General features: G+C 36.9%; 4 protein-coding genes across 6 annotated transcripts; 3 read left to right on the forward strand and 1 right to left on the reverse strand.

The window, feature by feature from the left end:
- The first annotated feature begins 14,926 nt into the window (after positions 1–14,926).
- Positions 14,927–18,755, forward strand: LOC145015256 (lysM domain receptor-like kinase 3). The gene is made up of 12 exons (XM_078973710.1): positions 14,927–15,801; positions 15,970–16,003; positions 16,100–16,104; positions 16,200–16,361; positions 16,443–16,645; positions 16,744–16,833; positions 16,923–17,016; positions 17,107–17,258; positions 17,358–17,449; positions 17,768–17,906; positions 18,064–18,162; positions 18,370–18,755. The coding sequence occupies exons 1-12, from the start codon at positions 15,168–15,170 to the stop codon at positions 18,532–18,534; spliced, it is 1,869 nt and encodes a 622-aa protein (XP_078829836.1). The 5' UTR covers positions 14,927–15,167; the 3' UTR covers positions 18,535–18,755.
- Positions 18,756–20,393: 1,638 nt separating this feature from the next.
- On the forward strand, positions 20,394–26,387 carry LOC145015373 (condensin complex subunit 2-like). 3 transcript variants are annotated; one of them, XM_078973838.1, is made up of 14 exons: positions 20,394–20,806; positions 20,890–20,988; positions 21,676–21,793; positions 22,011–22,081; positions 22,152–22,212; positions 22,299–22,499; positions 22,573–22,817; positions 22,915–23,059; positions 23,242–23,498; positions 23,583–23,616; positions 23,699–23,823; positions 23,901–24,008; positions 24,098–24,285; positions 26,238–26,387. In XM_078973838.1, the coding sequence occupies exons 1-13, from the start codon at positions 20,546–20,548 to the stop codon at positions 24,281–24,283; spliced, it is 1,911 nt and encodes a 636-aa protein (XP_078829964.1). In that variant the 5' UTR covers positions 20,394–20,545; the 3' UTR covers positions 24,284–24,285; positions 26,238–26,387. The 3 variants fall into 3 exon arrangements, with proteins under 3 accessions (XP_078829964.1, XP_078829965.1, XP_078829966.1); XM_078973839.1 differs by having other exon boundaries at positions 26,242–26,387; XM_078973840.1 differs by lacking the exon at positions 26,238–26,387 and adding an exon at positions 24,416–24,525.
- Positions 24,308–25,401, reverse strand: LOC145015375 (uncharacterized). The gene is made up of 3 exons (XM_078973841.1): positions 25,188–25,401; positions 24,908–24,931; positions 24,308–24,751 (listed from the first exon to the last, which is right to left on the reverse strand). Exons 1-3 carry the CDS (start codon positions 25,399–25,401, stop codon positions 24,426–24,428), a joined length of 564 nt encoding a protein of 187 aa, XP_078829967.1. The 3' UTR covers positions 24,308–24,425.
- Positions 26,388–27,517: 1,130 nt separating the features above from the next.
- Positions 27,518–30,970, forward strand: LOC145017336 (uncharacterized). Its single transcript, XM_078975383.1, has 2 exons — positions 27,518–27,958; positions 28,158–30,970. Exons 1-2 carry the CDS (start codon positions 27,638–27,640, stop codon positions 30,876–30,878), a joined length of 3,042 nt encoding a protein of 1,013 aa, XP_078831509.1. The 5' UTR covers positions 27,518–27,637; the 3' UTR covers positions 30,879–30,970.
- The last annotated feature ends 41,119 nt before the right edge of the window (positions 30,971–72,089 follow it).

A 72,089-nucleotide genomic window follows, 5' to 3' on the forward strand; every position in this document is an offset into this window, starting at 1 on the left:
AGGTTTAAAATTGTTGAAAATTTTGTGATATGATAATTCCAACTTGAAAATGATCCTCTTTGCTTGGTTTGTGATAGATACAATAATGGAAGTTGGGTTTGGGATTGGCATAGACAGATAAGAGGAAGCGTTGAGACACAATTTTTTCAGTTGATGGAGGAGCTACAAGGAGTAGTGTTCTCGGATGCATCTAATAGGTTCTGGTGGTCTTTAGATCCGAAGGGGGACTTTTCGGTTAAGGCTACTAGAACGTTTATTGATGATATCACTCTGGTAGATGGAGGCCAAGTGACTACCTGGTATACCACACTTCCAAGAAAAGTTAATATTTGTCTTTGGAGGTTGATTTTAGATATATTACCTATTAGATTTAATATTTCCAAAAAATGTATGGCATTAATATCGATATTGTGTCCATCTTGTGATTCGAGAGGTGAATCAACAGATCACACTTTCTTTCAATGTGAGGTGGCTTTGACTCTTTGGTCTCTTATCGCTCGTTGGTGAGGAATGACTTTCTTGGGTTCATTTTTGGTCAATTAATGGCTTTCTTGGCTTGATGATCAACCAATTTCTCAAAATAAAAAGTTACGGTTACAAGTGATTTTGGTAACTACGTGTTGGGTGATATGGAGATTTAGAAATTCTTTGGTGTTCGATGGGGTTCAAATTAGGAAAAATATATTGTTTGATAGTGTTATTTTGCATTCATTTTCTTGGTTAAACTTCGAGCTTCCAAGTTCGATGTACTTTGGAATGCTTGGATTCTGAATCCTTTGTAGTTTAATATTTTTCATTATAGCATTTTGCTAGAATTTTGAATATATAGGGCTTTAGCTGTTAAAAAAAAAGAGTTGAATATTAAGAATTTTAGACGATCACAATGAATATATGATACAAAACGATGTAATATGTTGAGTTTGAGTACCTAAACTTATATACATTGTATGATATATTAACTTATATATATATATATATATATATATATATATATATATATATATATATATATATATATAGGTTCAGGTTCATTTGAGACCATTCTAATTTTGTGAGACCGTGAGACCAAATCTAAAAATAATTTTAAAATGCAAAATAAATGGAAAAATCCAAAAATTCTTTTTTTTTAAATATTATTTTTGGAACTTGAATTAACTAAAAAAAATTCTGTTTTTTTTTTTTGAAAAATAAGTGAAATATTCTAAATAGAATATTACACTGACATATTCTAAAAAATAATTTTAAAATGCAGAATAAATGGAAAAATCTAAAAATTCTTTTTTTAAAGATTATTTTCGGAACTTGAATTAAGTAAAAAAAATAAAAAAAAATTCCATTTTTTTTGAAAAATACGTGAAATATTCTAATAGAATATTACACTGACATATTCTAAAAAATAATTTTAAAATGCAAAATAAATGGAAAATCCAAAAATTCTTTTTTTAAATATTATTTTCGGAACTTGAATTAACTAAAATAAATAAATAAATAAAAGAAATAAAAAAATACGTCTCACGGTCTCACAAAATTAGGCCATCTTACATGAACCTAACCATATATATGATGGGTTTTGAGCATTCTAACACTTCCTAAGTGTACATGCAACCCTAATAACCTTGGATCTATGTTTGTCTAATTATCATGCAAAGTTGAATTCCAAGGTTATATTCCTATCTAGCATACATGGGGAACAATTTTAACCTAAAGTATAGATAGAATAACTTACCTTGTTGTTGTTTGTGTTCCTTGAAACCTTGTGAGCCTAGCACCCCAAGTGTGATGCCTCAAATGCTTCACACAACACCAAATGCTCTTGGAAGAACTTATGAGAGACACACACTTCTCAAAAATCGGCCAAGCCCTCTTGTTTCTTAGTGTATATCCGATTTTAGGTGGAGAACATGTTTCTTATATAGTGTTGACACATCTAGGGTTAAACCCTAATGTGTCATGACTCTTCATTTCCATGACCCATGGGTTTGTAACTCCCATGGAGCATCCATGGAGCATCCTATGGGTGGAACCCAACTAGATAATCCATGGAGCCTCTTAGCCCACTATACAAGATATGGATGATTTACATAATCAACCCATATATTTAATTAGTTATCTTTTGATCACATAATTAATTCTAAATTAATTCTTGATCAAACTAATCAAATAATATTATTAATATATTAGAACTTATAATATATTAATAATCTCCAAGTGTTATTTCTCTCATTTAGTCTATCCAATTGCACGGTGCCATGCAACCCAAATGGACCATGCCGGGTCGGGTCAAGTACATACCAGAAATAGTTATGGACTTAGACACCTTATCCAACAGTCTCCCACTTGGATAAGTCTAATAACTATTACTGCAAGTATGACTTCAGGAACCGATCGGCAATCGTAGCTCTTTACAAGGTTTCTCGGAACTGAGAAGATGATGGTACGCCATTTAAGATAAGTGATCATATAATCCTCTGTTCTAGATATCAGTCGGACAAATACACGGAACAATGTCTTACTTATTGTCCAACAGTTTGTTTCCCAATTTCCGATTTGTTTGACAAAGAACTTCATTAAACACATCAATTTAGTTCTGACCGGGCCCGGCACATAGGTCAAAACAAAATCATCGAGGGGCCCAGATATCAGCTTCTAATCCAAGAAGGAACAGATAAACTTCGACTCATATGTTTGTTCTACCACTCATTGAATTACACACAAGAGCGCGATTTATAACATCGAGTTACCAATGCGTTTTTCGTACAATCAATGCATAACCAACTTGTAAGTAACAAATCATATCTCTAGGTTTGAAGACTTATACGATATTACCGTCTCATGATCACTCGAGATAGAATTCCATGAAGTGATTCCAGTGAGCGTAGGTTGAGTCCAATGCTCAGAACTTATGAGCACTCATGATTGCTGTAGCCTTGTCCAAGACCTCTACAACCAAACATGACAGTCTTGATTCATATCTACTTCCGACATATGACCGACTGTGGAGGTTTGAATAATATGTTATACCAAACAAAAAATTATTCTGGAAGTCAAAACATGCAAAAGAAATATAGTAAACGATCAACAAGAGATAGCAACACTTTACTCATAAATAAAACACTTTTATTCATCATCAGATGTCAATTACACTTTACAAATTTCGAGGTTATCTAACTACTAAATCTAATATCATCCTTCAGCCCTATGCTCCGAGCATGCTGGAGATGCTTAACCCGAGTCAGTCCCTTCGTGAGGGGATCTGCCGGATTCTCATCTGATGAGACCCTCTTTGCCACGAGGAGTCCTTCTTCGATCCGATGTCTGATGAAATGGTATTTTCTGTCGATGTGTCTGGATCTCCCGTGATCCCTTGGTTCCTTGGCTAAGGCAACAACGCTTTCACTATCACAGAAAATTTCCATTGGCTCTTTAATAGCTGGTACAACTCCAAGGTCTCCGATGAAGTTCTTTAGCCATATAGCCTCCTTTTTCGCCTCGCTCGCTGCAATATACTCTGATTCACAAGTAGAATCTGCCACTGTCTCTTGCTTGGAACTCTTCCAAGAAATTGCTCCTCCATTTAGGGTAAAGACCCAGCCTGACTGAGAGCGGAAATTATCCCTATCAGTCTGGAAGCTAGCATCACTATACCCTACAACTCTCAAGTCATCACTCCCACCGAGGGTAAGGACCCAGTCCTTAGTCCTTCGTAGGTACTTGAGAATATTCTTTACCGCAGTCCAGTGTGCCTTGCCAGGGTTCCCCTGAAACCTGCTAACCATGCTTAGGGCAAAGGCTACATCAGGTCGAGTACACGTCATAGCATACATGATCGATCCTACAGCCGAAGCATAAGGTATTCGACTCATTTCTGCTATCTCAGCCTCAGTGCTAGGGCTTTGTGTCTTACTCAATTTGGCGTTACTCTTGATGGGTAACTCTCCTTTCTTGGAGTCCTGCATGCTGAATCTCTTCAACACCTTATCCAAGTAGGTACTCTGACTAAGTCCAATTAGTCTTTTACTCCGATCTCTCAAGATCCTTATCCCTAAAATATAGGCAGCTTCACCAAGGTCCTTCATAGCGAAACACTTCCCAAGCCAGGACTTTACTTCCTGCAGGGTTGGAATGTCGTTTCCTATGAGTAGTATGTCATCCACATACAATACCAAAAAGCTAACTATACTCCCACTAGCCTTGACATACACACAAGATTCATCTTCACTCCTATAAAAGCCAAATTCCTTGACCTTTTCATCAAAGCAAAGATTCCATCTGCGAGGTGCTTGCTTTAATCCATAGATGGATTTCTCAAGCTTACACACTCTATTAGGGTACTTGCTGCTGACAAAACCTTCTGGCTGACTCATGTAAACATCTTCAGCCAATTTTCCATTAAGGAAAGCGGTTTTGACATCCATCTGCCATATTTCATAGTCATGAAATGCAGCTATGGCTAACAGAACCCGAATAGACTTAATCTTGGCTACCGGAGAAAAGGTCTCATCATAATCCACTCCAGGAATCTGAGAGAAGCCCTTTGCAACCAGTCTAGCCTTATAAGTGTGTACTTTACCATCCATGTCGGTCTTCTTCTTGAAGACCCATTTGCACCCTACAGTCTTTCGACCTGGTACATTCTCAACCAAGTTCCAAACTTGATTGTCATACATGGATTGTATCTCGCTATCCATAGCCTCTTTCCATTTAGCAGACTCGGGGCCTGCCATGGCTTCCTCGTAGCTGTTAGGGTCATCTTGACTTACTAGTGTTCCATCACTAATAAGTGTCTCACCTTCTGCAGTAATATGGAATCCATAGTAATGCTCAGGTGCACTCCTAACTCTCGTGGAACGCCTCAGAGGTACAGATTCGTCAATTGGCTCAACGGGAGTTTCCTCCTCAAGTTGAGGGCTGGAGTTTGAAGTTCCTTCACCACTTGACTCTTGAATTTCTTCAAGATCAATTTGCCTCCCACTGTCTCCTTGGCTTATAAACTCTCTTTCTCGAAAGACTCCTCTTCTTGCTACAAAGACCACATTGTCACTAGGTCTGTAGAAGAGGTAACCAAAGGATTGCTGTGGGTAGCCGATGAAAATACACCTCTTGCTTCGAGGTTCGAGCTTATCATGAGTCTCGCGTCTCACGAAAGCCTCGCAACCCCAAATCTTGATGTGGTCTAGTTTAGGTACTTTACCAGTCCACATCTCGTGAGGAGTTTTGGCAACTTTCTTTGTAGGGACTAGATTAAGAATATGGGCGGCAGTCTCTAAGGCATACCCCCAGAATGAGATTGGTAGCGAAGCTCGACTCATCATGGAACGAACCATGTCCAACAAGGTTCGATTACGCCTCTCAGCCACACCATTCAACTGCGGTGTCCTGGGAGGTGTCAATTGTGAGACAATCCCACATTCCCTTAGATAGTCGAGGAACTCTGAACTAAGATACTCACCACCTCAATCGGATCGAAGCATCTTAATGTTCCTGCCCAATTGATTCTCGACTTCCTGTTTAAATTCCTTAAACTTCTCGAAAGTCTCTGACTTATGCTTGATTAAGTAGACATATTCATATCTACTGTAATCATCAGTAAAAGTCAAATAATAACGATTAGCATCCCTTGTGGCATGTTTGAATGGTCCACACACATCCGTGTGTATAAGGTCCAACAAACCTTCACCTCTTTCACACGAGCCTGTGAAGGGTGACTTTGTTATTTTTCCAAGTAAGCATGATTCGCAACTATCAACTGACTTTAGGTCAAACGACTCCAAGACTCCATCCTTTTGGAGTTGGCCTATGCGTTTCTTGCTTATATGTCCAAGACGACAATGCCATAATGATGCTTTATCCAAGTTATTATTATTAGTAGAATCAATACACAAAACATTATTTCCTGAGTTATCTACAACAGACACAACTTCATACACACCATCACAAGGTAATGCTTTAAAATAAAGAACATTATTAAAGAAAGCAACAATAGAACCAACTTCATTATTAAACGAAAAGGTAAACCCTTGTTTGTACAAAGCATGAAAGGAAATAATATTTCTTGCCATTCCTGGCGAGTAACAACACTTATTCAAATCTAAACTAAACCCACTACTTAGCGATAAAGTATAAACTCCTATCTTGGTGACAGGTGAAGCTTTCCTGTTCCCCATGATCAAGTTTATTCTTCCTTGCTCCACATCCTCACTTCTTCTTAGTCCCTGCAAGTCACAAAAAATATGAATACCACAACCGGTATCAAGGACCCAAGATTTCGAATGGGGTGAGTTATTAGAAATGATAGTGTAAATACCTGCATGGTTGGGTTTGACTTTCCCATCTCTGCTGGTACTTTGGGCAGTTTCGCTTCCAATGAGCTTTTTCATGGCAATAGAAGCATTCAGCCTCTTTTGGGTCAGAAGAAGGAGTAATGAAACCTTTCTTGGTTCCACTTGAAGAAGAGCCATCAAGGGTCCGAGCCTTGGTACCCTTCGAAGATCTCTTTCTCTTCCTCCCTCGACTTTTCCCGATTGCCAAAACCGGAGTTGAGTTTGGAGTAGGAGTGATAGCAACCGACTTCCCCTTAAGACCTGATTCTGCAGTCTTGAGAAGTCCCTGAAGTTTGCTGAGTGTGACCTCTTCCTTATTCATGTGATATGTCATGCGGAATTGATCATAGCACGATGGTAAGGAGCGCAAAATTATATTTATTGCAAGCTCCTCTGGGAAGTTCACATTAAGCTTCAGCAATCGATCCACATACCTTTGCATTTTCTGCATGTGGCTCGTGACGGAATCCCCGTCCTTCATCATGGTTGTTATCATGGAGCAGATGATTTCGTACCTCTCTTGTCGTGCACTTTGATGGTATCTTTCCATCAAATCTTGGTGCATTTCATAAGGGTAGAAATCCTCATAGGACTTTTGGAGTTCTGCTGTCATTGTGGCCATCATGATGCATGCTACTTTCGTAGCATCCCTTTCATGTGCCTGAAAGTCAGCAATCTCCTGAGGAGTTGCAGTGGTCTCATCAATCTCCTTAAGCTCCTTGTCAAGGACATATTCTTTGTCCTCGTAGCGGGTAATCATCCTGATGTTTCTGATCCATTCATTGAAGTTGGATCCATCAAAGGTGACTTTCCCACACAAACTCATAAGAGTAAAGGAGCCATTAGGATTCAAGCCAGAAGCATTATTTGAAGACATCTGAAAGAGGAGAACAAGTTTAGTATAGATTTAAGAGAGTCCTTAATAAAACACCCAAATGTAATATTAAGGCTAGGATCCAATCACAATATAATATAACTTAGAAGAGGTATGCCGTAATCTAAGCTATACCATATTTGAAAGGTAGGTGAATGCCGATTCACCAATTTCCACCACGAAAACCGAAATATTAGATATTAGGTTTTATTGGTTTTTAGAAATTCCTAGATTCTTTAAGATTCAATGAACTTTTCAAAGGCATGTTTCAATCTCGAGAGTGCCCTCCAAGTTTTGTGACTGGGATACCGAGGATCACAAAACGAGGTGTGAGGTAACCATGCAAATCACTTGGTACCCTTAAAGTTTATCACTCAATCGATGTGCCGGTAAACCACACACGCTCCACCGATACTATAATAAACCTTAAGTCACCCTTTACCTACCTTGTTAAGTCCAAGTTAGTGTGCCGGTTAACCACACACGCTCCACCAACGACTTAGACAAAGTGTAAAGTGTAATTTCATGGATTAGCACCTTATTCACATTTTCCTAAAGTAACTAAGATTGGGAATTTAATAAAACATTTAGTTACTTTACAATATACAACATACTTTGAATGAGAGTTTATAAGTCCTTGTCTTACCCGTTCGGCTAACGACCCTCCACCAGTCAAGCAAGCGGTGGGTGAGAGTATACACCCATTAAGTCACCATTTTATAGGCAACAACCTTATACCCACCTTATAGACCGGCTTCGTGAATGAGGCGTACTAGCGGTAAGACGACTTTATTCTTATACATATATATATAATTATTAAATCATCATAATATAAGTATAAGGGTTGAATTTTAACTTTTAAAATTCTAGGGGTTGGAACTTAAAGTTTTAACTTAACTTTACTTGTTCCAAAACTTGAGGGCAAGTTTTGTAACTTTCAAAACTTTTCATTTCTTGTAACTTATGAGTTTAATAGAGTAATAAAATGAAGACTCTTCATTTTTCTAACTCTTGTGTTTGTTTTAATGGTTTTAATTCAAGTGTGACTCTTGGTTTTCCATAACTTGAGGACAGGTTATGGACTCCATTAAAACACATTATGATCAAGAATTAATCTACCACATAGGTTACAAATAATTCCTATGATCATCTAAAACATCATAAGAACAAGAACATGAATATGAACTTATTCATAAATCAAAAATTACACTTAAAACTTTGTAATTTTGATAACTAGTTGTTGTAAATGAATTATCAAATACATTACACCACCTAAAACAAGTTTTTCAAGTACCAAAAGTTTAGGGTAATGTTTCTAATTCATTTCCAGCAACTAAAGTCGAACCTCTGCAACCAGTCGACCCTACTCGCCGAGTGCATGAACTTACTCGCCGAGTTGGTTGAAGATACACGTGAACTCGACGAGTCCCTCTTATGGACTCGACGAGTCCATTCGTAGACAGCAAGATTTTCGACTTTTTTCCAACTTTTAAGCACAAATAAAAAGCAAACAAGCCTAGGCTCTGATACCACTGATGGATTTTGAGCATTCTAACACTTCCTAAGTGTACATGCAACCCTAATAACCTTGGATCTATGTTTGTCTAATTATCATGCAAAGTTGAATTCCAAGGTTATATTCCTATCTAGCATACATGGGGAACAATTTTAACCTAAAGTATAGATAGAATAACTTACCTTGTTGTTGTTTGTGTTCCTTGAAACCTTGTGAGCCTAGCACCCCAAGTGTGATGCCTCAAATGCTTCACACAACACCAAATGCTCTTGGAAGAACTTATGAGAGACACACACTTCTCAAAAATCGGCCAAGCCCTCTTGTTTCTTAGTGTATATCCGATTTTAGGTGGAGAACATGTTTCTTATATAGTGTTGACACATCTAGGGTTAAACCCTAATGTGTCATGACTCTTCATTTCCATGACCCATGGGTTTGTAACTCCCATGGAGCATCCATGGAGCATCCTATGGGTGGAACCCAACTAGATAATCCATGGAGCCTCTTAGCCCACTATACAAGATATGGATGATTTACATAATCAACCCATATATTTAATTAGTTATCTTTTGATCACATAATTAATTCTAAATTAATTCTTGATCAAACTAATCAAATAATATTATTAATATATTAGAACTTATAATATATTAATAATCTCCAAGTGTTATTTCTCTCATTTAGTCTATCCAATTGCACGGTGCCATGCAACCCAAATGGACCATGCCGGGTCGGGTCAAGTACATACCAGAAATAGTTATGGACTTAGACACCTTATCCAACAATATATATATATATATATATATATATATATATATATATATATATATATATATATATATATATATAGGGCTAGGTTATTTTAGACGATCACAATGAATATATGATACAAAACGATGTAATATGTTGAGTTTGAGTACCTAAACTTATATACATTGTATGATATATTCACTTATATATATATATATATATATATATATATATATATATATATATATATATATATATATATATATATATATAGGTTCAGGTTCATTTGAGACCATTCTAATTTTGTGAGACCATGAGACCAAATCTAAAAATAATTTTAAAATGCAAAATAAATGGAAAAATCCAAAAATTCTTTTTTTAAATATTATTTTTGGAACTTGAATTAACTAAAAAAATTCCGTTTTTTTTTTTGAAAAATAAGTGAAATATTTTAAATAGAATATTACACTGACATATTCTAAAAAATAATTTTAAAATGCAGAATAAATGGAAAAATCTAAAAATTCTTTTTTTAAAGATTATTTTCAGAACTTGAATTAAGTAAAAAAAAATAAAAAAAAAAATTCCATTTTTTTTGAAAAATACGTGAAATATTCTAATAGAATATTACACTGACATATTCTAAAAAATAATTTTAAAATGCAAAATAAATGGAAAATCCAAAAATTCTTTTTTTAAATATTATTTTCGGAACTTGAATTAACTAAAAAAATAAACAAATAAGAAATAAAAAAATACGTCTCACGGTCTCACAAAATTAGGCCATCTTACATGAACCTAACCATATATATATATATATATATATATATATATATATATATATATATATATATATATATATATATATATATATATATATATAGGGCTAGGTTATTTTGTTTTTTTTTTTTTTACATTTATTGTGTGCTAGAATGCACCAATAGAAATTTAGTAAATTAAATAATTATAAATATTAAATGATTTCCATAATTATATGTATATTAAATGATATCTATAATTATAATTCTCTTTTTATGGAAACTAATTAAATTCGTCGTTAATGCCAACAATAACATTCTTTCAGAATGAATTTGCATCTAGGTTTTTATATATGAGTTCGTACTTTGTTTCAAAACTCAATCACTTAAAATACAATAAACTTGTATGGAATATGAAGAACAAGAGTGTATTCTAGTAGAATACACTCTCATTCTGCTGTAATACACTCTCATTCTTCTAGATATGAATTTATTCTGGAAGAATATTATTGTTGATATTAATGACGAATTTAATTAGTTTGCATAAAAATGAGTAATAAGTATGGATAGCATTTAATATACATATAATTAATACTAAATTCATATTGGTAAATTCTAGCACACAATAGTGAAAAACATTTGAACCTATATATATATATATATATATATATATATATATATATATATATATATATATATATATATATATATATATATGATTTAGTGAATATGTGGCTGTTATGTACCTAATATTAGGTATAGAACCATCAAAAACTAAATAGTTTTAATTAAATGTAATCAAATCTCTCTACCATCTTTCTTATATCCTCTATTAGAGTAGATGATAGGATTTATACATATTTTTATGGAGTTTTAAATATTTAATTTTTCACCACAAACCATGTATAAAAATACATTATCAACTATCTATAAGTCTTCATATTCAAATTTAATATAGAAAATTATAGTGAAAGATTGAAATTGTTCATTAAAAATCCAATAAACATCTTTCCATAACACATCAAAAAGAACCATGCAAGTGTACATATGGTAGGTGTCAAAGAAAGTTATGAAGCCTTCTAGAGGTCTAATATAAACAACACATTAGAAATACATAGATGTTGGGGATAAATTATTAAATTAGAAATAATATGAGCTCAAAAGCAATAGGAAGAAGCTAACAATGGAAAAAAAAGTTGTATTTTTTAATCAAAATGAAGTTAATTTTGATGGTTCTATACCTAATATTATATACATGACAGCCACATATTCACTTTTCTCATACACACACACACACACACACACACACACACATATATATATATATATATATATATATATATATATATATATATATATATATATATATATATATATATATATATTCTTATTTTTTGGTCCTTCCACAAGGCCGGCCCAAGGGCAGGGCGTACTAGGCCACTGCCCAGGGCAGCAATATTGGACAGGGCATCATATTTTTTTCCAACTCTTAAAGGTATATGTCACTCAGCCCATAATTTTATCCCTAAAAGTAGTCAAATAGGAAGGGTACCTGATCCGAAAAGTGAAACTAGAAAGAAGCGGCAATATTCCTCGACTAGCTAAAATACTCATGCCTCTTTGAAGAAGACGAGGAGACTAACCGACTGGGAGAACTACCGAGGAGTCGTTGAGGTTTTCTGAATCTATCTTTTATATACCGAGGAGTCAGGGATCGAACATTTTCTTCCAAGCAAAAAACATGCATGCTAATTTCATGTTATTTCTTTCATAAAGAGGGGAAGGTATTTTGATGCTTTCTTTCATAAGTAAGGGAGGTATTCTCATTCATTCTTTGGACTTTCTAACTGAGGGTCAAGGATTAGGTTTGTTTTTTACACTTTTTTTTTTGCAAACAACACCGAAAGTAGCATCTTTTTTGTTTCTTTGCTTAATTTTCTGACTGATATATGTGTTTCAGTTTTCAGTTATCAAAAATAAGTTTACTTCAGTCAAGCTTTGTCCTCGAATCTCGTTATTCTTTCAAACTTTTGCCCATCTTTCTAGAGTTTTATTGTTCTAGCATAAATGATTACTCAAAAATTGTTAAATTGCATTCTAAATTTTATGGAGAGAGCCAAAGAAAGGGAGAATTTTCCTTTTTTACTTGAAAATTGAAGGTCGAACCTCCTAAGTTCTTCAACCTGCAGTTGGATTTTTTGCCCTTTGCTTGTAAGTGAATTTACCCAATGAGAATATGACCAAGCTTGCCCTTTGGTTGGAAAGACGAAGCTACCCTTTTGTGTTAATCCAACTTTTTTTTTTTGGCTTTCACTTTGTATCTCACTTTAATGATGTGGTGGTACTGAAATGAAACTATTATCTATAAACTGAAGATTTAAGTATTAAGCTTTACTATGTTTTAAGCTTTCTTTTTATTGGCATTTTAGTTGGTGCTCCTCGTTATGAATTTTTGGACAAGTATATGCATTTTAGATAAATTTATAAGTAATTAATATCATTATATCATGCATGTATTAGTTGTTAAACATGGGGCATCATTAAGTCTTTTTGCCCGAGGCTTTAAAAACCTTTGGACCGGCCCTGTCATTTCACATACCATTTTTGACGGCAAGCATTAAGTCCTCATTTAAGAGCATCATTATTTCCATTATTTGTTGATATGGCGAGAGTATGTTGAATATTTTTGGAAAATATGTGAAATCAACCTTTCTTTCTTTGTTTATACAAAATACTTAATACCATCATATTTTTCTTGCATTAATAACGACACGACCTTTTGGTAGTGATGAGACTCTTTGATTCCTTCTTAGTCAAAATATATTAGGCATAACTAAGATACGGGAGAAGATCATGATCATAGGTAAAGATTCATGATTAGAGGCAATATATATTGGATATGTTATTTAATATCATTTTTATTTATTTTTAGAACTGATATAAATGTTATTGATATTTTAAATGGACTTTCAATAACAACAACCCACAACTTGAGAGGGGTACAACACACAACTTGCATTGCATTTTGGAGGCAAGATTGAAAAGTTGCAAGATAGAATGTTAGTTCTTCGTGTGTGGCAAATTATATATGTCTTACCGTGTATGAAGAATCAAGGACCAAATTGATGCATGATTTCCAGGGGATTTGTCCAAGTGCATAAAGGAGAAGAGCATGGTGTTATTTCCACAAAGAAAACGAGAGTGACAATATGGTAAAAACAATAGTTGGTTATGCTTGTCAAGACTTGAGAAACAAAAAAAAAAAAAAAGGGGGGGGGGGGGGGGGGGGGGGGGGGGATCAGCAGTCCTATGTTGATGACTATAAAAACATTAAAGGTTATATTTGTTTTTAGTTGTAAAGTATTGTTTTTGTGTGCTTGATAATGGTTTGTCTTAATTGTTATGGACTTGTTAAACTTTTTTTGGTTTGATTGCTATGAATTTGAAGGTACTTGTTATTTGAATATTATTGCAATGTCCTTTTTGTTAGTTTTAGTTTGATAATGACTGTTTTTTTTTGTAATGTTTTTATAGCTTGCATGCAATAGTTTTTTTTTTTTTTATTTTTTTTTTATTTTTTTATTTTTTAATTTTAAGATCTAGTTTGCATTTAATGATAATGTACTTTGGTTGTAAATGTTTGCATTAAATATTTTTGACTTTTAAAAAAACTTAATATATTTATAAATACTTAAAAAACGACTTATAAACAAAGAAAAACCTAAAATGGTGTAAATAGTACCAAGAGGACAGTTTTAAGAAACCATAAGACTTGATGGGCAATACTTGAGCATTTGTCAATTAGTTGGATGAACTAGAATGACGTGGCAAACGACACATGCTAAGGAGACCACTTAGGACGACTAACGACTTCAAGTAGAAGACTTTGACCAAAATGAGTATCTGGGTAAGTTTTTTAAACCATAGGGACCAAACGGGTATGTGTTTTCCTAATTGTTCATATTATGGGAAACCACATAGACCAATCACATAATTTTGTAATGACAAGATTGTAAAGACATGAAAAAAAACTTCCTATCTATCAGATTCAACAAAAACTCGTTAGATGTCTAATTCCATTTGTTGTTTATTGTGTTTGTTAATGCACATGTTGTTAGCGGACCATTTATGCATTGTATATTTGTTTATCGTTTAACCTAACTTACTCCACATATCTTTGTATAACTGGTTCATGTACAATTTTTATATATTATTGTGTTGTATGTTCTTATGAAATCAATGATATCTATTTCAGAACATAACACAATAATATATATTCAATTTCATTGATACAATAATATATACATAGTGTATATATGGGCTAGCTATACAAAGGTTTGTGGACTAAGTTAGGCTAAACAATAAACCATTACACAATACATAAATGGACCATTAACACAAAAGAAATGAAGCTAAAAGTAAACATACATACGTAAAAAATTAGTTCTTTTTTAAGACAAAGAAGGTTAAACTTTAGGAAGATGACTTAATCGGTAATTTTTGGTAAACCATTGGATGATTTATTTAATTTCAATATATTAGTTATTTAAATACTAGTTTAAATGTTTTTAATAAAATAATTCAATAACAATCATTGTTTTCACTTTTTCAATAATAACCACAAGTAAAATGATTAAAAAAATCATTAGAAAAGAATCCATCTTCATAATTAAACAACATAAACTCCAAAGAAGTGAAAAAAACCAGAGCAACGACTTTCGATGGCGGCAACATTCAGCTGTCGACTAGTCAAACACGCCTACTGCCTACAATCAAAACCCGACAGCCATTTGTTTAATCAGTCAATCAAAATATGCATATATTCTCCTGGTGATTCTTCAATCCAATTATTTTTCTCGTCAAATCATTCGTTTGCTCCATACAATTTCAACGGAACCAAACAGAATCGGTCAACGCTGGCTTCAATTTTACATGAACCCTAAGAAATCATGTTGGAGCTCAATATGGGGTTCCGATTATTAGTAGTTTTGTTCTTGAGCTCAATTTATTTCTGTTCATTAGTTCAATCCAGATGCAGCAGAGGTTGTAATTTGGCGCTTGGTTCGTACTACGTCTTACCTGGGAATGAACTCCTTCCAATTTCCGAATACATGGACACCGATATCAACAGTATTCTGCAGTATAATCGTGGGACTATCCCTAATCAGGATAGTGTCCAATCGTTTATCAGGATTAACGTGCCGTTTCCTTGCGACTGTATCAACGGGGAGTTCTTAGGCCATGTGTTCAACTACAATATTAGGTCTCAGGATACGTATACACTGATTGCGAGTGAAAGGTACGCGAATTTGACGACTCCGGCATGGATTCAGAGGTTTAATCGTTATGATCCGAACCGTATCCCCGATGTTAACGTCACCATTAACGTCACGGTGAATTGTTCGTGTGGGGATAGTTCAATTTCGAAGGATTATGGTTTGTTCGTGACGTATCCTCTCCGGTCAGGTGAGACTTTGGATTCGGTTTCTTCCGCCGCGAATCTTAGTTCCGACTTAATTCGAAGCTATAATCCCGATGCAAATTTTAGCGCTGTCAATTCGTTGATATACATTCCGGGCCGAGGTTAGTATTTGGAACTGTTCAACGGATTCTTAGGCACCTGTTTTTGGCTTGAAAATATGTGATTGTGTTACTTGATGATGATCAATTGGAATAGATTCTATGAAAATTATCCACTACTTGTTAGCATCTTCGAGAAATTGATGTGTTCTAATGTTTGATTTTTGGCAGATGAAAATGGAAATTATCCACCCATAAGAACCAGGTACCTTCTTGTTCTTCAATAGCATCTTATTTGCTGAAATTGATGACTGCTTTTATACATTTAACAAGTCTTCTTCTCCATTCTTATCTTTTGCAGCTCAGGTGACCCAATTTTCCATGGCCTTTTTACCATATTTTCTTGAATAAAAATGTGAGTTTTGAAGTTATGAAGCTACAATCTACATTCACATTAACAGGATTATCAGGGGGAGCCATAGCTGGAATAGCTATAGCAGTAGTAGCTGGGGTGCTGTTACTTGCAGGATGCTTATACTATGGATTTTACAGAAACAAAAATTCAGAAAAGAATTCAGCTTTGTTAAAGAACGCACAGGTTCAACTTATGCAGTCTCCTCGAGGTATTTATCACAAAATTCATCTCCATTTCTATTGATAAAATCTGTATTGATTTGTTGATTTGTGTTCTTTTTCAAACTTAGGGCCAGGTGGCACTTCAATTGGAGGTTCAAATTCCAGTGGTCATCCTGTTAGTGTCTCACCTGGGCTTACAGGGATAACAGTTGACAAATCAGTGGAGTTTTCATATGAAGAGCTTTCAAAGGCCACAGATGAATTCAGTCTTGCTAATAAGATTGGTCAAGGTGGTTTTGGTGCTGTTTATTATGCAGAACTCAGAGGCGAGGTTTGGAATTATAATTTTAGATATAATTATATGATTTTATCTGTTAATTCTTGCATTTAGCCCGATTTTTTAAAATTCCTTATTGGAAACTTTTTCAGAAAGCTGCTATCAAGAAGATGGATATGCAAGCATCAAGAGAATTTTTAGCCGAATTGAAGGTCTTAACACATGTTCATCATCTAAACCTGGTATGCAGTATTTCAATTAATAAATATATTTATCAAGATTTTGAGTTGACCATATTTTTTTTTTTAACATTTGACTTTATATTTTGCAGGTGCGTTTAATAGGATATTGTGTGGAGGGCTCCCTTTTTTTGGTGTATGAGTTCATTGAAAATGGAAACTTGAGTCAACATTTACATGGAACAGGTGAATTTAAGTTCAAACATAACAACTAATTTCTATAATGAATACATCCAAACAAGAGAAATTTATGTTCTTTATAATGTCCATTTTCAGCAAGGGACCCACTATCCTGGTCAACTCGGGTCCAAATCGCCCTTGACTCAGCAAGAGGTCTTGAGTATATCCATGAGCATACTGTTCCTGTTTATATACATCGTGATATTAAATCAGCAAATATATTGATTGACAAAAATTATCATGGAAAGGTGTGTGAATGTTTATACTTTATATTGTCATATTTTTATTTTTTTAGTGATAAAGTTGAAGATGGAAATGATTTATTGGCACTACATGTTTACTTTTAGGTTGCAGATTTTGGTTTAACAAAGCTGACTGAAGTTGGAAGCAATTCTTTGCCCACACGTCTTGTGGGTACCTTCGGATATATGCCACCAGAGTAAGGGTTAATTTTGTCTTTTTACCAAGAACCCTTATGCATAGTTGTATGTGGGTTCATAGAATCCTACATTAAGATTTTTTTCTTCCACGTGACTAGACAAGCTTTCTAGGGCCTTTTTAAATAGTGAGGGCATTTACGTCTTTTGCACATACAAGAGGTTAAGAGTGAGTGTACATGTCCTACCTTTTTGGATGGGACAAAAACTTGCAATTTTTGTTCCATTCACAGTACACAATACACAATACACAGTACACAGTACACATAATGGCAGTACACAATATACAGTACACAGATTCTCAAATTATTGGGTGACAGGTATGCACAATATGGCGATGTTTCTCCAAAAGTGGATGTGTATGCATTTGGGGTTGTACTTTATGAACTTATTTCAGCCAAGGAAGCCATAGTTAAAGCAAATGGCTCTAATGCTGACTCAAAAGGGCTAGTTGCCTTGGTGAGTTTTAATTCCCATGTATTTAACTAATTGTCACATGTTTGTTTGTTTTTTTTTTCTTAATTTTCTATATTAAGTTGTTCTTTCTGCATTAAGTAAAAAAGAAACACTCGTGTATATATAACAACTAATTAGTTTGATATTTGATGATTTACAGTTTGATGAAGTTTTGAGTCAACCCGATCCAAAAGATGACTTGGTGAAGATGATTGATCCTAGGCTCGGGGATAACTACCCTCTTGATTCAGTTCGTAAGGTAAATCTTTCGTTTTTTGATGAGGAGGGTATTTACGTCTTTTGGTAAGACGAGAGATAAAAAATGAGTCTATGTCCCACCTTTTTGTGTGGGACAGTCCCAAGTGGCATCAGTCACAGTCCAATGCATGTCAAACGCAGTATATGGTTACCATGAACTATCATGTCTTGTCCTGTGTAACAATTTTTATTGCGAATTGGAATGCAGATGGCGCAGCTTGCGAAAGCTTGTACGCATGAGAATCCGCAACTACGGCCAAGTATGAGATCGATTGTGGTTGCATTAATGACGCTTTCGTCCTCCACGGAGGATTGGGATGTTGGTTCCTTTTATGAAAATCAGACTCTTGTGAACTTAATGTCTGGAAGATAGTGACAAGAATTTGTGATTACTTTTCCCTCTTTGTTTCTTGATATATATATTTTTTATGATTCTTTTGGGATGTGCAAGTGTAATGTAATGTATCAACAAATTATTTATTGTTTTTATGATGTAGATTAGTTTGATGAGTGTTGTATGAAAGAAAGGGAATTACATTATGTGTATTACATGATATTATATTAGTGGATATTAGTAAATGTTTATTTTTCCTATATTCTTTAGAAGGTTAAATTTTAGTATTTATTTAATTAAGCATTATTGCAACATACATCTTTTTTTTTTTTTTTTTTTTTTGTCTATTATCATTTTAGAAAACATAATTTTGAATAAATATTTAAGGACTATGTTATAAGGCTAGACGGTATCTCCCTGCCATACCATGCCGTGGGGTGACGTGGCACTACATGGAGGTGGGGGAACACCCCACTACCTGGTGTGGTGATTGCGATACTTCCACCGTAGGAAGCAAAAACGCAATGCAACAACATTTCTTTTTTCTTCTTTTTGTTTTTTTTCTTTAGTTTGTCACTTGTACAATACAATATACTAATGTTTCATATATATATATATATATAAATAAAAGAAGTGTGGGTGACCATTTACTAAAAGTGAGAGAAGAGTAGAAGAAAATTTTTTGACATTGATTTTACGGGGTAAAACAGAGGAGAGTGAAAGGGGTACACCCCCAACCTTAGTATACGATAAAAAGAAACACTATTATATCTAAGAAAGTCTCTTAATTGATTATACATTAGGTAAATATTCATTTAAGATAGAAACTAATTTTGTGAGTCTCTTTTGAACAAAAAAGAAATTGTGATACTTATTTATAGTTATATACATGGCCAAAAATTTCAAGAAAGGAAAAAAAAACAGCATTAAATTTCGTTATTTTTAACATCCAAGAAAAATAATGAAAAAATCATTGTCTAGTGTATTATTATTATTATATAACATTATTTATAAAAATATAATATGTTTTCTATTACAAAATTACAGTAGGCAAAAATTTAAAACCTAACAATATTTTTATAGAAGATTACAAATAAGAATTATTATGAACAATATTCTTTTACAAATATTTTTCTGGAACGTTGGTTTTTATTTTATTATTATTTTTATATTATTATTGGATATTAAAAGTGAGAAAATTAATAGAAAATAATTTTTTTTTGGCTCTGGAAATATATGATCACGGATACATAAGTCCTTAAACAATACTCATGGATGAATATCTCTACTTTTACCACAACCATACAACGATAGAACTAGAGAAACTTAAAATTTGTTTTTGCAAACAAACAACTTTAAATATCTGTTTGATAGGATAAAATTTGGAACGAGTGTGCATACATAAGTCATGTGCCATGAATTAATTTATACATTTAGATACACATTTTGAATAAATATTCTCTAAAGATTCATGTTATAATTTTATAACTGAATAAAATATTCCAATTTTTTAGTTAGTAACGAGTCTCTGTTTTGATTAGAACACATGTTTTGCAATAACTGAATCAACAAAATAATAACAGACAAACAACTTTTCTTCCATACAATGTCCTCTTTAATATTTTTTAAATTAAATCTGAAATTTGGATTATGATATATATAAATGAAAAATTGGAACTAAAGTAAAAACAAAATAGAAGACAAGAAGTCAAAGAGGCATTGGTTATTCTTTGATCTAGTAAAAGCTTATCAATGGCTGTAATTTTTCATAAAGCAAAAACCGTCACAATCAACAGTAAATCCAATCTGAACGGCTACAACCGCAAGTTCACTGAAGTTCCATGTACATCACATACACCATAAACTTCCTCTTGCAAGTTCCAACTTCAAAACAAAGGAGGGAAAGTTGTTCACTTTTATCTCAGTTGTTGAACACGCTCCTCGGAACTTTCACTCTTTTTGCAAATTCATCATGAAATCTGAACAATATTGAGAATCCGAAACCTAAAAAAGGATTGAAGCTTAGTGCAAATTTGTGACTTGAACTAGAATGGCTGAATTGGTAAGCCCTAATGCTACACATGTGAAGAAACAGAGAGCGACGATCCTATCTCCGGTCACCACCTTCGTTCTCGGCTCCAACAATGATCAACTTGAACGTGCTCAGGCACGCGCCGCCCGTGCTGCTTCCATCCGCCGGAAGCCGGTAACGTTCAATAACGCAGCTGATGATAATCCTGCCGGTGCTTTTCTAGGTCAAGAGCAGATCATGGAATTGTTCCAGAATTGCATCAAATTAGCTAGTGAAAATGTCTCTACTACTTTTAGCGCTAGTGTGTTTTAACAGATTCATTTTTCGAGTATGATTCATGATTTAACCTTTGTCTGTTGCAGAAAATTAATCAGAAGAATACTTGGGAGCTGAATTTGATCGATCATCTACGTGACATTATAAAAGTCGAAGAAGATGATGTTGAGACCAATTTTCAGAAGGTACCGAAGAGCGAAGATCAATTTGATTTATGTTGAAGTCTTTATCAAAGTTATTTGTACTTATTGACAGTAGCTTTAATTCCTTTTGAAATCTACTTTTCTTCTTTCCTTAAGAGGTTGTCCTTTTATTTAATTTAGACCTGTTAGAACTACATCATTTAGCGATCCATTTATAACAAAGGTAATGCATTGTTTGACCACATTGGGTGTATATGGCTTGCTAGTGCATACTTAATTATGATGGAGGTCTATCAAAATATAATTAAGAGAACTCGTGAAAGAAACTTTAACCACATCACTCTTTCTTGTGTATATCTTTTAAGTGATTATTAATTACTAGAAAGCTACAAGAATGAGTAACCTTTAAGTGTTGTTTATTTAAGCAGGAATCGGTGTAATCTTTAAGTTTTGTTCAAGTGTAGATCACTTTTGACACAACATGAATTCCAAATCTGGTTCGGAATCCACACAAGCTTTGTCCAGACCAGACAAGACATGTACATGCACAGTTTGAAAAGTATAATAAAATATTCGTTTTCTTGCTTGATTTTCTAGTTTTCTTAAGATTTTATCTTATCTATTCCACAATTTAACCTACAAAAAGAAACAAATGGAGTTGGATAGTTAGAGTAGAAACAATTTCTTATAATTTGGATCACAAATCACAATGCATCTTTTCAAGTGCAGGCAAGTTGCACTCTTGAAGCAGGAGTTAAAATATATTCAACAAGGGTGGATTCTGTCCATGCTGAGGCATATAAATTCCTTGGAGCCATTAATCGAGTTGGACAAGACATGGAACAAGGTTAGTTATATCACATTATACTTATCATTCCAAGAAAAAATAGTCTTTAGTACCTTGTCATCCATTATAACTTATAATGTAAAGTGATGTATGGCTTATAGCTATATATAAATATGTTTTTCCTATTTCATTGGTTCAAATGTTCAATGGAAAAGTCAAAAGACCTTATATTGTAGAAATATTCAAGGGTTCCTTTTGTGTGATACATGTTTATCAGGCAATTTAGAGGATGGAAACACCAACACTGAGCAAAGGAAACAAAGTACTAAAAAGGAGCATGAACAAAAGGTCTTTCATCATCTCATCTTCAATCTTGTTTGAATACCTACCTTAAACCTAATGCATCATACATTTACAGTTTTCTCCTCTTTCAACACTGGAATCATCATTTGAGAATCTTAATCTGAAGAAATTTGATCGTAAGGGCACAACTTATTACTTATACCTTTAAATTTTTTTTTTCTTTTCCATAAAAGGGTGTCATGAAATTATCTTTATTCTCTAGTTGCTTTTACTGTGGATCCTCTTTATCATCAAACGTCTGCTCAGTTTGATGAAGGAGGGGCAAAAGGTCTTTTACTGAATAATCTTGGAGTCTATGGTGGGTGTCGTGTCCTTTTTGATTCACTTGAAGTAACTGCAAACTGCATGTCTTGTTCCCCCCAAACTGATAAACTCGAGACAATTGATATCTCGTATGCAAAAGGTATGTTTTTATATGGAGGGCAAAATGGTCATTTTACAAAATTACAAGGATCTTGTATTTCATTCATCTGTAGACTGCATGGAACAAATGGCAATTAACATCTCCAAAAACAAAGAAATCTCACCAACTCTCAAGGAGATAGTCAACATGTTTGATGATAAAAGACCACCAGACACCGTTTTTGCCCAAAATTCTCGTGAACCTGATTATGACGATTATGCCCTTGATGATGATCAAAATGATAACTTTGGAACGTGGGATTTTGTTAATGACAACGAGGGCACTTATGAAAGGGAGGAAGAAGTAGAACCCCACGAGGTGCCTGAATCTTGATCATTTTTCAGTCTTTGAAAAATCTACTCAATTATAGCATCATGCTTTTCATTTTTCTTATTATCTTGTTTTTTGTTTGTAGGAAAATGAGCAATATGAATCTCATGATCATGATGTAGATAAAAAATTTATAAAAATTGATGACTTTTTGTTTCCAAGACGGGGTTTGACCACAAGTCAAAATGCCTGGGCGGGCCCTGAACATTGGAAATATAATAAGGCTAAAGGTATAACAGTTTGTACTGTGTTTGACATGCATTGGACTGACACTGTGACGTGATGTGCATGGACAGTTGACACACACTTGTTCTCAATCTCTTGTCTGTGCAAAAGACATAAATACCCTCCTTATCCTCATCATCAAAAGTTGATATTTTGTTTTTCATTTAATTTGTGATATGTTTTATAGGTCCAGAAGCTTCTAGTTCTACCAAGGAAAATGGATCACCATTGTTCAAAAAACCAAGAAACAAGAAACAATTTGAAGCAGATATAGATTTTATGAAAGCTTTGGAAAATGACATTGTTGACCCCTTCATTCCTCCTAAAAATCCCAACTCATTGTTATTGCCTGCAAATAGAGAACCTTGTAACACAATGCTTCCGGAAGATTGCCATTATCAACCTGAGAATCTAGTGACACTATTTCTTCTACCAAATGTTTTGGTAATTTCACCTCTGTTTAAATTTATTGTATAACTATCATATCACCCATAAATCAAACTTAATGATTCTTTTGTTTATTTCTAGTGCTTTGGGAAGAAGAGAGGAAAGAGGAATTCAGGTCAATTGATTTCTTCTATACAAATCATTCTTATTGTTTATCTACAGAATGTGATATTATTGTGTTAACATCTTATCATCAGATGAAGTTCATCAACAAGAAGCTAATCCATCATGGGGTGATGATGATTGTGGAATTGGTGACCAATTTGATGATGGAAATGCTTATAGTGATGTTGATGACTCTCTTGTCTCTCAACCACGTCAGGTTTGTTTATTAAAACTCCAATGTGATAACATGTATATATGTTCCTTAATTTCTTGCTATTCATAAACTTAACACAGGTAGAAAAAATCGACATCCAATATGACAAAAAATCCAAACAAGTTGATGTTCATGTACTAAAAGATACTCTTTGGTCAACCATTCAAGAAATGCAGAAATCAGCCGGAGTAAATTTTCTTTTTCTTTAGATGACAAAAAATTCCATAAATGATAGCAATGGAAACTCTATTATTAATACTGATAGTTGTGATTGCAGGATGAAGATTTGTCTTTTAAAAACATTTTATCATCTTCCCCAACCACATCAAATGATGACATCACCCCACACCTGTCTTTCATCTGCGTATTACATTTAGCCAATGAGCATGGATTAACCCTCAACAGCTCCCCTGACATGGATGACGTCAGCATCCATCTCCCCTCCCACCCCAACATCCCATAAAGGTACGTTTTTTTTCCCCTACTATTACAATCAACAATTTATAATAATATAATCAAACACAATAACACTATTCACAAAATTTTCATGAATTTCTGTGTATAAATGTTTCAAGCTAACAAAAAACAATGACAGTATGCAAAGATCAAAAGACCTCCGTGCCCCTAACACCGACTTCTTTCCATCCTCGTTGGCGGGCCCGCAACTCCCACTTTCTGGTTTCTTGTTTTTGTAAGGCTAAAGCTGCTTCAGCTTTTTCACGAGCTTCTTCACATGTTTCCATTCCGGAGTTACACTTGTCTGCTTCCTTTTGATATTGTGATGTCAGCTTTTTTGCCTCGAGTAATGCCATGTCAGCACGTTGTTGACTTTCTAATGCTTCTGCTTCTCTTAGTTTAAGTTCTTCTGATAGAAGCTCTGCAAAGTTCTTTTCCGTGTCCCCATCCACTTCCGGATCATGCTTTGAACAATCTGATTCAGTCAAATATTCCATCAAAAATTGAATATAAATACCAATGTACTTATGAAAGTATATTGCTATTATGCATATATAGTAAAGTACATTGTCGATATTGGAAGTACTTATTTGTTTGTGACTTTGTGTAATACTAATATACTATTACTAACCTGTGAAGGAACTGTTGCCAAGTCCTGTGAGAAAAAAAGAAAATATAAATCAGTTGAGAAATTGATGAAGAATCTGTCATCATTCATCAACAATAAAATCTTCTATTTCTATGTTATGGAGTTAACTATAAAAATGGAGGTTAATGAGAAATGAGATCTGATTAGAGGAAATTGGGTGACAGATCAAATCAAGATTCATAATTTTGAACGAATTAAAGTTAATTAGTGATGGGCAGATGGTGGAATAGTGTAGAAGTGGGACAATTTAGGGTTTACGTACCTTGAGGAAAGGAGAGGGTAGGTTGGGAATCGCAATCGCAGTTGCAAGGAGGGCAAGATACGGCGGAGGAAGAGCGGTGGACGGCGGATAAACCTTCGAGAATATGCCAGTATAGAGGTGGACCTACTAAATAACCTACCAAAGATAGTCCCAAGAACACGATTCCGATTCTCATCATCGCCGGATTGCAAGATCCAGACCTGTTCGGAGCCATCTCTCTCTCTCTCTCTCTCTCTCTCTCTCTCTCTCTCTCTCTCTCTCTCACACACACACACACACACTGTTTCTTTCTTTCTCTCACACACACTGACAATATGTCAATAAGAGTTTCACTTGCACCTGATCTTGAGGAAGATGAAGATGATGTATTGCTAAAAAATCTTGCTGTGGTTGATGAAACCTGAATCGGCAAATGAAAAGAACAAGAGGAAAATCGGCACTTTTCGCGTCACGACTGATGGGAGTTTATTTTACATAAATGGTCCCTCGTTCGAACCCGGTTTAAAAAGTCAGTTTAGCTTGCCAAAAACTCCGGTTAAGCCAAATCGAAAGCCCGGTTATTTATTGCCCTGGTTGGACGGTTGGATCGGACCCTAATATGTTAGTTAATGTACTCTTTTTAATTCTGTTTTATACTAATTTTCAATTTGAGTAGTTAAATTATTTGGGTATTTTTGGAATATAAATATTTTGTTATTTAAAGAAAATTATGTTTTATAATTTAACTAGCTTTTTTAGTTATGCTTTCAAATGCAATTTATAATGGTAACTAGTTAAACATATAAATTATATATTACACTTAACAAAACATAAATTTAATATGTAAAGTATTCGGTGCTCAATGAAAGGGTTTTGAAGAACATTGCTGCATCTTTCTGTGATATAGGGGACATATGTCGTTTATTTACGTAATATTATTTAACAATTAACAGTGGTAACATTGTATCTTATTTCTCTTATATATATTTGTTATGTATCTTGTATTTCTGTTATCACCTCTGGTTTACTAACTCATATGTATGGTGGATCATGCTTTCTTTTTTCCTTTAGGAAGATTGTTGTTGCTGATGCTAGACTGTCCGATTATGAGCTGTATAAAAAAAACTGTAGAGTATAGACACAATTCGCCTATTGTACATGTGTAAATTTTCACCTTTGAGATGAGATTTGACATCTTTTTTGTAAGCATCTGTGTTCCTACTTCTTACTTTGCAATTCTTTGCTAATGTTACGTCAATATTATTTTAGTACTAAATTCTTAAAAATTTATGTAAAAATATGGGAAACACTGGTTGATTGAAAAAACCAATCCAAAATGAAACTGAAAAAATTACAATAAATCGAAACTGAAAAACTGAAGTCTATAAAAAAGGATGGTGTGTCTTTTAATTTATCAAAAACCTATCAAGTCAATTCTAAGTTTGGAATAGTTTATGCAGCGACCAAATGTTCTAAGTTATAAACACTTTCTGGAGTGTTTGATCAACATTTGTTGATTCAGTACCTTTTACTAATACGAAAGGTATCATTGCTTTCATTTTCATCGCCAATAAAATCACTGTAACATTTGTTATAAGTACGTGCTTCACTTCCCTAATTAAATATATGAAGATGGAACTAAAGACTAATAACGTTTGATCATGAAAATAAATATTTCAATCTAGAATGTGAAACCCATTTGATTCGCTCCAAACTTGTAATAATTTTACGAATTTAGATTTTAATTTTCAATTCGTTTACCTGTTTATCCATAAATGTTTATCATTTTAATAAATGGGTCGGATATGGATCACTTTCGATCTATATATATATATATCGATCTATATATATATATATATATATATATATATATATATATATATATATATATATATATATATATATATATATATATAACTTGATGTCCAAATAAAATGTGATGGACTTTGAGTATTCTTTAATGTATATCTTGTTTAGGTAAATATTTTATTTTTTTGAGAAATATTACTTTGTGGAACACATAAAACTTATTTAAATTTAATATTATAAAAAACCAAGTTATTGGGTCGGGTATTTGTTGATAGGTCTACCCTCAATAGGCATCATCAAAATTGATTTTATCAATGATTTTTTTAGAACAAATATTTTTAGTTTTTGACCATGATATATTTTGTAATCTAAAATATTCACTTAACTTTTGAAAAATCGTTATGTATGGTACCAAATTGAAAGCTTGATAATCAAATAATCTATTCAAACATTTTATGAAATGTCGTCATGTTACAATATAATAATCTATTAAAAGAATATTACTTGTACATCTAAAATTAAAATTAGATTTACAAGTAAAAAGTAAAAAGTAAAAACGACCGAGCGCAATCAGTAACTAACCATACAGTGACCAACGCCGGCGTCGGAAAACCACCACCGGAGAAGCACGGAAATCTCAGTAATCTGGATCGACGCACGTAATGCCCTCCAAAGTACCATCGGATCTGATCAATCAATCTCAGATCGGATTCCGAGAAGTCGCCGGACTATCATCCTTTAACCCTCAACACCCAACCCTAAAATCTCTTCCAACCGTCGAAAACTCCATCTCCGCCCTAGACCCGTCGCCTTCTCGCCTCCGATGTAAACATTGTGAAAGAAAGCTCCTCAGAGGTTCACAGTCACTGATTTGCCTATACTGTGGGCAATGCCAGGCCAAGGACCTACCTCCCGAACCCATCTCCTTCAATTCCACCACTGGTTACCGTTGGCTACTTCAATCATTGAATTTGAATGCTTCGGTTAGTGTTTTTCTTTCAGATTCATTCGTTCCTCTATTAATTTCTTGTTCTCCACTGGTTTTAGTATGAGTCTCATGTAAGCATATTTTTAAAGTAGGTTTAGTTACATTGAAGTGTATGATTTCGTGGCATTTTGATTCTTTATCTTGTGTGATGTGATGATGTTATGCTCTGCACTGAAAGTTTATTTTATTTTCAGGAAATGATTGAGCCTTTGGTGGAAGAAAAGAGAAGAGACACAGTTGGGACTCCAGTTGAAGGTGTAAAAGCTTTGTCTGAGTTCTTAGATGTGCAGATTAGATGGCCAGATAAGCTTGAGATACCTGAGACCAGTTATGTCAACAAGATGCTTGATCATAGCAGTTCTTTAAATGATACCACAGTTGGCTGGGATAACTTTGAACAAAGAGATAGTGGCTCTGATGATGCATCCGAAGAACTTGCAGTTAGTAGTAAAGATGATCAAAGTGATGGGTTTGGAGATCAAGATAATCTTAGTCTCTTCCAGACTGATGATCCTAAAACTGCTGATATGTCATCTGATTTGAGTGGTGATCGTGATGCAGAAATTGAGGATTCTAAAGCTAATGCATCCGTGTCCTTTGATTTAAGCAGGAATTCTTCATTTGGAGATGACACAGAAGTTCAATCTGTGAGTTTTAAGGAACAAAATGAGGATTCTGAAACTACTGCCGCCATGTCATCTGAACTTAGAAGAAATTCTTCTTCTGAAAATGAGGAAGAGATTGAGTCTGCGAATTCTAGAGCACAAATTGAGGATTCCAAAGCTAATGCATCTGTGCACTTTGATTTAAGCAGGAATTCTTCGTTTGGAGATGAAACAGAAAATCCATCTGTGAATTTTAGGGAACAGAATGAGGAATTTGAAACTACTTCTGCCATGTCATCTGATCTTAGAAGAAATTCTTCTTCTGAAAATGAGGAAGAGATTGAGTCTGTGAATTCTAGATCACAAATTGAGGATTCTAAAGCTAATGCATCTGTGCACTTTGATTTAAGTAGGAATTCTTCATTTGGAGATGACACAGAAATTCAATCTGTGAATTTTAGGAATGAGAATGATGATTCTAAAACTACTGATGCCATGTCATTTGATCTTAGAAGAAATTCTTCTTCTGAAAATGAGGAAGAGATTCAGTCTGTGAGTTCCAGAGGACAGAATGAGGATTCTAAAACTGCTTCTGTATCCTTTGATTTAAGTGGGAATGATTCATCTGAACATGATGCAGAAATTCAACCTGTGATTTTGAGGGAACAAAATGAGGATTCTAAAGCTAATTCTGCTGATTTGAACAGGGATTCATCATCTGAAGATGACACAAAAATCCAATCTATGAGTTCTAAGAGACAGAATGAGGATTCTAAAACTGCTGACATATCTTTAAATTCATCAGGAGATGAAACAGCTGTGAATTCTAGGGCACAAAATGAGGAATTTGAAGCTTCTGCTAAGAGGAAGGATTCTTCTTCTTCTTCTGGAGATGATGCAGAACTTCAATCTGTGAATTCGAAGGCACAAAATGAGGATGATTCTAAAGCTACTGCATCTGATTTGAATAGAGATTCTTCATCTGGAGATGATGCAGAAATTCAATTAATGAATTCTAGGAGAGAGAATGAGGATTCTAAAACTGCTTCTGTATCATTTGATTTGAGAGGGGATGATTCTTCATCTGAACATGATGCAGATATTCAGCATGTGAATTCAAGAGCACAAATTGAGGATTCTAAAGCTACTTCTGCTAACTTGAGCAGGGATTCTTCATCTGAAGATGAAAAAGAGATTCAATCTGTGAATCATGATCCAGAATTCCAAAATGTGAGTTCTTCTAGGGCACAAAATGAGGATGATTCTAAAGCTACACCTGCCATGTCATCTGATTTGAAAAGGAATTCTTCTTCATCTGGAGATGAAAGAGAAATTCAATCTGTGAATTCTAGGAGACAGAATGATGGTTCTAAAACTGCTGCTATATCTTCCAATTTGAGTGATGATGATTCATCTGAACACCATTCAGAAACTCAGCCTGTGAATTCAAGGGATCAAAATGAGGATGATTCTAAAGCTACTGATTTGAGAAGGAATTCTTCTTCATCTGGAGATGATACAGAGCTTCAATCAACGAGTTCCAGGAGACAGAATGATGAGGATTCTAAAGCTATCACTGCTGATTTGAGAAGAAATTCTTCTTCATCTGGAGATGACACAATGAATTCTAAAAATTCATTTAGAAATGATGCAGAAATTCATCCTGTGAATTTGAGTCCACAAAATGAGGATTCTAAAGCTACTACTGACTTGAGCAGAGATTCTTCTTCTGGAGACGAAAATGAAGATTCTAGAACTTCTGCCATTCCTTCTAATTTAAGTGATGATGCAGAAATTCATCCTGCTGCTGACATGGCATCAGATTTAAACAGGAATTCTTCATCTGGAGATGAAAATCATAGCAGACATGACAAGGATTCTAGAGATGATGCAGAAATTGAGTCTATGAATTCCAGTAGAAGAATGTATGAAGAAGAAGATGCTAAGACTACTACCAAATCCCCTGATTCTTCTTCTACTACAACTCCTGCTACTAATAATAATACTTCATTTGGACATGATGATGATTTGAGTCATGGTGATGGTTCATCTGGAGATGATATAGATTTCCAGTCTGGACATTCCGGATGGAATGATGATTCCAAAGCTTCTACTGTCAAATCCTCTGATTTTAGGAGCGATTATTCTTCATCTGGAGATGATGTGGAAATCCAATCTGGTATGCAAAATCAGGATTTCAAATCTCAAGATTTAAACACCCAAAATCTTAACAACACTTTACACTCTCATCCTTCCATCAATCATGATGACAACATTCAAGAAAAACCGGGTCCCATTCACAAAGATTAACTCTGTGTTTCAACAGATAATGTTGTAAATACTTCATATAGTTTCGTTAAAATGATGTACATCTTTTATATCATCATATGCTAATTTCTCAACTGCTCAATAATATCATCTGATTTGCATCTCTAAATCAACCAGGTATGTCTTGTATTTTGGTTAAACTATAAAAAAAAAACTTTGGATTTTGGTAATTATATATCTCCATCTGTAGTTATGTGCTACATTCAAAATCCCAACTAAAGTTTTTGCAAGAAAAGTATGAAAAAAAAAACTATTTAAAGTTGCAGAAGAATTTATATTAGCAAAACTGTAAAACATCATTTCTTGAGAAATCACAAAAATGATCAATTTGGGTGAAGACTTCTAACAAAATGCCCATCTTCTCCACTATTTATACAAAATAACCATATATTTGGCCAAGAACCCATTGCAAAATCACTAACCATGTTGCATATTGGGTTTGCAAAATTAGCAAAAGCATTGTGAAATTACCATTTTGTTACCTATCAAAGAGGAACTTCATTGTTTTTTCACACAATCTCAATTCCACAATTTATTTTTCATGATATTGTTGTTTTCAAAGAATGTTTTAAAGGTCATTTAGGAAAGCTACGGAGGTAAACGAGCAACAAACTCCTCAGATACAAAAAAAAAAAATGGCGACAATTGCATTTATTTGGGTAACAATTCATTTTCACTTTTAACCCACCATACGATCACTCATGATGGTGAAGAATTTCCACCAATGATTGCCTTGTATGAAGATTGATATCGAGAGTTATCAAGGAGTCAATCAAATGAAGAAAATTGCAAAGATATTATTGGATATATCATAAAGAGATTGTAAAGAAGAATTTTTTCAACAAAACTTAAGAAAATAAAGTTAAAGGGTAGACCAAGGAATGATGGATATCGTAGAACATTTTAGTATGTTGAGTATGTTTTCGACTTGTTCAAGTGTTCCACCATATTGAAAAAACTATAAAAAATATACAATGATTTATTGATAGCGGAAAAGCATTATATCCTTATGAATTTGGATTTTAACTATACATGAAAACAAATAATTTAGAGCGTGAGATAATATTTAGTTTTTATTTGTGATCACCAATAAATCTGTCACGAAACGCAATAATAGCAATGTCATCGGCAGTACTCTATAGTCAAGCGTCGATCATTAATCAAAGGCTTATAAAATATAGATAGGAAAACATCCCAATTTTATGAGACATGTTGTCGTGGTACCTGATTAGATTAGTCTCGTGAAAATAAAGTTTGTTGAGATGGACATGTTGCATGTGATATCCACCTCATAGTCTTTGGATTATAACAACTTAGGGATATGGATACATTAGCACATGAAACTATGTTTCAACCTCCCAAAATAGCCCAATACTTTGGCATTATCATATATGATAACTGTCCTCGCGGTGAGAACCTACTGGTTCGGTCGAGGTGTATAATGTCACAAAAGAGGTTCAAGGTTTAAATCATGACACTTCGAAGATATCACTAATGTTTCACGATTGATCTTACACGTAGATCTTGAAACAGGTTGATGTGGGCCGTTCAATTTTTAATTTTAAAATAAATATAGACAAACCTAATGGTTGAGGTTTATAATTTCACAAAAGTGGTTCAAGGTTCAAATCATTACACACATTAAATATCACTAATGTTTTACAATTGATCTCACATGTGGGTCTTGAATCGGGTTGACGTGGGCCGTTTAATTTTTAATTTTAAAATAAAGAAAAATTTTCATAATTGATCCATGTGGTTTGCAAAATATCACTCTGAGGACTTCTATAGAAAACCTCACGCCACTAGTCCATACGTTTACAAAGTTTAATGAATGGTCCACCTACCGTTAAATCTAACTTTTCAGCCATTAGATTTTTATGAAAAAACTATTTTATTATTGTACCAAATTTGCAATATACTAAAAACCTCAGGCACCATTTGTCTAAATTTGTAAATTTGAAATTTTGTATATATATGAATTATAAATATAAAATTGATATATATATATATATATATATATATATATATATATATATATATATATAATTTTAGTTATTATAGTTTTTTTTTTAAATATTTTTATTTATTTTGATTAAAGTAAATGAAAAAAGCTTCAATTTAAAATATTGTAACAACTTTTTTTTTGTAGAGTCCGACTCTTATTATTTCTTTATTCTTTATTTTAGTTTATTATCAAATTGAATTTAAACTATTGATACCTCGTATAGAAATACGATTTAATTTGCAAGTTACATTTTAAAAATATTAGTTGGTTTCCTATTTTATGTAACACCCTTGTGAATATTTTTCTTTTATACCCTTAGTATGAGAATTATTTGCAAAATTGGTCCCTTTGGTCTTTTTAATGAAAAAGTGTGGGTGTTAAGTACATTGGGCGTACGTGGCGAAGACCCAAAAACGAATTTTTAGGGTTTGTACTTTATTTAAGCATCATTATCTTATTGAGACCCCTTCATTCATCAACTTCCATCTCCATCTAAGCCCGTGGATTTGCAAAGGTACCCTCTACGTTGGGCGTAGAAGGAAGTATGCTAGGCGTACGCAACCCAAAAAAGATCCTTGACCTTTTGATTTTGACTTTGACCGGAATTTGACCAAGTTTGACCTACATGTAATTTGGTTATTTTAGGCAGTAGTTTGAGACTAGGTCATTATTTGTTGTATAAGTGACCTGTAGAGTCATCAGTTGGAGCTGTGATCTGTTCAACTATCTTTTCAGATTATGAGGTGAATTTTACTCACTATACTTGGAGGTTGAAGGAACAAATGTCGGCCTGTTATATCTGTATCTTAGTATATTAGATGTTATTAGGTTGTAGTGATATGTTAGATCTGTATCCTGGTATATAAGATGTTGCTATGCGGTAGTGGTCTGTAGATTTTTTGTTTGCCTGTTGACTGGTTATATGTTTGTTTATTGCATATGTCGACATAGTGCAGTTTTGGGTTGAGACTTTATTGCTATGCGCGTGAGTAAAAAAGACCAGGGTATTCCACTCGGATGACTGATTGGACTTGTTGCGTATTGACATTCCAGTCAGATGAATGATGAATGATTGGGCCGACGTATTCCTGTGTGATGACTGATTGGGTAAGGGGTAATCCAACCGATGACTGTGGACCCGAGGGTATTACAGTCTAATGACTGATTGGACCTAGTATGCATGATTGTATATGTATTAATATATTAGAGTATATTACGAAAAAAATTAAAATAAATAATATGAAAACATTAAAAGAAATACAAAAAAGATGAAAAATGTAAAATGTATTAATATATTAGAATATATTACAATTTTAGTGTTTGGGTTTTTGTTTTTTGGTTTTCTATTTTTTATATAAATAAAAACAATAGAAGAATAATAAATAACTAAAATTAAAAAAAAAAAGAAAATAAAAGATGAAATAATGATAATGATAAATGCAACAATAAAGTTGCTAACGATATTAACTATGGAACATTCAAGTAAAAAACATGAACCTTAACGGCATAAAATTAAAAATAAAAAACATTAATGCTTCAATTTATAAAATAACTAAAATTATAAAATAATAATAGAAAACAAAATGTAAAAAAGATAAAAAAAGAGTTATCAAAAATTTGAAATTATATATATATATATATATATATATATATATATAAAGTTTCAAATTTACAAAATTGAGGTTTGTAGTATATTGTAGTATATTACAAATTTGGTACAAGGGTAAAATAGTTTTTTCATAAAAATCTAACAACTGAAAAGTTAGATTTAATGGAAGAAGGACCATTCATGAAATTTTGCAAACCACAGGGACAATAGCATGGCATTTTCCATAAAAGTCTTCAAAGTGAAATATTTTGCAAACCACAAGGATCAAGTTTGAAATTTTGTTTAAAATAAATATAGACAGTTGAGTGGTGTATAATTTCACAAAGACAAAATTGAAAGAATGGTCCCTATGTTATGTCACAATTCACAATTTTAGTCCGAAAAGGTTTGGAGTCATACCAATGCTCCAAAAGTTTGATTTTGTTGCGAGTTTGTCCAATTTGGTTTGAACTTTTTTTTATAAAGATGGTTTTTCCCCTTTTTATTTAATTTTCCATTGAAAAAATTGCAAAAATGGTCCATGTGCTTGTCAAAATTATGTAGTTTTGATCCAAAAAAGTTTGGTAATGCATCGGTGGTCCAATTTCGGATACCTTGTGTGGTTTTGGTCCTTATGGTTGGTATTTTTGTATGGTTTTGGTCAATACCCTTCATCAAATGACAAATATGCCTTTCATTACTTTTTGTTTTAATTTTTTCATTTAATTTCTTATTATTTTGATATAAAAAAAGAAAATAAAATATCATCCTCTCTCTCTCTCTCTCTCTCTCTATATATATATATATATATATATATATATATATATATATATATATATATATATATATATATATATATATATCCCTCCCTCTCTTTCATACAAAAACACTCTCTTTAAAGTCCCGCCAACAAAGAAACCACCACCAACCCCCCCCCCCCCCCCCCCCCCCCCCCAATACAAAGACAAGACCACCATTACTAGTATAACCCACCCATTCTCTAAAAATATTGACTTAATTCTCTTCCGTATCATTCTTTCTCACACTCTTAAGATTGATGTTTTCTTCCCAGAAAATATATATCAAAACCACGATGATAATAAGAACTATGATCACCTAATTCATCGTCTGTTACAAGCATAAACACAAACAGGTAGAGTACATTCTGATTTTGTGTGCATCTTATTGGTTTCACATCAACATAAACAATGAAAGATCCAAAACCATTTCATAATCAAGGAGAAAAGAAGTGGTAGGATGCCACCCTTGTTTATCTAATCTAGCCACCATAATCAATTGCCATCTCAATTATCCATTAGCCTTCAACCCTTGGTTATTATCACAACATAACGTCGCCATAACAGTTCCCTGTTTTCAAATCGTAACCGTAACATCCAATTTTTGAGGTATACATTATTTCAATTAAAATTGATTTTTAGAGTCGCCATGACGTAGGGAAGGATCACCACGACATGGTGAGGCATCTTTGGTCGCATCTCTTTTTTTTTGACTCTCCACAACGTGGAAAGTAGAGGACACGATGTAACACCGTAAATTTCAAAACAATTTTTCGCATTATATAAAAACATAATTCATTTAATATTTGTAAAACACCCATGTTTGAAATTCAATCCATGTCATACAAAAATCCCAAGATCTCATAACATAAAATCCCGTGTGTGTGTACTGATCAAGCCGGCGCCTTCCCACGTTCGTCACTAGTACCTGAAACAAACAACACCAAACACTGTAAGCACAAAGCTTAGTGAGTTCCCCAAAATACCACATATAACACATATTAGCCACTCGAGTCTATAACTATGTGGGTCCGTGCACCCAAACTCTGTGAACCCTCAGGTTCTAACTCTGTAAACATGCACAACATAAATCACATAGAATAATGTAGTGCAACACATATCACATATATAGCATACAAACACTGTATCACATAACTCTAGTTACCTACTCAAGGTAAAGTATAGTGAGAAGACTCACCTCGTGTATCTCGATAACTCGCAAATCCCTGAAATCACTCGTGCTCGATCCCCCGAGCTATAATCTTCCTATAATACAATATATCTTTAATTAACACTTTTACAACTAAGGTTGACTAACCCTATCAAGTCAACACGGGTCAACTCTGGTCAACAGTCAACTTTGACCGGACTCGGCGAGTGCACCAAAGTGACTCGACGAGTCTATACGCGTTCACTGACTCCCTTGGATCCTCTCTTGGCACGTCGAGTACTTCCCTAACTCGACGAGTTCCACCTGGCATGAATCGCGGGGCAACCACGACTCAACTCGCGGAGTCTCAAGAACAACTTGACGAGTTCCGGCTTGATTCAGCCCCATATTTGAGTCTCCCTGACTCACTGGGTCATCCCCCAACCCGACGAGTCTACTCGCTGAACACTTTACGTGAAACCCCAACCCTACTCGCCGAGTCTCAAGAACAACTCGGCGAGTTCATGCCATGCACAAACTCTATTGACCTTCTGAGGTCAGATCTGCTTTCCCAAACCATAGATCTGGCCTTCCCAAGCATGGATGTCACGTAAAGTTAGAAACTTGATGCTTGTATAACCCCCACAAGGCATCAAAAGGAGATTTGGTCCCAAAAATAACCACCTAGGTCCAATGACTCCATAATAACCCAAAAAGATCCAATGGTTAAGTTCTCTGGACCTCTTTGAGTCCAGATCCAAGGCACAAACTCGAAGAGGGACCATTTGCTTCACATAATCACTCTCCAAAGGGGTTATAAAACCCTAACTCTAAAGATCAACCCTAAAACTGAAGGAGATTCGACCATTACCTCAAAATGAAGCCTCTGGACTTTGGATCTGTTGGAATCTCACCTCCTCCTTGCTCTTGCCACCTTCCTCTTGCTAAACAAGGAATACAAAGGCCCAAAAGTGACTTCCTCTCTCCCAAAACGAATTATCTCTCTTAGGGTTCTCTCAAGGGACTGGTAGCCGCAATGGGAGGCTATAAGTTCCCTTAAATAGGCTCCAAACCTAGAGAATTAGGGTTTCATTAAACAACGTGGACTCGCCGAGTCCACTCCTTGGACTCGCCGAGTCCAGACGCGAACCCGCGTCCAAAATCGCAATCCTACTCGGTGAGTTTGAGCTCCAACTTGCCGAGTCTCCTCACAAAATACCAAAAATATAAGAATGAATAATACCTGGGAATCCGGGCTGTTACAACTCTCCCCCACTAGAACTAGACTTCGCCCTCGAAGTCTCGCTCTGCAAATAACTCCGGATGCTGCTCGCGCATCTCACGCTCCGGGTCCCAAGTCATATCGGACCCCTTCTGATGCTGCCACTAAACCAAAACCAAGGGTACCTCCTTGTTCCTCAGAACCTTGATTTTCCGATCTTTGATTACCACTGGTCTCTCAGCATAATTCAGGCTCGCATCCACCTGAATATCCTCTAATGGAACCACTGCTGACTCATCGGTTATACACTTCCGCAATTGCGACACATGGAAAGTGTCATGAATCTGCCCCAACTCTGCTGGCAATTCCAAACGATAGGCTACCCTGCCTTCCCTCGCGACCACCCGAAATGGACCAATATATCGGGGCCCCAACTTGCCCCTCTTCCTGAATCGAACCACTATTTTCCAAGGAGAGACCTTCAGGAGCACAAAGTCGCCGACCTGAAACTCAAGCTCGGACCGGCATCTTTCCGCATAACTCTTCTGATGACTCTGAGCGGTCAACAACCTCTGTCTGACCTGCTGGATCTGCTCTGTCGTCTGAAGTACGATCTCAGTACTGCCCATAACACGTTGTCTGACTTCTCCCCAACAAATAGGGGTACGACACCTCCTCCCATACAACAACTCAAAGGGTGGCATACCAATGCTCGAATGATGGCTGTTGTTGTAAGAAAACTCTGCTAAGGGCAAGTACGTATCCCAACTCCCCCCGAAATCCATCACACATGCTCGGAGCATGTCCTCGAGCGTCTGAATCGTCCGCTCACTCTGTCCGTCTGTCTGGGGGTGATATGCGGTACTAAAATGCAGCCTAGTACCCAGCTCCTCATGAAACTTCTTCCAGAATTTGGAAGTGAAACGTACATCCCGGTCTGAGACAATCGAGATCGGTACCCCATGCCGAGATACCACTTCCCTCACGTACATCTCTGCTAACTTCTCTGTAGAGGAGCTCTCACTAATAGCAAGGAAGTGGGCGCTCTTCGTCAACCTGTCCACAATCACCCAAATTGCATTGACTCCCCTCGTAGTTCTTGGCAATTTGGTGATAAAATCCATGGTAATCTGTTCCTACTTCCATTCGGGAACCTCCAACGGCTGCAACCTACCATGCGGTCTCTGGTGCTCGGCCTTAACCCTACGGCAGGTTAAGCATCTCTCAACAAAACATCCCTCTTCATACAGGGCCACCAATACTCCCTCCTCATATCCAAACACATCTTAGTGGCCCCAGGGTGGATCGAGAATTTCGACCGATGAGCCTCTTCCATCAAAATGGTACGCGTACCTCCCACAAACGGTACCCAAATCCGCCCCTGAAATGTCATAAGCCCCCGACCATCGGTAACGAACTCCGATACCAACCCTACCACTCGCTCCCTCTTTTGGTTCTCCGACCTCACGACCTCAGCCTGTGCTCCACGAATGATGTCCAACACCGGAGCCATCACGGTCAAACGCAAACATACACCTCGCAACGGGGCGCTCTCCGCCCTGCGACTCAGGGTGTCGGCTACCACATTAGCCTTGCCCGGATGGTACATGATCTCACAATCATAATCCTTAACCACATCCAACCACCTCCTCTACCGCATATTTTGGTTGGGATGATCCATCAAATATTTCAGGCTCTTATGGTCCGTGTATATCATACACCGAACCCCATACATGTAGTGACGCCAAATCTTGAGGGTGAACACCACTGCCCCCAACTCTAGGTCATGGGTGGGATACCTCGTCTCATGTGGCTTCAGCTGCCTCGATGCGTATGCTATCACATGCCTTCTCTACATTAGCACCGCTCCCAACCCCAAGATCAATGCATCACAGTATACCACAAAGTCCTCCACTCCCTCCTGGAGGGCTAACACCGGGGCCTCGCATAACCTTTGGCGAAGCATCTCAAAGGAAGCCTGCTGCTCGGGGCCCCATGAAAAAGCGACACCCTTCCGGGTCAATCTGGTGAGTGGTACTGCGATCTTAGAGAAATCCTTGATAAATCTCCGATAATAACCGGCCAACCCTAGAAAACTCCTGATCTCGGAGGGTGACCTCGGCACCTCCCAACTCATCACCGCCTCAACTTTGGCCGGGTCGACCAATATCCCTTTCTGGTTAACGAGATGTCCCAAGAACTAGACCTCTCGCAACTAGAAATCACACTTGGGGAATTTAGCATAAAGCCTCTCCGATCTCAGAACTACGAGGATCTCCCTCAAATGCTCCTCATGCTGCTCTCTAGATCTCGAATATACCAAGATGTCATCGATGAATACAATCACTGACCGATCCAGCATCGGCCTGCACACTTAGTTCATGAGATCCATGAACACTGTCGGGGCATTGGTGAGCCCGAAAGGCATCACCACAAACTTGTAATGCCCATAACGCGTCCTGAACGCTGTCTTCTGGATGTCCTCATCTCGCACTCTCACCTGATGGTATCCAGACCTCAAATCGATCTTGGAGAACCAAGATGCTCCCTGTAACTGATCGAACAAATCGTCAATCCTCGGCAACGGGTAACGGTTCTTGACCGTCAGCTTGTTCAACTCCTGGTAACCATTGCACATTCGGTGTGAACCATCCTTCTTCTTGACAAAGAGGATAGGCGCTACCCACGGTCCTCGGCTGAATAAAACCCTTTCCCAACAGCTCCTGAAGCTGCAAGGACAACTCTTGCATCTCTGAAGGTGCAAGGCGATAAGGCACCTTGGCAATAGGCGCGACTCCTGGAACCAAATCGATACTGAACTCCACTTGCCTCATGGGAGGCATACCCAGCAACTCCTCTGGAAAGACATCTGGGAACTCACTCACTATCGGAACCTCCTCCACTAACCTCGGCCTCTCGGAATCAACCCGCGTATCCATCACGTACGCCACAAAACCCTTACAGCCCTGCTGTAGACACTGCCTCACCCTAGCGGCCGAACAAAACACTGATCCAGAACGTGTACCCTCGTTGTACACCATAAGAACTCCCCCACTAGGGTCTCGTATGGTCACCAGTTGTCGCTCGCAGTCGATAACCACACCGAATCTGCTCAACCAGTCCATGCCCACAATGACACAGACATCACCCATCGCAATAGGAACCAAGTCAATCGGGAACTCAACGCCGAAAATCTCGAATACGCACCCGCGGATCACCTCCGTGGCATATATCACCCTCTCGTCAGTTATGGAAACTCTCAGAGGCCGACTCAGCGCCTCGTGACTAACACTAATATGCTGACTAAAAGCCAAAGATACAACATACCGACTCGCACCCAAGTCAAATAACACCAAGGTAGTTACAGAATTCACAAGAAAAGTACCTACACATAACATAATATAAGCATAATATCTCAATCATCAAAATAAATACACGAAAGAATACATACCAGCCACGACATTGGGAGCTGTGCGGACCTCCTCTGCGGTCAACTGAAAGGCTCTCCCTCATGCCCTCGGTGCCTCGTCCTTCACTGGCCGACTCTCGGTAACTCTGATGGCGGTAGGGGAAGATCCCTGAGGTGCTCCCTGACCTGAAACCGACAACCGTGGACACTCCACCTTCCGGTGTCCGGTCTGGTTGCAGTGAAAACACACTGAAAACCCCTTAGGGAAGTCCTTGTCCATATGCCCCTCCTTGCCACATTTGTAGCAAGATCCAGCTCTACATACTCCATCATGACCCTTGCCGCACTTTCCACAAGTGCGGCCCTTCTGGCTCCCAAATTTGGGATCAGCGGGCTTGGCCCGCTTGGCTGTCGGCTGGGACTGTGCCAGTCGCCGATCCCTCCCCTGAGACTCCGCCTCCTCCCTGGCCTGAGTCTCTAGCTCAATCTCCCTCTTCCGAGTATTTGCCTGAAGCTTGGTAAATTTCCAGTACGAGGAGTTCGCCACGAACTCCCGAATGTCTCGCCTCAAGATACTCAAATATCGGCTCATGCATTGCTGCTCAGTGGACACGTGATCAGGGCAGAACATCGCCCTCTCGTGGAACATCCTGGTAATCACCGTAACAGACTCAGTACCCTGCTTGAGGGTCAGAAAATCCTCGGCCAAACGCTCCCTCTCCACCTGGGGAACGTACTCATCTCAGAACATGGCAGTGAACCTCTCCCAAGTCACTGCCGCAAGCTCTGCAGGCGAAAAGTGCACTGTCACAAACTTCCACCAGTCCTTCGCTCCCAAGCGAAGCTGGTTCAGTGCGAACCGAACTCTCAAATGCTCAGGAGATGAGCAAGTGAAGAAACACCCCCTATGTCTGAAATCCACCTCATAGCCGCCACCGGGTCGTGGGTCCCGTCAAACTCTAGCGGTTTCATGTTGCTGAACTCTCGGAACAGCAACGCATCACCACCCTGCGGCCTCGCAGCAGCAACAGCTGCAGTGGCCGCCACAACAGCAGCCTCAGAAAGAGCATCATAACGATCGTCGAAAGTCTCAATTAGCGTGGTCTTGATAGACTCGAACATCTCTGGTATCTTTGCCCTGATGGCCGCAGCCACCTCCTCGTGGATGATCCGACGGATCTCCTCATCACTAGCCCCACTGCTCTCTGGCATAAGACGTGTCCTCACCATGATCTACCTCTAAAATACAACATACGATAAATTAGAATCCATTCGAGCATACTCACACTCACCAACTCTTCCCTCCCTGATCCCTGGCATTCCGAAGGTTCTTACTTGAACTGTACACCGCCCCGGTGCTTTCAGTAGTACGGGCCCAATACTACTGTCCGCACTGTTTCAGTATACACCCCAAATCCTCCTCTTCGGGTCCCAAGTTCCAAGTACTCTATCACTTTCTAACAGTTCTCTCATAAACTCTTTGCTGCTACCTATTCACTCTCAAGCATCTCATAGCAGCTCACCTCTCCCTAGGCTAAGGCATCAGAAATCAGGGCACTCTAGTCCTAATAGGAATACCTAGCCCGCTCTAGCAAGAGAATACATCATATCAATCTCATAAACATATAATATACGAGTATTTTGGGAAATCACCGTTCGGGCGCTGATTGATCGTACCCACGTTTCTACTCTGAGTTTCTCTAAAAATCTTTTACTTCTTTTAGAAAATTTGGTTCTCTTTTGAAAATATTTTCCAAATCCTCAGTTTGATTTCAAATACTCCTGAAGGTGTACCCGAATCCCTCAAACCAAGGCTCTGATTCCAACTTGTAACACCGTAAATTTCAAAATAATTTTTCGCATTTTATAAAAACATAATTCATTTAATATTCGTAAAAACACCCATGTTTGAAATTCAATCCATGTCATACAAAAATCCTAAGATCTCATAACATAAAATCCCGTGTGTGTATACTAATCAAGCCGGTGCCTTTCCACGGTCGTCACTAGTACCTGAAACAAATAACACCAAACACTGTAACCACAAAGCTTGGTGAGTTCCCCAAAATACCACGTATAACACATATTAGCCACTCGAGTCTATAACTCTGTGGGTCCGTGCACCCAAGCTCTGTGAACCCTCAGGTTCTAACTCTGTAAACATGCACAACATAAATCACATAGAATAATGCAGTGCAACACATATCACATATATAGGATACAAACACTGTATCACATAACTCTAGTTACCTACTCAAGGTAAAGTATAGTGAGAAGACTCACCTCGTGTATCTCGATAACTCGCAAATCCCTGAAATCACTCGTGCTCGATCCCCCGAGCTATAATCTTCCTATAATACAATATATCTTTAATTAACACTTTTACAACTAAGGTTGACTAACCCTATCAAGTCAACACGGGTCAACTCTGGTCAACGGTCAACTTTGACCGGACTCGGCGAGTGCACCAAAGCGACTCGGTGAGTCTATACGCGTTCACCGACTCCCTTGGATCCTCTCTTGGTATGTCGAGTACTTCCCTAACTCGACGAGTTCCACCTGGCATGAATCGCGGGGCAACCACGACTCAACTCGCGGAGTCTCAAGAACAACTTGACGAGTTCCGGCTTGATTCAGCCCCATATTGACTCTCCCTGACTCACTGGGTCCATCCCCCAACCCGACGAGTCTACTCGCTGAACACTTTACGTGAAACCCCAACCCTACTCGCCGAGTCTCAAGAACAACTCAGCGAGTTCATGCTATGCACAAACTCTGTTGACCTTCTGAGGTCAGATCTGCTTTCCTAAACCATAGATCTGGCCTTCCCAAGCATAGATGTCACGTAAAGTTAGAAACTTGATGCTTGTATAACCCCCACAAGGCATCAAAAGGAGATTTGGTCCCAAAAATAACCACCTAGGTCCAATGACTCCATAATAACCCAAAAAGATCCAATGGTTAAGTTCTATGGACCTCTTTGAGTCCAGATCCAAGGCACAAACTCGAAGAGGGACCATTTGCTTCACATAATCACTCTCCAAAGGGGTTATAAAACCCTAACTCTAAAGATCAACCCTAAAACTGAAGGAGATTCGATCCATTACCTCAAAATGAAGCCTCTGGACTCTGGATCTGCTGGAATCTCACCTCCTCCTTGATCTTGCCACATTTCTCTTGCTAAACAAGGAATACAAAGGCCCAAAAGTGACTTCCTCTCTCCCAAAACGAATTAGATCTCTTAGGGTTCTCTCAAGGGACTGGTAGCCACAATGGGAGGCTATAAGTGCCCTTAAATAGGCTCCAAACCCGGAGAATTAGGGTTTCATTAAACAGCGTGGGCTCGCCGAGTCCACTCCTTGGACTCACCGAGTCCAGACGCGAACCCGCGTCCAAAATCGCGATCCTACTCGGCGAGTTTGAGCTCCAACTCGCCAAGTCTCCTCACAAAATACCAAAAATATAAGAATGAATAATACCTGGGAATCCGGGCTGTTATACACGACATGGTCACCGATGTCGTCTTAAAACCTAATTTTTTTTAGTATTTAAAGGAAAGTGGGAGGCTAGGGTTTCTCATCCTCAACCTCCATCACTCTCAAATCCCTAAAAACCTAACCCTAATCCTCCTTGGTGCTCTTGTGCTCATTTTAGCAAACTTGTGGTGGTTTTATAGGAATAAGGAGAAGATATAGCATCTTGATTCATTAAGCAATCATTTCCTCCATTTGTGTGCATATTTTGGACTCTTTGTAAGTCCTCAAACTTCAACCTCTTTGTGTTCTTCTTCATAGATCTAGGTTTTGGAGTATGTTTTGGTCCTTTTGGAGTGCTTTGAGTTGTTATAAGAGATAAAGTTTGCAACTTTATGGTTTCTCTATGTCCCTTGAGTATCATGTCTCATAGATATGGAATTTTGTGGTATGATGTGAAATATGCATGGATTTTGGGTCATATTATTCCCTTTTTGACCTAGTTTGATGAAGGACATGCATGTCCATAAAGTTTGGATTTTATGGACCATTAGGGGTCCTAGAAGCATTCTGGAGAAGTTGGACTAAGGACCTTCAGGATTAAGTGCTTAATAGTTGAGTCTTTGCCATTTTTAGCCCTATGAAACCTAGGATTAGAGATTTTGTCCTTTTGGGTGGACTTAATGGATAAAGTTGGAAACTTTATCCTTCTAAGCCATATTTCAGAATAGACCTGAGCTTTGGAGCTCTTGGGGTTGAAGGAAACAACTTAACCCATCAAGCTATTTTGAATCCAGTTCCCACAACGTGGCATCAGGTCTTTACCACGCCATGGCGATTGGGGTTGGATCAGTTATTTTGTCCTGATCTGATGCCACGAACGGCGTGGTGAGTTGTTGAAGCTACAGTTGAATTTGAGAGTTGACTCTTGACTTGCTGTCTTGGGTCAAATGTTTAGTTTTAGAAGGTAGACTAAGGGGTTTTCTTGCGTGTTACCTAGGTGGCATGTAGCAGCATTTTGGACCATGTGAGCTTGTTGATTTAAAGCTGTATTTCGAGGTGATTCTCTTCACTACACTCGTGGGTCAAAGGCACTAATCCCGACCTACTTGATTATGCTTGTAGGGTGCTAGTTGTATGTGTGATACTTGTATGTTTTTGTATGTTGTGAGGGGCCCGTATGTGATTTAGGGTGATGCCCATTATGCTCATTGTGCGAGGCCCGTTATACTTACTGGGCGAGGCCTGTTATGCAAGTTAGGATGAGGCTAATTATACTTATTAGGCGGGGCTCGTTGCTTGTATGGTATGTGGTATTTTAAGGAACTCACTAAGCTTTGTGCTTACGGTTTAAGTTTATGTTTCAGATACTTCTGGTTTGAAAGGGAAGGGACCGACTTGATCGCATCGCATCCACCTGTATCCAACATTTTACGATTTTAGGATTGTACTCTGAGAACTATTTTCTATTCTGACATACTTTGAGGATTTTAGATGAATAATTGATGATTTTGGTTGATTTAAAACAAAAATTTTTACTTAGTATTTTTGGGTTGTTTCAAGTTGGAATCAGATCTTTGGTTTGGGGGATTCAGGCACACTCTCAGGTGTGAATGAACTCAAACTAAGGAATTAGTAAAAAGAAAAAGATTTTTCCATAAAGATTATTATGAAATAGGTGTGATGCATGCAATCGGTTGAGCTCAACTATGTGTTCCCAAAATACCTATACATGTTTGATTGATTCAGTATGTAAATATGTGAATAAAATGCTAGATTATGGCTAAGGATCTGCTCAGAAATATATGTTAGGAGAGATGCCTTTGTATGCTTACTATATAAGCCTCCAGAACTGCATGCTAGTATGGATTATAGATGATATGTTAGGATGACCTGTTATACAGTGCTTTGGTTAGAACTCAATGTTCGAATGCTGCTGTCTTTGTGCGTTTAGGAACCACTGTTAATACTAGTTAACTATCAAGTGAATATGCTAGGTTACATGTTACATTAATTAGACAGATTTAGATGGTTAGGTTTAACTATATTAACAACTCTTGTTTTAGTCTAACAGCCGTAGTGTGAGACCTTGCAGTAAAAAATTATCTAGTTTCTGTTGCATGTAATTGTATTCGTATGGTAGTTAGCCTGTCTTAATGGAGGTTTCTTCTACAGCTAATAGCGGAGAGTGGCAATTAAGGAATCCTTGGAGAACCTAGAAAGCATGCTAGCATTAGCAGATGCGTTTTTTTGTAACATCCCGTTTAAAATAGAATAATTAAATAATAAAACCGGAACCCTGAGAAGTAATTTTAATATTATTTTATATTATTATATCCCAAAATCAAATAATATTTAATGGGGTGTTGGTTTCGAGGAGCAAAATGGCATAATTTAGATGTTGCGGGTTAGAAGTGTAATTTTTGGGATTTATTTTGCAAAGGATTTTAGAAGACAGGGGGTGTTTGGTACCATTTGGACTTAATGTGAAAGGATTTTGGCTAGCTGGGGCTAAAAGGGTAAATTATGTACCTAAGTTGAAAAGAATTTGTCATGGAGGGGCTATATGTTAACTTCTGGGACTTCATTTGAAAAGATTTTTGGATGCTAAGTGTTTGTTTGGTAAATTAGGGATCGAATTTGAGAGGAATTATGGAAGCAGGGGTGTAATTGGTAAATATTGTATCTGAATTATAATGGATTTTAATGCTGAGGGATGAGAGAGTAAATTATGGAATTAAGTTGAAAAAGGTTTTGTAGAACAGGGGCTAAATGGTAAATTTTGGAATTGAATTGAGAAGATTGTGATGGAGAGGGACCAAACGTGTATATATACAAATGTTTGGAGATGTACACGGATGGAACTTGTCACCCTCACTAGCCTTCGTGTGTGTATATATATATATATATATATATATATATATATATATATATATATATATATATATATATATGCATATCAACCCATGTAAACCCTAACCCTAACCACTTTATACTTCATATGCCACCTTTCCTTCCTCCATCGCCTAGCCGCCATCACCGACTCTCCTGCATCTCCAACCAACCAAGCCATTGACGAATCATTGCTGCCAGTGAGATCATTCCTTAATGCTGTTCCCGCTGTCGACGAAGGCAACCACAAAGGGTCCAGGACGTACGAGTTAGGAAGACCAGGAACCACCAACCGAGTCCAGTTCCTATATTGCCGGCCGTTAGCGCCGCTTCTGCCGCTGTCTTGCGCCGATGTTGTCTCCATTTTGGAGGTCGGAGACCATCGAGTCAAGTTATGACCGCTGCCTACACCACATCTGTCGGAGACCGTACATCCGTTGTCATCGTAGTTCGCGGTGGTTTAAGGCAAATGTGACATGGGACGTCGTGGTTATTGACGTCATTGATGGTGGATGCAACCTCCACAAGCGATGTCGTTCTATCCCTCTTTCCTGTCTATTTTCTACCTCATCTCAGCTCTGGTCAATATCCATCGCCACACATGCAGCCGTCAACGTCAGTTTCGCTGGCCACTACATGGTTCGCTGCTCCGACCACTTTTAACCGCTGCTGATTACAATTGCTGTCCGTTTTCTTGGGTCTCCGCTGTCGCATTATGCCACCAGGTGGCTAGCTTGAGTTATTTTGTGAACATATAGAGTGTATGTGGTTTCGTTTGGCCAGAAATCACGAGAACAACCACCACAGGCCACCGCCGGCCACCACTAGGGTAGCTGTGTGTGTGTTTGTATTAGTGTGTGTGTGTGTGTGTTATTAGGGGTTTAGCATTGTAAATTGTAACTAGAAAGTAGAATAATGAAAAGAAACTCAAAACCACCACTGTAGGGTAGGGGCTACCGCCTCCTGTAGCCACCAACCGCCGTGTTGGGTGGCGGTGTGCCTCATTTTTATTTTGACTCATTTAGGATGTTTGGATAGAATGGGCCTAATGAAACCCTAGTGGGCCCAATGAAACCCTAATGGGCCCAATGAAGCCTTAATTGACCTAAAAGCCCAACCGTGTGACTAATGGGCTAGTATTAGGTTGGACACCCTAATTAGGGTTTGGAAAACCCTAATGGCATAAAACCCTAATTTTGGGGAATTATCGGGACCTGAACTTGAATTAATTACTAAACTGAAAATGTTAATTAATAATCATTTGCAAATTAACCTAAGGCAATATTGGACTTAATTGATTAAGTCCTTAATGGGTTAAGTAGGAACACTTAACCCTAATCGTCATTTCATGTGAAAACCCTAATTTCACTTGGGCCTTGAGTTGGGCCTTTTTATTGGGATTTGGTGATTGGGCCAATAATGGGCCATTCAAGAATAATCATATGGACTAGAATAATTGGATGGGATTTAGGGTAAGGCCCATATGAGGCGTTGTGCCCAATTTGGAAAATTGGGCCATAGATGGGCCATAATTTGGGCATTGATGGTTATGAGATATTGGGCCATTTTAAATGCCGGATGTTTGGACTGGACTAAATGGTTGGGCCTTAGGGGAAGACCATGTATAGTTTTGGGCCCAATTTGAAAAATTGAACCATATGTTGGGCTTTGGCCCATTACTTGACTTTTGGGCCTTGGAGTGTGAGTTGGGCCTTAGGCTTGAATCAAGCTTGGTTGGGGGTAAAGTAGCCTTTTACCCCAAGCATGGACTTATGGTTATGTATTGGAACCCAATTATTAATTGGGTGTTATTTTGATGATTGACAGCTCGGGAATCTGTCAACCCGTAGTTGGAGTTTATCCGCGGGACTTCAGTAGTGTGAGGTGAGTTATCCTCACTATACTAAAGGGTCGAAGGCACCAATGTCGACCCATTGGATATGTTATCCTAGCAGTTGGTATTATGTCGAGTATTATTTAGTTTTGCATGGTAGTTGCTATGCCAGTTTGGTATATCTTTAGGACTACCTGTATTATTATGTGATTATCTATATGCACATTAGTTATGTTATATGTCGACATATTATGTGGGTTCGGTTGAGGTTGTACTGCTCCGTGCGGTAGCCAACAAACCCTAGAGTATTCCAGATATGAGTTGAGGGTCGGACAGGGCATGCTAGACTCATACTGAGGACTCGGGAGCATTCCCGATATGAACTGAGGGCCAGGTAGGGCATACCAGACTCGTACTGTGGGATCGAGAGCATTCTAGGTATGAGAGGGCCGGGTGGGGCATACCAGACTCGTACTGTGGGCTTGAAGGCAATCCAGATGTGAGCTGTGGGTCCGAAATGCAATCCAGACTCACATTGTGGGCCAGGGGTAATCCAGTCTATAAAGCTGTGGACCCAGTCAATGCTGTTATTCTTATATATGTTATTTGCAGTGTATCGGTATTTTGGGGGAACTCACTAAACTTTGGGCTTACAGTTTTAATTGTGGTTTTAGGTACCTCAAATGATCGCGGGAAGGCAAATGCATGATCGTACAGCTCCTCACATTTTATGACTATGTTTCTGGGAGACTCTGATATTAAACTATTTTGAAAACATTTTGTAATAACTAATGGCTTTTGAATGTTTGAGAAAGTTTTAAATTGGTTTGATTTTTATGGGTGTTACATGTTTAGTGGGGATGTGGAAAGTTTGAATTAAGGGAGTCACTTAGGGGAATTGGGACGACTCTTGAGGAAGGTACGTATAAAAGTGAATATATCATTTAAACATCAGAGTAATATCATTAATTGCCAATACAGAAAACTCTGTGGGACACTGTGCTATCACCCCGAGACCTTGTCCTTTGTATTGGATGTACCTGAAACATAAACTGAAAACCGTGAGCACAAAGCTGAGTGTGTTCCCTAAAATACCACATACCATACATACATTTTCCATGGGCTACCCCCATGGTCTTTTCCCTAAAATATCATGGGATACTCCCATGGTCTGACATCCAAATACTATGGGCTACCCCCATGGACTTTCCTTGAAATGCCATGGGATGCCCCCATGCTCTGACATGCAAGTGCCATGGGCTGCCCCCATGGTATTTCATACAAATTCCATGGGCTACCCCCAGGGTCTTCTAGGCAAGTATCATAAAGACAATTAACATTCTACATAACAAGTAATGGGCCAACATTGGTGCCTTCACCCCATGGATATAGTGAGAAAACTCAACTCACAGTCTGAAAGAATAGTTGCACCGATCACTGATCTAAAACAAATATCTACCAGTCACCTATACAATTAACAGGAACCTAAATCTCAAACTATAAATCAAATTACCTAAAATGCCCTTAGGTTAAACTTGGTCAACTCTGGTCAAAGTCAACATCAACGGTTAAGGTCCAAAAGTCAATATTCCTTCCCAGTAGAGCACGCCCTGCGTACCAAGAGTTTACGCACAACGTACTCTAATGTTGACCAAAAACAGTACACTGACTGCGTACACGCAGTGTACCACCAGGTACGCCTAACGTATACAACCCAATCCTAAAACTCTTTTAAGAGCTTATTCCATTAAGCCCTTACATCCAAAACTCAGATCCAAGTCCAAAATGATGTCCTAAGTCATAAAGTTTCTAAGTTTATGACTTTGCATGGCTATAAAGTGCTTAATGTCTAAAACCCTAAGTTCTTAACCCAATAAAACATCTCAACTCCGGTATGGAAGGGATAGAAGGGCCAAGATCACATTTTATGGTTCATAATGGTTCCATAATGGATAAAGTTTCCAACTTTATCCATTAGAATGGTCCCAACAAACAAGATCTTGTCTTTAAGTCTGAAAGGGACCCAAAAGTGCATCTTTTTCAACTTAATCCATTAAATACAAGTCTCCAACCTTCAGATCTGAATCAAAATGATGTTTAGATGGATAAAGTTTCCAACTTTATCCATAACAAGGTCAAAAACTTTCAAGATCTAAACTTTATGCACTTAAAATGACCAAAAGCTCATAACACCCAAAATTAGCTAGATTTAACAATTTCATCATGAAGATTCAAACTTTATACCTCTACAAGAAAGATCAAGGTGAACAAAGTCTGGATCTACAAGATCCAATGCAACCAAAACTTCTGTAATGAGTTCCTTCTTCTCCAAGGTGCACCAAGAAGACTCCAAGGCACCTAAAAACACCTTCTTTTTTGCTCACAAGGCTTAATCTAGGGTTAGGGTCACAAGAGAGGGTGTTGGGGAGGTGAAGGATGAGAATGGAATGGGTTTGGAGGAGTTAAGGAGATTAAATAGGGCTAAAACCATGAAAATAGGGTTTAGGCACTGGTCGCGTTTGTGTAATGTACTCAGGCATACTCACTACTCCCAACATACTCAATTTACACCCAACATACGCGGATGACCCAAAAATTGTCCGAACTTCAAACGATCATAACTTCTTCGTTCAAACTCCGTTTTCGACATTCTTTACATCCACAAAAATGTATTGAATAGATCTATAATATTATATAAATATCTTTAACTAAAAACTTCTTGAACATAAATCCATATTTCATGTATGAACCTGATCTATGATTTTTCCCATTTTACCCTTTGACTCCAAAACACACTTCAAGGGTTTAGATCTCATAACCATCATTACCACCTTCCAAGAGGTCTAAAAATCACCTCCTTAAGACCCAAAGCCTTTACACAATCGAATTCCATCCCACGACCCTGAATCACATAATGATCCCAAACAGGGCGTTACAACTCCCCCTCACTTAAATTGGATTTCATCCTCCAAATCATTCCTTAGTATCTCCTTTACTGAACTAAATGATCTTGAATAAACTCTATGAATCCTAAAAATGACTGAGGAAGTCACCTCGCTCTAATGACTACCCACCCATACTGTTGTTGAACCCAAATTAGCAGATATCACAAGCCTTAACGAAGAATGAACCTTAACCTTTTCTCTAAGCCAAAGAGTATCAAACCGCTATATCTAAAATTGAAAACCCTGAAAAATGTCTGAGTCCCAGACAGACATAACCAATCAAACCTGTTCCTACAAAGACTCAACTTCACAACCCGAACCCCGAACAAACCTATATGTCCTAAACAAATTTATAGATACCCGAAAACATATCCACCCCGACCACCTACCAGATCCTTGATAAAATTCGACCCTATCATACAATGACATTACAATAATCGAACCCATCCTTAGCAGAACTCACATATTGATGATGGTCGAATCCTTTCTCATACTGACCTTAACCAATAAAGGGAAACCATCACTACTCTTCTCAAAAGAAGGAATCCAATACCTAATCTGACTTCCCGACATACAAAACCATTCGAGAACACAACCAATATGGCTCCACTTTGCAATCTAATATTAATACAATCCTTACGACCATAAATTATCCTGCTGAAACTCATTCTCATTTTCGATCTATCCACGATCTTTTGAGCTCTGAGCTGATCTACGAATGATCTGAAGCGTTGGCTTCCCAACCGGTCGACATCGTTTTAAATGACTATACCAGGAGACTCTATTTAAGAGTTTGTTTTCCCAAGCTACTCTAACCTACTTGTATATAAGGCTTCAATAGCCATCTTGTTCCAACCAGGGCTATCATAACCAACCATCACACTGATGCAATATAACTTACTTTGCTATAAATGAATGCTACACGTCTAACTATAGTCTTACATCACGAACGACCCCATGCGTCCCACATCCTTCCTTGATTCCATGAATGTTATGGCCTTCCCACAGTATCACAACACCTCTATTAATACCTACCAACCTAATAAATGCTATGGCCACCCCACAGTCTTACAACACTTATATCACTACCTACCAACCTAGTGAATACTACGACCACCCTGCAGTCTTTTAACATTTCCACACTGCCATTGACCCAACACATGGTCTTATCGTTCATCTACCATACAAACCATAATTATCATCAGTTGAAACCTCATGCAGATATACCCCAATCAAGTGTTTAGGTTATGCTTCGAACCCCAAATCCTTCATCAGAAAAGAACATGTAAAGATGCTTTAACACAATCCCTCAACATGAAACTAATCACAGACCCTCCATGCGCCATCACTAACACAAAAGGTAACCTGAAATCTCATTCCTTGTGCAATTCCTTAGTCCAAGCGATTCTCCCCAACTTGGATTCAACTGCACTCTTACAACCACAAAATTGATATATTTCCAATCTATCTCGTAACTTCACTACTCAAAGTTGCCGACAAACTAATCCCACAAGTACTAGCGTTCCATTACTAGCCAATCCTATCGAACTCACACCTGCCAAAATTAAACGAATACCCATCCCCCCCCCCCCCCGGGATTCTCAAATAGCTCAATATTCCTGAGCACTTTCCACTGAATCCACTATAAGTCCTTGGCGATTTTATCAGATGATGGAGAACAAAATCTCAACTATCGAAACGGGTACCCAACAAATTCAATAACCTACTTGCATTAGAGTAATTCCCATGCGAACCTGAAACTGACCACACTTCGAAGGTATGAACTTGAAAATTACCGATCTTACACCCATAATCAAACTAATTCCTCATTGCCTCGTATTCCCTAATGACCCTTATAATTAATGAATTCAAACCCAACATGTTGCAGATTCCTTGAGTTCCTTGATGATACCACTAAAGATCGAACCAGATGTTGGTACTCTCTCACTTAATTCTTGCTGTGATGGTGGTAAATGTCTCCCATATCGACATCTAGTACCGAATCACCTAAATATCTTCTGAGCACGACTCTCGGTATGCAAAATGACATATGAAGATTCTCAAAAGAAAATATATGTGACGTCAACTGGTGGAACTTGGATCTTCTCAGTTTGTGACTGTAATGCTTAGTTCCTCACCAAAGGAACGTACACTATGCCCTCGCGACCATCAGTGATCCTCAAAGTAACTGGACCATGTACACACACTGCTCCACTTCACAACATCGGACGGTTGGCCTTCTCGTGACCCATTTGGTTGTAAGGGAAACATAACAGACCCATCCCCTGGGGAAAATCTCTGCTGACCTGACCAAGCCTGCCACACTTATAGCAACCCGAACCCCTAAGTCGACAAACTCCATCGTGTTGCTTCCCGCACTTGCTGCACTGACCTCAGCCCATGCTAGCCTCTCACTTGTTGATCAAAAGTCTTGGGTCTCTTCGTAGGACCTCCAACTGTCTGCACCTGCGTTGCTTTTCTCTTCCCGAGGTTCCCCAAATCAATCTCTCGCTCTCGGGCTCTAGCTATCATGTCCTCCAAAGCCCAACAGGCTGAAAAGTTGATAAACTCCCTTATACCATATCGCAACATATCATGGTACCTTTTCTTCTTCATCTCCTTATTTTTGGCATATTGTGAAACCAAAAGAGACCTCTCCCTAAACTTGGAAGTGATCTGTGCCATTGTCTTAGTCGTCTGGCGAAGGTATTGAAACTCCCTCGACAACTACTGCACCTCGGTAGATAGTGCAAACTCTGCCCTAAACCGGGTCACAAATTCCTCCTGAGTCATCATCTTAATGACATTGCCTCCCAAAGCGAAGTCCACCTCCTCATACCAATTTCAATATCTGTATTTCATAAGATAAGAAAAAGTTTAACCTTCGGCCACTCGGGGTAGAAGCTCGACCGAAAAGCATTCACCATGTCCGCTAAGCACCACTACTAATAATGGGGTCCTTCTCCCCAAAGAACTCGAGAGGTCCACAAGCATGAAACTTGCGAAAGGAACGAGTGAGAGCCCCCAATATAGCGGGTCTTAGTGGGGGTTTCTTTTGCAGCTGATGGCGGAGAGTGGCGGTTAGGGAATCCTAAGAGAACTTAGAAAGCATGTTAGCATTAGCAGATGCGTTGTTTAGAAGGCATGTGGAATGTTTGAATTAAGGACGTCACTTAGGGGAACTGGGACGACTCTTGATGAAGGTACTGATCAAAGTGAATATATCATTTAAACATCAGAGTAATATCATTAATTGCCAATATAGAAAACTCTGGGGGACGTTGTGCCATCACTCTGGGCCCTTTTTCTTAGTACCGGATGTACCTGAAACATAAGCTAAAAACTGTAAGCAGAAAGCTTAGTGAGTTCCCTAAAATACCACATACCATACATACATTTTCCATTGGCTACCCCATGGTCTTTCCTTGAAATTCCATAGGCTGCCTCCATGCTATGACCTCCAAGTGCCATGGGCTACCCGCCCCCCCTGTGAAGATCTCAAAGAGCTCAATATTCCCGAGCACTTTCCATTGAATCCACTATAAGTCCTTGGCAATTTTATCAGATGAAGAAGAACAAAATCTCAATTACTGAAACGGGTTCCCAATCAATTCAACGACTTACTTTCACTAGTGTAATTCCCATGCGAACCTACAACTTACCACACTTCGAAGGTATGAACCTAACAATTACCAATCTTACACCCATAATCAAACCAATTCCTCATTACCTCGTATACCCTAATGACCCTTATAATTCATGAATTCAAACCCAAGATGCCCACCTTACGGATTCGTTGAGTTCCTTACTGATACCACCAAAAATCGAACCAAATGTTGGTCTTCTCTCACTTAAATCTTGCTCTGATGGTGGTCAATGCCTCCCATATCGACATCCAAAACCAGCTCACCTGAATATCTTCTAAGCATGACTCTCGGTATGCAAAATGGCATATGAAGATTCTCAAAATAAAATATCTATGACATCAACCGGTGGAACTCGGATATCGTCAGCCCATGACTGTAATGCTCAGTTCCTCACCATAGGAACATCTACTCTAACCTAATGGCCATCAGTGATCCTCAAAGTAACTAGATCATGTACGCACACTGCTCCACCTCACAACATTGGACAATCGGCCTTCTCGTGGTCCAACTGGTTGTAATGGAAACATAACGGACTCGTCCCCCAGGTACAATCTATGCTGACCTGACCAATCCTGCCACACTTATAGCAACCCGAACCCTATGTCGAAAAACTCCATTGTCCTGCTTCTAGCACGTGCTGCACTGACCATGGCCTATGCTGGCCTCTCACCTGCTGATCAAAAGTCTTGGATCTCTTCGTAGGACCGCCAACTGTCTGCACCTGCTTTGTTTTTCTCTTGCCGAGGTGCTCCAAATCAATCTCCCGCTCTCGGGTTCTAGCTATCATGTCCTCCAAAGTCCGAAAAACTGAAAAGCTAAAAAGCTGACGAAATCGCTTATACCATCTCACAACATATCATGGTACCTTGTCCTCTTCATCTCCTCGTTTGTGGCATACTGCAAAACCAAAAGAGCCCTCTCCTTAAACTTGGAAGTGATATCTGCCATAGTCTTAGTTGTCTGGCAAAGGTTTAGAAACTCCCTCGCCAACTGCTGCACCTTGATAGCTGGTGCAAACTCTGCTCTATACCAGGTCACAAATTCCACCTGAGTCATCGTCTCAATGGCATTGCCTCCCAAAGCGAAGTCCACTTCCTCCCACCAATTTCGAGCTCTGTCTTTCATAGGACAAGAAACAATCTAACCTTCAACCATTCGGGGTAGAAGCTCGACCGAAAAGTGTTCACTATGTTCGCTAAGCACCCCTACTAGAAATGGGGTCCTTCTCCCCAACGAACTTGGGAGCTCCACAAACATGAAACTTGCGGAAGGAAAGAGTGAGAGCCTCCACAATAGCCCAATTCTCCGTGTGTAACGTGCCCAAGAGCTCATTCAAAATCTACATAGTCCCTTCCTTGACCAAATCAAAGATCACATGAGTCTGCTCCAAAATGTTACGGGTGATTTTCGACGAGATGAAGTCTCGCGTCTGCTCATCCATCGGCTTAATGGCAACATCTAAGCCTGAACCAGATCCTAAACCTCCTCCATGAGTGCCCATCACCACACTGAAAAGTAACCCTACAATAATTGAAATATACTCAAATAATTGTCTTCCTAAAGGCTTCCTAGATTCTTCATGACTCCCCTCGATTTGAGTATGGATCCTGTACTTTCAACAGTATGGGCCCGATACTACTTTCCACACCTACCCATACTTTCCTCAAGAATTATCCCAAATCCTCCAAGTAATGTTCTCAAATCGGTACTCCAAGTACCTACTAAAAAACACAACCCAACCCGCTAAAGCACTTCCTAGGTCCTCCTAGGTTCCCGACCTCACCCTGCCACCAACTGGTGAAAAACTCCCAATAATGTCACATAACCACTTCATGAATACAATCATATGCAACAAAGCTTAGATAGTACTTCAAGTAAAAGACTCAACCTACAACGGTTGGACTCAAACAACTGCACAATAGAGTCAAATCCATAACTATGAGATTATTTAACCTTTGAAACATGTGGCTTAACATATTCACTTAATAGTTAACTCACATCACTAAGAATTCCACAAAGCACAAAGAAAGTAGCATTCGAACAGTAACACTCCAAGCTATAAAACAAACACAGGGCATCCCCCGTTCACTTTCTACTACCATGGTAGGAACTTCTACTCTAACTTCCAGTTTCCTTATGCATGGAAATTATACACAATCCAAGATTAAATAGACTATCAAATAAAAGATTCTACCCTAGGACCACAACCAGACAAGGAACATGAAATAAGGCGAAATCAATCATTCTAGGGCTATATGATCCCAATAGTATACAATTTTTAAAGCATACACTTGGAAATTACTGTTACCAATACATATTACTAATCATAACATCTAATGCTTCCTAGGCTACAAGGCATCACATATCAGGTTGATCTATCATGCAATTCCTAAAAATATCCCTAGCCATATCCTAGCATGTCAACATTCATATCATATATCATATCAACATGCATTGGTATTTTGGGAATCAATTACTTGAACTCAGCTGATTGCACGCATCACACCCCCTTTTTCTTTATAGAAATCTTTTCAGAAATTTATTTTCATTCAAAAGATTACTAATTCCTCAGTTTGAGTTCAGACATACCCAAGAGTATGTCCGAATCCCTCAAACCAAGGCTCTGATACCAACTTGTAACGTCCCGAAAATCCAAGGTAACTTTTTTTTTTTTTTTTCATTTTTTTAAACGATAAATCTTACAAATTAGTTGTTTCAAAACTGATCAAAGTGAATATATCTGTGACATCCCCAATTTTCACGGCCAGAAAAGACCGATTTTTGTTTATGCTTTATAAAAATAAGAGTATTTTTTTTAAATAAAAGTGTTGCGAAATTTGTCCCCATAAAAACATGATAATTACGTTATCAAAGCATTTCCGAAGAAATGTATTTTTTTATTTATTTTAAAACATTGGGATGTCATCGTCAATACAAGAATATAAGCATAAACATAACTTACATTCATTTACACTAGTGATCTACATCTCTTTTAACTCTCTCAGTGTAAAGTAGCTTCGTATCGACCTATGATACAAATAAGCTGGAGTGGGCCAGGTTGGGAAACCTGGTGAGTACATGGGTTTTCAACCCACAATAATATAATTATTATATTTAGACATCAAAAAATCAACCCAATTACCCATTCTCATTATCTTCTTAAGGATTTACCCTAAGGATCAGCTATTTCTCATTCATCCATTCCTAAGGATTATCCCAAGGAGTATGTACGAAGTCCATTGTTTTCAATGACACAACTATTAAGCACAGCTGCAAGTTCTATCACTTAGGCGCCGCTGCCAGAATTTAGACAGTTTCAATGAGGCGCTTCTGCCGGTATTGACCTTTAAACGCTACTGTCATGGTCATAAGGCTCCCTATTAGGTGCAACTGCCGATACTGTCCTTAGAGCGCAACTGCTAGGACGTTTACCGTAGATCTAAATCATCTACGGGTTGTGGCGCAGCTGCCAATGCTCATTTATAGGGTACTAGGTCCACTGCTGCCAATGTATACCTGTAGGGCACTAGGTCCGTACTACTAATGTTCATCTATTTCAGCTTTTATGCCTCAACATTCATCTACCCATGTTTTACCCAACATATTTTGTAGATATAAAATACTTTATACAGTTTACATCATTTAAAACATGTATAAAAATATTTCACCAGCATAGGCAACAAGTATTCAGATAATATGCACACATAGCACGTAATTTATATTAAAATACTTCATATCTATGTGTAAGATGAAAGGGACCATGCACTCACTTGAGAAGATGGTGACTCGACGCTTGGACAACACTTCGTTACTCTTAACACAAATTTCCTCGACAAAACCTAGTATCAATATGACTAGGGTTTAGTCTGACGTTAACCGCGACTAATTAATAGTCAAGCTATTATTAATAATAATAATAATAATAATAATAATAATAATAATAATAATAATAATAATATTATTATTATTATTATTATTATTATTATTATTATTATTATTATTATTATTATTATATAAGCGTTAAATAAAACTCAATATAACTCATAATAATAGCCCAAATAATTATTTTAAGGTCCTAATAATGTTACTATAATTAATTAGAAGCTATATTAAAAATAGCGTAGGCGTAGCTCACTTACAACATGTTTTATAGAAAAAACCAGGCTTCGCTGGAGCAGCGTTTCCGAGCCGAGTTTTTCTTCTCGGAGCCATCAGGTGTTCTGGGGATTTCTTCTCGTGCTAGGGAGGTTCCCTAGACTTGGGAGGGGTTTAGGGAGGCTAGAGAGAAGTTAGAGAGAGAATGAGAGGCTTATGGTGTGAAGAAATTATGAAGAGTTCATCTCTTATTTATAGGAATTTTATAGTAAAGTAGTCTCCAAGTATAGTCCGTATCTTTTACGTACGAGCTACGTTTTCTATGTTCTTTATGTACACGCATTGGTATTTACGAGTACTACAACTTTCATTTAGACCCCGTCGGCTAATTCTCCTTCTATCTCATATTTACAAAAATTATATCGAATTCGCCGCGCTCGAAAAGTAGAGACTAAGTTTCGTCCGTAATGTTCGCATACGATCTCCGTTTTTATCGATATTTATATCTACACGCTGGTATTTACGAGTACTACAACTTTCATTTAGACCTCGTTAGCTAATTCTCAATCTATCTCGGATTTACAAAACTGTATCGAATTTGCCGCACACGAAAAGTAGAGACTAAGCTTCGTCCATAACTTTCGCATACGAGCTTCGTTTTTGACGTTATTTATATCCACACGTAGTTAAAAATAAAATCTATAACTTTCCTTTTCTCTCCGTTGGCTAATTCTCAACCGATCTTAAATTTAATATTAGGAATAGATTAAATTGTTAAATGACTGCGAAAAATTCCAAACTCCTTCATACAGACTCCGTTTTCGTCTGCGTTTTTACCGTTGAGTTCCTATTAATGAGATATTTAACTCCGATTTACGTCGCGTAAGCCAAAAACCGCTCGAACTAAAATTCAATTTTCGGGCCATGCACCGCTATGCCAAATCTTAGAAAAATCATAACTTCCTCATACGAAGTCAGATTTGGGCGTTCTTTTAATGGACACTCTCGGTTTAACATTTTCTACAACTTTTGTTTAGATCGCTAAGGCTAAAAGTCACTCTATCATAAATTCACTATTTACGCTTCCCGGTGCCATGTCGGTTTTGCCGTAAAACTTCGACGGGCCATAACTTCCTCGTTATAACTCGGATTTCGACGTTCTTTATATGTACGGAAACCTTGAGAAATATTCTACAACTTGGTTAATACTATTTATTATAAATAATATTTTTCCAAAAAGTCGTTTTCGACAGTTATTGCCTCTAAATTGACTAGCCCGGATATACGGACGTTACAATATCATTTAAACATAATATCAATTATTTCCAATGCGAAAAACTCTGGAGGATGATGTGCCATCATGTCGGGCCCTTTTCCTAAGTACTGGATGTACCTGAAACATAAAATTGAAAATCGTAAGCACAAATCTTAGTGAGTTCCCCAAAATACCATATACCATACATACATTTGCCATGGGCTACCCCCATGGCCTTTTCCTTGAAATGGCATGGGCTACCCCTATGGTATGACATCTAAGTGCCATGGGATACCCCCATGGTCTTTCCTTGAAATGCTATTGTCTGCGCCATGCTCTGACATCCAAGTGTCATGGGCTACCCCCATGGTCATTCATACAAATGCCACGGGCTACCCTCGGGGTTTTCCAGGAAAGTATCACAAAGACAACTCGCATTTCACATAAAAAATAATGGGCCGACATTGGTGCCTTCAATCCATGGATATAGTGAGAAAACTCACCTCACAATCTAAAAGAATAGTTGCATCGATCACTGCTCTAAAAACAATCTCTACCGGTCACCTATACAATTAACAGGGTACCGGTAATGATGAGATTCATAGGATCATTGCTACTAAGGTGGTCGCAATGATGAGAGAGGAAATCCAGAAGATGTTTTGGTATGTTAAGACCACGCTGATTGAGTTGTTCGACAAGCTTTATGCTGCTGTCACTATGGCTGCTGCTGCCACAACCACTACAGTCATTGCCGCTGTGAGACCGCATGGGGTGATTAGATACAATATCTGGAATTCAACAACATGAATCCCGTGGAGTTTGCTGGGACCAAGGAATCGATGGCTGTGATGAGGTAGATTTACGATGTTAAGGTATGCTTCTATACTTGTTCGTATCTGGAGGACCTGAAGGTTTAATTTCCAGTGAACCTTCTTCGCTTGGGAGCGAAGGACTGGTGGAAGTTTGTGACTACTGAGTACTCTCCTTCGGAGCGGGCCATAGTGACATAGAAGCGGTTTTCTGAGATGTTTCAGGATAAATATGTTCCTTTAGTGAAGAGAAAGAGCGGTTGGCTCAGGAGTACCTATCGCTTAGGAAAGCGATAGAGTCAGTGATAGAGATCACCAGGATGTTCCATGAGAGATCGTTATATTTTCCACATTATGCTTCCTCAAAGTCGGTGTGGAAGACCCAGTACTTGAATATGCTTAAGAAGGATATCTGAGAGTTTGTGACGAATACCCACTACTGTACATTGGATGAGCCGTAGTCTAATCCCAGGAGGAGGGTGATCGAATTGGAGACCGCATGGGGTGATTAGATACAATACCTGGATTTTAACAACATGAATCCCTTGGAGATTGATGGGACTAAGGACCTGATCACTGCGATGAGGTAGATTTCTGATGTTGAGGGTTGCTTCTATACTTGTTCGTATCCGGAGGACCTGAAGGTTTGATTTGCACTGAACCTTCTTTGCTTGGGAAAGAAGGACTAGTGGATGTTTGTGACTACTGGGTACTCTCCTTCGGAGCGGGCCACAGCGACATCGGAGCGGTTTTTTTAGATGTTTCAGGATAAGTATGTTCCTTTAGTGAAGAGAAAGAGCGGTTGGCTCAAGAGTACCTATCGCTTAGGCAAGCGATAGAGTCGGTGATAGAGATCACCAGGATGTTCCATGAGATATCGTTATATTTTCCACATCATGCTTCCTCAAAGATGGTGTAGATAACCCAGTACTTGAGTATGCTTAAGAAGGATATCATATAATTTGTGAAGAACACCCACTATTGTACATTGGCTGAGCCGTAGTCTAATGCCAAGAAGAGGGTGATCGAATTGGAGACCGCATGGGGTGATTAGATACAATACCTGGAATTTAGCAACATGAATCCCTCGGAGTTTGATGGGACTAAGGATATGATCGATGTGATGAGGTAGATTTCTGATGTTGAGGGATGCTTCTATACTTATTTGTATCCAGAGGACCTGAAGCTTTGATTTGCACTGAACCTTCTTCGCTTAGGAGTGAAGGACTAGTGGAAGTTTGTGACTACTGGGTACTCTCCTGTGGAGTGGGCCACAGTGACATGGGAGCGGTTTTTTGAGATGTCCTGGGATAAGTATGTTCCTTTAGTGAAGAGAAAAGTGGTTGGATCAGGAGTACCTATTTCTCAGGCAAGCGATAGAGTCGGTGACCGAGATCACCAGGATGTTCCATCAGAGATTCTTATATTTTCCACAGTATGCTTCCTCAAAGCTGGTGCGGATGATCTAGTACTTGAGTATGCTTCAGAAGGATATCATAGAGTTTGTGACGAACACCTACTATTGTACATTGGCAGAGCAATAGTCTAATACCATGAAAAGGGAGATTAAGTTGGAGACTCAGGAAAGAGAGGGTGAGATGGAGAGACAGAGGAGGGAAAAGAGGCTTATCCCAATGCCGCCACAATCGACAACTAAGTGGTTCAAACCTATAGATTCGAGATTAAGAGGTCAGAGGGGCCTTACTTGTAGCAAGTGCGGTAAAGGTCATGAGGGGCCATGTCAGGCAGGGTCAGTTTGTTATATGTATGGCAAGGAGGGGTATTTTGCAAAGGATTAGCCAAAGGGTTTTCGTGTTTTCTTCAAATGCAATTAGACATACAATATAAAGGCCGATAGCTCATTTCTTACCTTGAGATCAGTTCAGACTCTGGATTCTGCGACTTTGCGCATCATCGATAGACTTGGGGGGAAGGATGATGCCCTAAAGGCCCGATGCCAAGTTTTCCAGTTGACAACAGAGGAGGCAAAGGCAACGCCACCTGTCATTACTGATATGTATTCATTTATTTTTCTGTCAAGTTATATTTTATGTACACTTATATCCATGCTTATGTAGGTACATTCCTAGTGAATTCATTACCAGCGTTAGTGTTGTTTAACTTAGGTGCGAGTTAATCTTTTATGTCCTCTTCATTTAACAGGGATTTTCATGTTGCTGTTGGATAATTGGATTAACCTCTGGAGGCCGCCATCACTGGTGACTGCACAGTTACAACCTCAGATGTTTACTGTGACTGTATACTAGATATTTTTGGAGTGGGATTTCTGGTAGACCTTAACCCTATTCCGATGAGAGATTTATGTGTGATCACAGGTATGGATTGGTTGAGTCGATTCAGAGATTTGATCGACTGTGAGTGTTAGCTTTTGGTAGTTTGTACCCTAAGTGGGGGGAGATTTGACCATATATAGGGAAGACATTAGAGTTGGTTCAACCTTCTGTTTGGGCGCCAAGGCTAGGTAGTATCTTCAGCATGGATGCTTAAGTTACCTTGCATATGTGATTGACACTCGAGAGGAGAATAAGAAGTCAGTTTATGATGTCCCGTGGTGAGGGAATTCCCAGATGATCTTTCAGGAGTGACCCCTATGAGGCAGGTGGAGTTTAGGATCAACCTGATCCCTGATGCTGCCCTGATTTTCAAGGCGCCATATGGCCTTGTGCCTCCTGAGGTGCAGGAGTTGTCATCATAACTTCAGAAATTGTTAGGCAATGTATTTATTCGACCTATTAGCTCGCCATGGAGAGCACTGATTCTTTTTTTCAAGAAGAAGGATGGATCACACCGGATACATATTGATTACCAGTAGTTGAACAAGTTGACGGTGAAGAACGGTTACCCGCTACCGATGATTGATAACTTTTTGACCGATAGCAGGTTGGTTCTCCACGATCAATTTGAGTTCAGGCTACTGTCAGATGAGGGTTTGGGAGGATGACATTCATAAGACGACTTTTCATACTCGTTATGGTCATTACGAGTTTGTGGTTAGGCCCTTTGGGCTCACCAACACACCAACGATATTCATGGATCTCATGAACCAAGTGTTAACACCCATGGTGGGTTATTCAATGATCGTTTTTATTGATGATATCTTGGTCTATTCTAAGACTAAGGAACAACATGAGGAGCACTTTTGCGAGATTCTAGGAGTCTGTGAACAGAGAGGTTATACGTCAAGTCGTCTTTGAAGCGACTCACTTTCTATGAGTTTAAAAAACAAATGAGGTGTGGGAGGTAGCGACACAGACAAATGGACATTTAAAGTTACATAATCGATTGAAGATGGCATTCAGATCGTGGTGGTGTATTATTCAAAACGGTGGTATCCGATTGCGATTTTAGGTTTTAGATCACAAAGTAAGACTCAATGGTTCACGTTGAAGAAGATGTGTGACATGATTCTCCATCGGTAATTGCATCAGGTTGCTAAAAATGATCAGATTGATGATGGTTTCACATTAAGCTGATTCGATATCAATTATCTATTGCAACTTTCCAATAAATGCTAGCAACGCTTTCACTTGTCATTTTTCAATTGATGAAAGCACTTAACGGTACAATTGGTGTTGTGAACTTGTCCTACCCTACGATGTCACAGAGTTAGCATTCGACACAATGGTAGTTTTTGGTGGGTAAGATTTAGAAGGAGATAGTGTACGTGGTGGTGTAATATGCAAACCCCATTATGCCCTTGGGGTATTTAATTCCATGTTCTGCAAGTGAAATTTGACTGTTACACCATTTTTAATCTAACATGTTATATTAACGATCCAAGAGCTATAAGTGGGTTATATGGTTAGTCAATATGATTTGGTTATATTTTGAACTTCTCTTTCTTTCTCTCTCTCTCTCTCTCTCTCTCTCTCTCTATATATATATATATATATATATATATATATATATATATATCAAGGTTGTAAAAATCGCTTGGCGGTAGCTCGGCGGTCGATTGGGGTCAAGTGATTAATCGGTTTGGCGGAGATTAATCGGGGACCATAAATTACTAATAAAACTATATTAAAACTTAATATATCCTAAGAAAAAATAGTATTTGAAAATTTAAAATTTTTAAATTTTGAATTTTTGAAATATTTGGTAATAATATTTGAAAATTTGAATATTTAAAAATTTAAAGTTTTAAAGTTTTGGTATAATATTTGAAAATTTGAAAATTTGAATTTTTTAAAATCTTCCCGCCAAGGACCGCCTAACCCGAGTTTGACCGATATTGATCAATTTCCGCCTAGCACCCCTAATCGTAATCAGTTGCAAACCGCCTAGCGCCTAGGCGGCCGCCTAGACCGATTTTTACAACACTGGTTATAATATATATAATATATGTTGTGAGTTTGGATTTGTTATAATATATTATAATATTTGTTGTGATATTAATGAAGTTCAATTAAAAAAAATTAAATAAGATGGTTAGATTATTTAAAATAAACTTTGATGTTAACAAATTACAATGTTCAATGACTTTTATTTTTACAAAAAGAAAACTGAAAATATTAAATTTTCAAAACATAAAAAAACAGAAAATATTAAATTTTCAAAATCAAAGTTTAATTTCCCAAGTATCGAAAAAAACATCAGTTTGATTAAAAAAATCATAATTACATGGTTTTATAAAGAAATCTGGGACCAAATAGTAGGACTCTTTAGTAAAATGTATTGCCCATTTATTCCTAAATATTAAATATTCCAATACATTTGATTGTGCATGTATTATATTTTTAATTATGTATTCATGATGACAACTCCATTACACGTTTATATGACAAATTAGAGGTACAAAAAGGTCCCAAACCTTCAAGCTAGAATAGGATGGGCTAGCTTGTCGGGCATGGCTTGTGGGCTTATCTGGGGAATTATATTTAGGGTGTGCTTATGCTATACCTAAGCTTTTTTACAATCAGGTTTTTTGGGTCGGTTTGGATTTTGGCTATTAGATTTATTAAGCATGACATATAAAGATTTTTCAACATATATTAAAACATAAAAGCTTGCTTAGATATACATCAACCGACTGATAATGTTATATATACCATAATTAATCAAGAAACCAAGGAATCATTTTTTTTTTTCAATTTTTAAAACTTATATTTCATCAAAAAAAAAAAATAAATAAATAAATAAAAAAATAAAAATACAGAAATTCATAACTTTTTATCCTTTTTCCAATGATATAAAATTCATTTTTTTTTATGTCAAATTCACAATGTGAATCTTTGAGAATTCACACGGTGAATCCGAAAAATATTTTTCGCATTCACAATGTTAATATATGAATTTAGATATTTTTAGATTTTTTTTTTCGATAAAAAATAAGCTCTAGAAATTGAAAAAAAGATTTGGTTCTTTGAAGAACCAATAATTATGGTTCTCTATTGAACTTTTCTATATATATATATATATATATATATATATATATATATGAAATCTAAGCAAGCTTTTATGTTTTAATATATATATATATATATATATATATATATATATATATATATATAGAGAGAGAGAGAGAGAGAGGTAGGTTAAAATGTTTTCAGCAACTATTGTGTGCATTAATGCACAAATAGGAATTTAGGAAAAAAAATAAATCATTAATAATAAATATAAGGGTATAATAGTAATCTATACTATAGTTAATTATGGTAAATTGATACAATTAAATAATATCCCCTTTTAAATTAATATATCAGTTTTAAAACCTCACCCCCACCAGATTAGGGTTGTACGCTCCCTCTTCATCTCATAGAGTACCCACACACACATAGAGACCCGGTAGAACTACTCCACCCGCATAACAGGTAATGATCCACTTTCCGTCTTAGGTCTCCACACACAGAAAATTCCAGAAGGTAGAGCTTCTAATTCGTCGGCTTCTGATGATGAACACGAAGAAGATTCTTGTGGTTCATCAATGAACAGCTTCCGTAATGAAATGGTGATAGAATCAGAAGCATGAATCTCATTATCCTTTGATTTAACTTCATCCTTGATGAGAAGATCGCGATTGAAAAGAGGAAAAACAGTCCAGCCTTGCGAATCGTGTATAAAGATTTGTGCAGGAATCGGCTTCCAGGTATGCACTGTATTATCTTTTTTATTGTAAATTTAGTCACATTCATGTATTTATTAATTACATATGTTGTATGTTTCATCAAATGGAGTATAAAGATTTGTGCATCTGATTTGCCCGCCAAATGTTTGTTAAAATGCTTGAATCAAATATTTCAGCCATTATTTTTATTTTTATTTTTATTTTTTATTTTTTTGGTAATATTTGAGCTATCATATCTCTCTCATACTAGCTTGGAATGATATGAAATTTGTTTATGTGCATTATCCTTTGTGTTAGCTCCAAGTTAGGTTCAGAAGTCATTTAAATATGATTAATATTGGTTGAGTTATAGTCCTTCGAACAAGCGATGTTACAACTGTATTTTTAGCACTCTTTGTTCAGAAACATTTGTGATATTTGAACTATCATATTTACCATATTCTAACTTGTAATAAGTTGACTTTTTTCCAAAGTATTTTCCTCTGTGTTAGCTACAATGTGCATTATCCTTTGTGTTAGCTCCAAGTTAGGTTCAGAAGTCATTTAAATATGATTAATATTGGTTGAGTTATAGTCCTTCGAACAAGCGATGTTACAACTGTATTTTTAGCACTCTTTGTTCAGAAACATTTGTGATATTTGAACTATCATATTTACCATATTCTAACTTGTAATAAGTTGACTTTTTTCCAAAGTATTTTCCTCTGTGTTAGCTACAATGTAGTCATTGTAATTAGATTAAGTCGATAATTTGGATCAGATGACTCGGGAATACTTGATCAAGTGACTCGAGTACATTCTGTTAGAATAAATTAAAAGTCTTTAATGTCTAACACATTATGTTAGAATTATAGTTTTATTCTGTTAGAATATACTGAAAGTTATACTATTTTTAAGTTGATTATGTTTTTTTTTTTTTAATTTAGGTTTTGAAGAGGCTGCCATTGATGTGGAAAATGAAGAAAACATGGAGCACGAGAGTATTCTACCAGAATGTTATTATTTTCTAAGAATGTTATTCACTTTTGTTGATATTCTTTTAGAATATTTATAACTATATTAAAATGTATAAGACTTTTAGTTTGTAAGAATATGTATGAATTTTTATTTTAGTTCGGATGTATAAGAATATATTAGAATGTTTGTTATTTTTCAACATCTGATTCAAGAATTTTGTTTTTCTTAAATAATATTCTATTAGAATAAAATTCTGAAAGAGCATCATTCTAACAAAAAATATTCTAGTAGAATAGAATCGGTAAAAAATTAAATTGAATTAATTAAAAAATTCAGATTTTTTTTTTTTAAATTAGGAGAATTAATCATCCTTAAAAATATGAAAATTTCCTTTTATAAATGTAGTTATTTGTCCAAAATACTCTTTTGTTAAAAATTGTGTGATTATATGGTACATGTTACCCCATTGTAATATCATACACTCTCAAATCATGTCCATTTATTAATTTCATCCGTTGGTCGAGATCTGTGCATTCTGGCACACAATACTTAGTAAAAACAAAATAACCTAAGCATATATATATATATATATATATATATATATATATATATATATATATATATATATATATATATATATATATATATATATATATATATATATCATGGTTGTAAAAATCGCTCGACGGTTGCTCGGCGTCAAACGATTAATCGATTTGGCGGGGATTAATCGGGGATTAATCAGAGACCCTAAATTACTAATAAAAATATTTTAAAATTTAATACATCCTAAGATAATTAGTATTTGAATATTTAAAATTTTGAAAATTTGAAACTTTTAAATATTTGGTATAATATTTGAAATTTTCAATATTTAAAAATTAAAAAATTTAAAATTTTGTTAATTTTTGTGTAATATTTGAAATTTTGAAAATTTGAAACTTTGAAAAATTTCCCGCCTAGGAGCTTCAAGGACCGCCGAAGACCGCCGAGACCGAGTATAACCAATTTGCGCCAAACACCCCTAATCGTAATCAGTTGCAGACCGCCAAGCGCCTAGGTGCCGCCTAGGCCGATATTTACAACACTGATATATATATATATATATATATATATATATATATATATATATATATATATATATATATATATATATATATATATATATATATATATATATATATATATATATCATTTAGTGTTTTTTTTTTCAAATTTTTTCAAAACCAGAGCAACAATGAAACTTTAATACCGACGTTAAAAATAATTGCAACTTGAAAACATCTAAAAAAACATAGAAAATATAAATGAGCATGCATGGACATTTAGATGTGTATATATGCACATTTCCAAAAAAAAAAAATATGTGAAATATTTTATTAGAACATGGATCTCTTTTAGATGCGGTTATAAGAGGCCTATATTGCTTTGATTTTGAAAAGGGATAAGCGAACTAAAAGTTCTTGAGTTCTTGCACAATTTTAAGTTATCAAATTAACTTTATATATATATATATATATATATATATATATATATATATATATATATATATATATATATATATATATATATATATATCACGATCGGTGATACTTCAATTAATATCTAAAAACTATTCGTATAATATTTAAATTAACAAGAGTAAAAAAAATAATAATACACATGTGTAGAGAAGCACAAAACCCGAATCCGATCCAATCCGATCCAGTTTCAATGACGTCATCAACAATCTGGTTTAGACAAAATCCAGTTCCTGATTCGGGGGAGAATCCGTTTTCTTGTCTAAAATACCAAACCAGTTTGACTCCGGTCTCCGATTTAATTTGGTCTGGTTTGTTCAAAATCGGTTTTGACCAAAACCATTTTTCGAATCGAATCGGTTTTTGACGGTGAATTTGATTTCGCTATGCATCTCTCTCTATATACAACAAAAATTAAAGGGCTAGAGACCATATAATTTAAAATCTATAGTTTGGAAAATTTATAAAATAAAAGGTCTAATAAAAAAAATTTAATTAAAATGTGAAATATAATTGGCCGTTAATTCATCTATTTTAATATGTATTAAAATATTGATAGGAAGTCATTACATGTCATATGTGTGCCATTAAAAAAACCCCGCGCATGAGACGGTTATGATAAAATATTTAATCCGAATTCCCAAAGCCCTAACGACCAACGGTTAATAGCAACTCTATAACTAGTCAATAGCAAATAGACGATCTCTTCAAGACTCACTGATAGATTCAAGATTAGAGAGAGGGTTCAAAATTCTAGAGAGAGAGAGAGAAAGGGAGTTGTACGCGAACGCAAAATGGAAACTTGCCAGAAACATTATTTGCCGGAGATGGTAGCGACGGGGAATCGTCTTCCACCGCCCGATCAGAATTATCAGAGATAAAGCAACACCTGAAGATGCTCAACGTCCCTCTGTGCAGAAGAGACGCTCGTGAGCAGCTACTGAACGAGGTATGTTATAATGTGATCCATCTCCATCGCTCCATGTTTATTGTTGTTCTTAATTAATTCTCTTGCGGATCGTGTCTTCACTCTCCATCGTAACTTTTTTCAAACTTCATTAAGTAATTTTTTGCATGAAGTCTACATTATTGTCTTCTTTTCCAATTTCTTAAGTAATCTAATCAATCAGCGTGTTTTTTCATCCGGAAAATAGGGTTAATGGTAGTCTCTTACATAGCTTGAATTAAAACCCCTATAATATATTAAAAAGTAATTCATACATTTGTTGGTGTATGCACGTTTATTTACTTCAATGTTTAGTTGTTTAGAGTCTCTGAATAAATCAAAGTCACGTGGGCTTGATAGTTCTAGTGTTTAGCTAGTGGTAGAAGTAGTTGCTATTTTTATGCTAAACTTTTGTTTTAAATAGCTTGGCAATGTACGAGGTTCAGTACCTTCTTTTCCTTCCCTGTTTATGAATAACAAGAATTCATCTTTCTTCCCTATGTATATTGTTTTCCTATCCCATTTCAGGTTCAGTACCTTCTTTTCCTTCCCTGTTTA

The sequence above is a fragment of the Lactuca saligna genome, chromosome 9 (genome assembly GCF_052625555.1).
Source record: "Lactuca saligna cultivar CGN05327 chromosome 9, ASM5262555v1, whole genome shotgun sequence".
Classification (NCBI taxonomy): Eukaryota; Viridiplantae; Streptophyta; class Magnoliopsida; order Asterales; family Asteraceae; genus Lactuca; species Lactuca saligna.

Coding starts and splice junctions, on each gene's coding strand:
- LOC145015373 (XM_078973838.1), top strand. CDS start 20,546: ATGGCTGAATTGGTAAGCCCTAATGCTACACATGTGAAGAAACAGAGA. Junction 20,989..21,675: donor TTGAGACCAATTTTCAGAAG/GTACCGAAGAGC, acceptor TTTCAAGTGCAG/GCAAGTTGCACTCTTGAAGC. Junction 22,213..22,298: donor TAATCTGAAGAAATTTGATC/GTAAGGGCACAA, acceptor TTTATTCTCTAG/TTGCTTTTACTGTGGATCCT.
- LOC145015256 (XM_078973710.1), top strand. CDS start 15,168: ATGTTGGAGCTCAATATGGGGTTCCGATTATTAGTAGTTTTGTTCTTG. Junction 17,259..17,357: donor ACAAAAATTATCATGGAAAG/GTGTGTGAATGT, acceptor GTTTACTTTTAG/GTTGCAGATTTTGGTTTAAC. Junction 18,163..18,369: donor CTCTTGATTCAGTTCGTAAG/GTAAATCTTTCG, acceptor ATTGGAATGCAG/ATGGCGCAGCTTGCGAAAGC.
- LOC145017336 (XM_078975383.1), top strand. CDS start 27,638: ATGCCCTCCAAAGTACCATCGGATCTGATCAATCAATCTCAGATCGGA. Junction 27,959..28,157: donor CATTGAATTTGAATGCTTCG/GTTAGTGTTTTT, acceptor TTTTATTTTCAG/GAAATGATTGAGCCTTTGGT.
- LOC145015375 (XM_078973841.1), bottom strand. CDS start 25,401: ATGGCTCCGAACAGGTCTGGATCTTGCAATCCGGCGATGATGAGAATC. Junction 24,932..25,187: donor TACCCTCTCCTTTCCTCAAG/GTACGTAAACCC, acceptor TTTTTCTCACAG/GACTTGGCAACAGTTCCTTC. Junction 24,752..24,907: donor TGGCAACAGTTCCTTCACAG/GTTAGTAATAGT, acceptor TGACTGAATCAG/ATTGTTCAAAGCATGATCCG.